Source organism: Erpetoichthys calabaricus, chromosome 14 (assembly GCF_900747795.2).
Source record: "Erpetoichthys calabaricus chromosome 14, fErpCal1.3, whole genome shotgun sequence".
NCBI classification, from domain to species: domain Eukaryota; kingdom Metazoa; phylum Chordata; class Cladistia; order Polypteriformes; family Polypteridae; genus Erpetoichthys; species Erpetoichthys calabaricus.
In genome coordinates, this window is record NC_041407.2 from 87,422,193 (window position 1) to 87,494,281 (window position 72,089).

Genomic DNA, 72,089 nt, shown 5'->3' on the forward strand with positions numbered 1-72,089 from the left:
CTTAAAAAATACAAAATGAACTGAATATGAACTAGTTCAAAATTGAAATGGTGAAATATGAACTTGAATTTATTCATTTTAATCTGTGTGAACTGAACTTTGAGCTAGTTCTTCTGAGATGCGAACTGGCACAACACTGATGGTGGATGACATCGGACTAGAAACCAATTAACATACTATGACAGAGAGCCACCTGATAGTAACCAGATTAGATGCACGGTGCACTGCTTATTATCAGGCTGTATTATTTTACCAACACTCATTTTACTCTATTTTGGGCACATCTGGTAATCTTAAATTAATCTATATTACTTGAAACAAATGTGTAACGTTTTCTGCTCCCTGTTCTGGTACACTGAGTGAATTTTGTTGTTGGGAGCATGCAACTGAGTGAATGTCAGCTGTTAAAGGGGCAAGTATTGAACTACAATAACAGTCATTCCTGAAAGTGTGGTAAGTGCATGGAAACTGGGGAATTCTGTTACGGTCTACATAATGCAGAGTCTATAGTGGACCTACCGTAATGAAATCTCCAACTGGAAAACTTGAATAACAGCATTTTACAGCTAGTCACTGAAAACAATAAAGGATATGGGTGTGGGTGATTTCTTCTGAATTATCTTGTTGTGTTTACTGTGGATTTCAAAGGTGGAGTGTGGACGTGAGTAGACTTAATATTTGTAGTTACTCTTTTACCCCACATTTCATGATATTGTGAGGCATTTTCAATTCAATTTGAGTGTTTTGGAAGAAGGAGACATCCATTGCAGATTTTTTTTAATTCAAAGGTAGAATGCACAAACAAGAAAACAAAGCATCATAATAGAGCAGAGTTCCATAATACTCAGAATTTGGCCGTGAGTTCAAAGAATAGATGCAATACATCCCTGTAGGTTAAAAAGCCATTGGGTGAAGGCTGGGCACCACAAAAAGATAACCGTTTACTGTTATGAAGGGCATCCTCAAGGCACACAAAAACAAAATGCTTATTGCAGCTGTCTCAGCATGGAAGTACTTGTGTCTATATTGAAAGTCTGTGCAATATCACTGGTTGGTAGAAGGCCAGGCCATGTGGATGCAGGATCCAACTTTGAAATGTCATAATGGCCGGGGATGGCTGGGAGCCTGTTAGTGTGTGAAGCTGGCACAAGAAGAGATGCATAGTGGGTTTCCAGACCTTCAGGACGATAAAGTTCATGAAAGGGGCGAGGATGAGGATATGATGGATTCTGAGAGTAACTCCAAGATTCAGGCTGGTGAGGCTGGGAGAAGGCAGGATGGATGGCAGAGTGGTACATATCCACTGAGTATGGAGGTCCACCATGATGGCTCCTATTTGCTGGGGAGTTGTAGGTACTGTCCCAGAATGAAGGTGGGAAACACCGTTTGCTCCTTGAAGATGAACTGTCTGCAAAAATGAAGCAAGAACAGTAAACTCTTTTAAGTTATTCATTCACTCCTATTACAGAGGCATTCATGAAAAAATATAACATTTTGATTCATGTTTATTATAACATTCTCAATCCAACTGAAGTCATTAGGGTAACATTAGGTGCAACACAAGAACCAATTCACATATGGACAATTTAAAATGGCTGATTAAACTAACAAGCACAACTTTGGAACATGGAAGAAAATCCCACAGAGACCCAGGAACAATTTGAAAACTGCATACAGGCAATGGCTTAGAGTGGGATCTGGACCCACAGCACTGGATCGTTGAGGCAGACGCACTAACCACTGTACCACAGTGCCATGCCGGAGGATGTTTCACATGCATCTCTTATATAAAGATTATTAAATCTGAAAACTTCTTAAAGTTGAACAGTTAGGGTGTAAAGCTCCCTAACAGATTATTCTGTATATTTTCAGCAACATTCTGATGTAATAACTTTTATTCTCATAGAACACAAGAAAAGGGAGATTAGAGGCATCATAATAAAAATGATCAAGAGAAAGTTTAATAATTATATGAGTGTCTGCATGGGCTTTCTTCCACCTTCCTAGATGTTCTCCCACACTTCAAAGACATTGGTTAAGTTAACTGCCCTGTGTATTCATGAGCATGAGAGTGATGGACTTGTCCTTTGTCCAGGTATGGCCTTGTGCTTGATAGATAGCATTTTATTTGACCCCATGGCAAATATGGCTTTTTAATAAAAGTAAATAAATACATTTTATTTTAATATAACAAACTAGTACTTATAGACATAGAGCAAAAAGAATGAAATCGAGGTCAAGGCTTTCAAAGAGGCAGGAAAACCCCCAGGATATGTCAGGCCATCTGGGTTCCAGAATCTGAGACTCCTGATCTCCAGACCATCAGTAACATGATCTGGAGGGCATGTTCCAAGAACAGTTGGCTGATTATGTTATTGGGTGGTAAGAAAGCATAGAATGGGGTGTGTGGAGATTGGGCATCACTAGGAAGAAGCAAACTGTCCTCAGAATGCAGTGATGAAAAGTAAAGTCTTGGTGCAATTTAAAAATCTGCTTAATCTTCTGAGATCACACCCATGTCTTAATTAGGAGGAATGGGAGATAACATGGCTATGTTTGTTCAATGTCCACCTACTGTATGTTTCAAAATCTAGTGCAAAAAGACAGGCGTTCATGGGTGATCTTGAAGAAATACCATACCACAGGTTGTAAAGAAGTTTACACTTTGATTTCCCCATGTCCACTCATTCATAATCCACTTAATCCAGTTCAGGTTTGTGGGGGGCTACCACTATTCACAAGGCATGACAGCTTATTGTCTTTTTGTAGATGTTGGGTGTTGTCCAGGTATGGCCTTGTGCTTGATAGATAGCACTTTATTTGACCCCAGAGCAAATATGGCTCTTTATTAAATGTAAAGTAATTTTATTTTAATATAACAAATAACTCCCAGCTCAAATACACATCAGAATGACTAAAAGCAACAACAACAACAAAAAAAAAATCTTAAAGTGACCTTCTGACTTGACCAAAGATTAAAAGAGCAGTTGCATTCAAAGTGAGGAATTATGAAGGCATGTTAAGCCTGGGTAAACTGTGGCTATCTATAATCCTGACATGAATTAAGCAGATTCAGAGACTGGAATATTTCTTGTGGTTAGCACCATCCTAGTACATGTAGGAAATAGAAATGTTAAATTTGAATACAAAATAGGAGTTCTGAAACTTGAAGGAGTGCCTTATGAGAAGGTTCTATGAGTCACAGTGGACATGTCACTATCTATATCAAAACAGTGTACAAAAGAACCCCCATGCCTGCAGATTTGATTTCTGTACTTTACCGTAGCCAGAAAATATTAAATGGAAAATTTAAGAAAAACACAATCGCTGCATTCGGTGTGCAGTGCATGGTGAAAACACAGCGCGTGAAAGCAGCACATGGGACTGTGTCTCCGTGTCTGATGTCATTTTTGCCACAATGACACCTCAAGTACAGTTTAAACCAGTCTTTAGCCTCTAAGCATTCTTGCTGTCTGCATTTGCTACCACATTGTCGCAGTGTTGCTCTATAAATAACCATTCATTTTGCTTAATAAAAGCCCCAATATAGTGATGTTGGCAGTTCTTCAAACCATAAGAAAAGCAGTGAAGTGCTTCCTGTCAGTGAAAATTAACAAAGAACAGAGAAGCTGGTGAGTGCCCACAATGAAATGTTTTTTAAGAAATAAATGTAACATAAAAATGTATTCAAACTGCATGTGTGTACAAGATATTTTTCATTGAGGGTTAAGCTAAAAACGTCAGAATCATGGACACATGAAAAAAATTACTAAGTGTATGGTAGACACTAGGACTTTAAGGAACTTCAAAATTCAACAGTGTTACAAAAGCCTGTCAGGCTGAAAGGCCTGTTCTCAAGAAAAATGTTCTAATTCTCTCTAAAAACGGTGTCTCAGGACATGCAATAATCATGATGTGTATCCCAAACAGTGCTATCCATTTTCAGAACAATGAAGCACAGTAGGCTAAAAGATGATGCACAATGTTATTGCTATGTAAAACACAAAAATGTCCTCTGGTGTTCCTCAAGCAAAGACCTTCCATCACTGCACTGATAGCAAAACTAAACTCTTACTGAAAAATCATCTTTTAAAGATATAAAGGCTGAAAAGTGAACAAATATGTCAGGCCTTTTTAAACCTTTACCTTATAATCAACAGTTTAGGTTAAAAGAAATTGATTATTATTAATTAAAATGAAAAAGAGTCCTTCCAATGCCTGTACACTTTTAAGTAATACTTTATGGAAGCACCCTATGTTTGGATTTTTGAAGTCTTTTTAGCTAATCTGCATTTTGCAGTTCCATCCCACTTTTTTTTTTTATGACTACTATACATCTCCAACTGTGTTCATTATAATATCATCAAAATTAAAACAAAATGTTGAAAGGAAACCTTTGTGCAATGGACATTAGGTCAGTATGTCCAGCTGTTGTTTACCCTAGAGTGCCTGTCAACAGTGCATTACATGGTGATGGTGCTTTCAACTATTAGATTTATTTTTAGACTTTTTTGTAATAAGATACTCCACAAAACAACTACCATATTCAAAACATACACAGTATTATATACAACTTAGAAATCTTGTTGGGGGGTTGGAAGGATGGGAAAGTGGGAAATGTGACAGTTCCATCTTACAGTAAGTATTCAACACTTTAATGTAATTCCTTATTTCTATGTGCTGTATGGACTCAGAAAGAGAGAGAGAGAGTGAGTGAGTGAGAGAGAGAGAGAGAAGAGAGAGAGAGAGAGAGAGAGAGAGAGAGAGAGAGAGAGAGAGAGGAAACCCCACAGTGTCAACAAGAGATTCAAATCAACAGGATGCAAGGTGAGGGAAAGGCATCATCAAGAAATGAAATGCTCCATAAATGTACTAGACATTTAGGGAGTCAGAACACCTACTAACCAAAGGAGAACAAAGCATGGTTCCAAGGTTGAGGAAATGATACCTTGTTCAAATGTTATGGATGAGGACTGGGAGTAGATTCTCTCAAGTCATGAAGGTCGCAATGCAAGGTCCTCCAATGGGAGGAGTGGGACTGTGGAACTTTTTTAAGGAAGCCACTCCAGAATTCATTTAACAGGCTTAAGGGGTTTAGCTGCAGAATTCTAATAGCAGCCATATCAAATAGCAATGTGTGAAATACGATGAAGCTTCATTTTTATAAATTTATAAATTGACTATTGAAACATGTACACACTTTGTTTCATTTTTTTAACTTGTGCAAGTATATTCTTATTGTTTATTTTTTATCATTATCATTGAACTTGAACTTTGAATTATTCTACCAGTCAACACGGTTGCTAGGAATTTCTCTTGGTGTCACATCCATACATATAACAAGGTGCACAGAATTAAACAATATAAAATACAATACCTGACACCATCACAACATTATAAACAATAAACACAGAGATACAAAAGAATTGCTCTCCTGCCCAGTAATAGATTAGACAGATACTTGTAAAATAACCATACTTTATATTGAACTAAGAGCGATATCTGTCAAAGACAGCCAATTAAATCATTTTAAAATATTTGATATCTCTTGCCCTGTGTATGCCTTCAAGGCCTTTCCTCAGTATTCATGTGTGTCTGAGCATCTTTTCCACGGTGCTCCCTCCCTCCAACTCCTTCCTGTAAAGCTGGCTTATTTTGTAGATGTTTAGCTCATCCCCTGTCCAATTTTAAACTTTCCATCTTTAAAGACTCTCTCAGTGTGCATCCTATTCCTTTACTCCTCCTCATGCATCTCATACTCACACTTCCTATTTCGATCGTATCACCAAACTGACCAATCACACCAATGCTGAATTGACCAATGAGATTGCCCTGAGGGACTAGACATGCTGATCTTAGTGTTTTATTATATAGTAGATAGATAAGAATAGAAATCAAGAAAAGACAGAGACAAATCACAGACTGTGTTTAACTACAGTGACTACAGTAGGAAAGAAACTGTTTCTGTGTCTAGTAGCTCTTCACTTTAGTAGCAAGTGATGTGTCCTCAATCATGATAATTCATGCATTTATCTCTAGTAGGACTGACTACTGCAATGCGGTGTTCACTGGATGTTCAAACTGTTCTTAATACAGCCTCCAGTTAATCCAAAATGTGGCTGCAAGAATTGTTACAAGAACAAGAAAATACGAACACATAACTCTAGTTCTTAAATCCTTACACTGGCTCCTGGTTAGGTTTAGGGCAGATTTCAAAATCCTCCTTTTAACATATAAAGCATTAAATGGCCAAGGTCCGGCTTACTTGTCGGAACTTATCATTACTTACAAACCAGAGCGCACATTAAGATCTCAAGATGCCGGTCTGCTTATGATTCCAAGGATTAATAAAATAACAGTGGGAGGTCGAGCTTTTAGTTACAGGGCCCCTAAACTGTGGAATGGTCTGCCTGCTACTATAAGAGATGCCCCTTCTGTCTCAGCTTTTAAATCCCAGCTGAAGACTCACTACTTCAGTTTAGCATACCCTGACTAGAGCTGCTGATTAACTGTACAGACTGCATCTCTGTTGTTAGTCATTAGCACTAAAACATAAGTAACATGATAGTTATAATTGGATACTAACCCTCACCTATTCTGTTTCTCTTCTCGGTAGTCAAATGTGGCACTTGGTGCCACGGCCCACCTGTCAAGTTGTTTTGCCTGCCTAAGGTAAAGTCATCCCTGATGGAGGATCGCAGGAATCATGGGAAGGAGGGGTCCTTTCATCGGATTGGCTGGGCCAGCACTGTTTCAGCCATGGAATGGCCAAATGGGGGAGGCAGCTTGATCTATGAGGTCTCCAGGACTCTAAATATATCCAAATCTTCTTATGTGATATCATCTACTGTTAAATTCTGCTCCGTACTTCTAAAAGTTTTATTTTTATACTGTATTGAGGATTTGTTCTGTTCTGTGTATTGTATTGTATTGTATTGACCCCCTTCTTTTTGACACCCACCGCACACCCAACCTACCTGGAAAGAGGTCTCTCTTTGAACTGCCTTTCCCAAGGTTTCTCCCATTTTTCCGTACAAGGTTTTTTTGGGAGTTTTTCCTTGTCTTCTTAGAGAGTCAAGGCTGGGGGGCTGTCAAGAGGCAGGGCCTGTTAAAGCCCACTGCGGAACTTCTTGTGTAATTTTGGGCTATACAAAAATAAACTATTGTATTGTATTGTAAAAAGGAAGGCTGCACGGGTGAGTGTAGTTTTTGCTTATATTTTGGGCTTGTTTCTTGAACGTATACAGGACCTCAATGGAGTTCAGTTTCCAGCCTACAATCTTTTCTGCAGTTCAAATAACACACTGCAGTTTACATCTGGAGTGACCAGATGCATTTCTATACCAGACTGTTATGGAAAAAGTAAGAATGATTTCAATGAAGGCTCTATAAAACTGTACTAGCACTTATTTGCACAGGTTAATCTTTTTAAGATGATGGGGAAAAAAACATCTCCTGCTGAGCTTCTTTGATCAGACCAGTTATGTTTTCATCCCAGTTCAGAGTGTGAGTGATAGTCGTTGCAAGAAATTTAAATGATTCTACCTTGTTGACAGTGACAAATCTGAGATGATGAAGAATCAGACAACAATGCCATTTAATTTCTTGTTGTAAAATACAGTTTTGTGTTAACCTTTGTATGTTATTTCAGATTGTAGGAAAAGAGCAGCGTCTCCTAAAATCTACAACTGTTTCTTCTGTTTTTCAAGGAAATACAAATTAAGTTTTTCAAGGGTACACCAACTGGACAGCCAACCCCTCTCCCTCTGATATGGAACCTCGTCTCTTTCTGTCATCAGGTCAATCAAGGTGGCGTCAGCAGCAACCTGCAGCGGTTTAACAGATGGGAAAATGGAGATGCAGTCACTGGTGTACACAGAGAAAAGGAGATGGGACAGAATTTAGGGGACTCTGTGCTCACCAGCAGGGACCCTGACTGATATTCACCTATCTTCACTGTCTGATACCTGTTACTTAGAAAGTCTAAGATCCAGAGATACATGGCAAAGTCCACATTCATACTGAGACATTTGTTCTGGTAGGTTTATACTGAAGCTAGAACTGAAATCCACAAATAAGATCCTGGCATGACTCGCTGAAGATGCTGCCAGATGTAATGGAGAGTTATATTCACTGTATCCTCAACTGACCTGGTGGCACGGTAAGAATACTGTAGTGGGTCAAGGAGAGGACTTGTGGCAGATCTAAGAGGCTGAAGAATCAACGCCATTCCATTTCTTGTTGTAAAATACAATTCTGTGTTGACCTTTGCATGGCAAGGGCCGTAATATTTACAGGCTGCTATGCCCATTATCTTTTTCCTCCTCTGTCTAATGGTGGAACAAATGTTTTGGTTATCCACGTTTTGGATCAATTTCTAAAACAAAAATACAAATATCAATTTCTCTACATTTATTTAGGGTTAGAAATTTCAAGTTGGAGTTAGGACTTTGCAACATTTTTTGACAATGATTTCTAGTATTTTGGGTTTGGTGTATAGATATTTTTAGTAGGGCGGCACGGTGGTGCAGTGGGTGGTGCTGCTGCCTCGCAGTTAGGAGACCCGGGTTCACTTCTCGGCTCCTCCCTGTGTGGAGTTTGTATGTTCTCCCCGTCCAAAGACATGCAGGTTAGGTGCATTGGCGATCCCAAATTGTCCTTGGTGTGTCTTGCGGTGGGCTGGTGCCCTGCCTGGGGTTTGTTTCCTGCCTTGCACCCTGTGTTGGCTGGGATTGGCTCCAGCAGAACACTGTGACCCTGTTGTTAGGATATAGCGGGTTGGATAATGGATGGATATTTTTAGTAATAAGTGTAGTGAGTATTCAGACTACTTTCTCATCGTCCAATATATTTTTTTCATTTTGCTCTTGATAATAACATTATGAATACTAGCAATGTCTTAGGTTTTCATAGCATGGAATCATTGAGGGACCCTGGATTATTCATGCTTTTAGGAAATCATGGCATGTAATTTTACAAAAGCCAGTCTGTCATATTTAATATCTCATATGTAATGTCTTTCTCAGGCCTACATAAATCATAGCTGATGCTCGTTATTTCAGGATGTAAAATGATAATTTTCTTTCTATATACTGTACCACTTTGCTGGGCTCTGTCATCCAGTCCCATTGGTTCTCTTATCAGTGCTATGCTGATGATACACTGCTGTACCTGTCACACCTTCTAGAGGACAACATGGTATCAGCCAGCTCCTCTGCATGTCACTAACATCTGCCAAGTAATGCATGTAACCTTGGGGTGGTGGTTGAGGAGCAGCTATCTTTTTCTGACCATATTTCTACTGTTTCTCATTCATGTAGGTTCACGCTGTACAACATCCGCAAGATCAGACCAAATCTGATGGAATATGCAGCACAACCTCTGGTCCAGACCTTTGCTCTTATCGTGTCTGGACAACTGCAACTCACTTCTGACAGGAGTATCCGCATGTATTATCAGTTATCTGTTGCACATGGTCCAGAATTCAGTGACCATCTTGTATTTAATCAGCCAAGATGGGCACATGTCACGCCTCTCTTCGGGTCAATAGAATGGCTCCCAGTAGCAACACACATCAAGTTCAAATCCCTGATGCTTGCCTACAGAGTAGTCATTGTGTCAGCACCTGTATACAGAGACACTGGTGAGATGCTATGCTCCTTCTTGCTCACTCAGGTCTTCCATGGAACAGCGTCTGGTGATGCCTCCTCTGTGTGCTATCATGTCTCAATCCAGACTCTTCTCCTGTGTAGATCCTAGTTGGTGGAATGAGCTGCCCACCTCCATCCATACTGCTGACTCCTTCGTTGTATTTAAGAAGCAATTGAAAACCCACCTGTTCTGTGAATATCTGCCTGATTGATCAAAAAAATTGCTCTGTGATATTTCATACTGTAGGTTGTTTTATTGTTACATTACATTTAATTGCTTTATCGATTGTTTATTTATGTTGGTAAATGTATTAATTATTACATCTTTTCACTTGTGGCAATCAATTGTTGTTACCTGTCCTATTACACTTGCTGAACAAACAGGCCCGAGCTTAACATTACTCGATTATGTTTACCTCTTTTTTAAATCACTTTTGGATAGAAGCATCTGTCAACAAATAAATAGAAATGTAAATGTAAATGATAAGAAGTCAAGTAAAAGTAAATGCCCAGTTGTCTGACGACTCTGATCATATTTTTGTTTGAATTCAAATATGTATAATGGTGACACTATACAAAAGTAGCTGGCAGGTGATAAGCATGGATGGACAGGCAGCTTCAACAATTTCAATATGGTGACCTGCTAGAAGCAACTGGTATATCTTTACACCTTATAAATCACTAACTAAATGCCAGTAACTTTAGGGTAAGAATAAAATGGTTGAAAAACATTTTTTTGTCACTGATGACTTTGTTTGTACCCTCTTAAAAATTAAAGTAGCAAAAGGGCAAGTGTTGGCACAGTCAGCCCAGTGGCTGCAGGTTTTTGTTCCGACCCAGTTGCTTAATTAGAAAAGAATCCTTGTCAATAATTTAATTTCATGGCCTGTTAATGCTTTAACTCTGTCATGTCAGGTCATTCTTCCTTTCTAAAGATATCATCCAAATGATATGAAGTCTAAAACGGATGAGTAATTCTCAGCCCTTCATTTTTTCCTCTTCACATTCCTTCCAAGTATTTAATTAAACCAAACAGTGCACAATAAATCCACACATGTGTAAATTGAAACAAGCTAAAGGGAGAAATGCTGGTTTCTTTTGTCATTTGCATCTTATTGCTAATGAGGAGCAATTAAAAACCAAGAATACAGCTGTTTAAGACTAAAATAATAAATAAGGGTTCAAAATCTTAATGAGCGAGACAACTAAAATGAAGCAGAAAAGTGTTACTTGAGCAATCAGTGCTTCTTATTGAGCAATTGGGTTGTAACAAAAACCTGCAGCCACTGTGACCCTCCAGGAACGACTTTGCCCTCCCCTGCCATAGGTGAACCATATTTTGGTCCCTAAAAGAACCTTCATGAGAAGGTTCGAGAACGAACCTTTATTTATTTAGACCTGACTCCGAACAATAAAATACCATGAAAAGATGTTACCAGATTTGTGAAATACCAATAGTGCCCAGATTGTAAGTTCAGGTTTTCTTGTATCCTGCTAGCTCATCTACTATACATTACAGATTTCTGTTTTGTCTGCACATTATGAACCCTTTCAAAACCCAAAGAACCTTCATATGAAAAACACCCTTGCCATAATGAAATGTTTTTTTGTCAAGCAATTGTTCTTCAAGGAACCACACAAACCAGTAAAGTATCATTTTAGAACCAATATTGTTAAGAGTGAATATAATAATGAAACATGAGGAGACTACCTGCTCCATGTTCTGTGTCACACTTCTTTTTGTCTTCTTCGGTGTAGTTACTCAAAGCCCTCGAGAAGTGTTCATCCACTACACTGCTGATGTCCCCATGGTAATAAGTCAAAAGGACACAGCGAGAGTTGAGATACTTGGCCTCGGTAGCCTCCTGTTTCTCTTTATCTTGGCCATCATTATTCATTCCTGGAAATGATGGAGAACAAAGGCCAGACAACAAGCCTTCTGAATTTTTCTGCATTTTCTGGTTGTTTTCTAAAAACTGTGAAAAAAAATGAGAGAGAAAAAAAAATTGAAAGGCTCTAGTTAAGTAATACATTCAATTTCCAAAGACATCAAATTTATTGATATGATTTGGATTGAAGCACATACTGTATGATGGAACTAGAAAGCAGCCTTCAGATGGTCTCACCCAGGAAGGACACCAGAACCCGAAGTGCTACAGATCATTGAATGAATGAGGGCACCGCCAGGAAGAATAATATCCACCTCTTCAGGTTCTGTGACCCCAGTTTGAGAAATAATAGGAGGCACCTGAAGACCCCAAATCAGTTCAAAATAAGTAATTCCTCCAGGAACAAGATATAACCTCTGTAACTGGAGGGCTACAGCCCAAGCTGAAAAGACTGAAAGACTTTGACTTTGACTCATGCAAGCAATAACAGGGTCAAAGAAGGCTTTATGAAAAACTAACCAGCATGTGTATAGAGACATGGAAAGAGAGAAGGAGTACTTGGAGGAAATCTCCTGCAGACAAAGAGGATGTGCATACACCATGTGGACAATGATTGGACACAGGACTTGATTCCAAATCATCAGGATGCTGAATCCATGAAGAAGCAGTGCTAACCACTTTGATATTAAGATACCCATTATACAGGGATATTCAAAATGAAAGAGCAGATTTCAAAAATTTCTTTCAAACAAACTGTGCAAGACAGAAACACATTCCACACTGAATAGAGGAAAGTTCATAGTTTAGTCCTGTGGTCCTTGAGGTTGCATGCACTCAACATGAGCACCATGTGTAGTGCGATGAACCTCAAAATGGTAGACCATTTCTTGCCACACATGAGTCAACTGGTCCCTAGTTACTGAATTCACAGCTTCCTCAATTCGATGTCACAAATCTTGAAGATTAGCAGGCAAAGGTGTAACAAACACTTTTTCTTTAATGTACTCCCAAAGATAAAAATTGCAGAGGGTAAGGTCTGGAGACCTGGGAGGCCATAGATGATGAGCAAGAACTTGTTGTCCACCTCTTCCAATCCATTATCCTGGAATGGTGTCATTCAGGTAATGCTGGACCTCCAAGTGGAAATGCTACTATACTATAAATGAGAAACAGCGCTCGGTGGCACTCATTGGTACTTTTAGGCAGGCTTTTAAACTTTGAACTTTCCTCTATCCAGTGATGTGCAGAATGTGTTTCTGTCTTATACAGTTTGTTATAAATACATTTTTGAAATCTGCTCTTTCATTTTGAATAGCCTTGTATTTTAAACAGATAGATAAGACACAACATACAAAATATAGATAGATAGATAGATAGATAGATAGATAGATAGATAGATAGATAGATAGATAGATAGATAGATAGATAGATAGATAGATAGATAGATAGATAGATAGATAGATAGATAGATAGATAGATAGATAGATAGATAGAAAGATAGATGTGAAAGGCACTATATAATAGATAGATAGATAGATAGATGTGAAAGGCACTATATAATAGATAGATAGATAGATAGATAGATAGATAGATAGATAGATAGATAGATAGATAGATAGATAGATAGATAGATAGATAGATAGATAGATAGATAGATTCTAAAAAGAGAAAAAGGGCTCTTTTTGATTTAAGGTAATTTTAGTAGTTGTAATGAACTATATTAATATGTTTGTTCACCTAACATAATTTTTTGCTTTACTTCAAATTGAAAAACCTTGCTGGCGCTTAATGTAACTTCTTCTATTTAGTCTAAAGCAAAAAATCGCTTTGGAGACCTTGCCAGCTCCAACCCCTGTGATGTCACGTCCGGGCTCGCACCAATGGCAGAAGACCTACATGAGCCCGACCCCTTTGGCTTCACTTCCTGTCTCCCCCTTTAAAAGCCTACACCTTTTCCCTATTCCCTCAGTTCTGTTTGGACTCAGTTTTGTGCACATCAGTGCTGTATTATTTTGAAAAGCAACTTTGCAGCCAGGAAACCAAATTACGCGGGTGGCTGCCCCAAACCTTTATATGACTCTGCCTCGAGTTCGTGAATATATATATATATATAGAATTTAAGTTGGCATTACAGTGAATACAATAATGGACAAAATTTTAATTTGAGTTCATCCATCCATTATCCAACCCACTATATCCTAACTACAGGGTGACAGGGTCTGCTGGAGCCAATCCCAGCCAACACAGGGCGCAAGGCAGGAAACAAACCCCGGGCAGGGTGCCAGCCCACCACAGTAATTTGAGTTTTTAAAGAAATTTGATTTGAACTAAATACATTTTTGGCTTTTATTCAAGTTTTTGAAAAGGTTAAAACAAACTCAAATGAAATAAGTTTACTCAAATACTTTTTAAAATTTGAAAGAAATCAATTAAATTGCTTGTTACCTTGTGAAGTAATTTATTTAGGTTGATCCAACAAAACATTTTTTATAGATAGATAGATAGATAGATAGATAGATAGATAGATAGATAGATAGATAGATAGATAGATAGATAGATAGATAGATAGATAGATAGATAGATAGATAGATAGATAGATAGATAGATAGATAGATAGATAGATAGATCTTAATTTGTTCTGGGGGAAATTTGTCAGTTTTAAGTATTATTTCTTGAAAAGGCAGATAGATGTTTTTATTTAATCCTTACTGTGTAGGGAAAGACAAGGCTCACATATCCATCCTTTGACCCCACTTGCCATTAATTCATTTAAATGGTCAATTAATGTATGAGAGGCATTTCGCAGAAATGAAAAGCAACAAATAATGGGCCACCAGAATCGGGACTGTTAGAGCTGCTCTCAAAGATTAGAAGTGCTTTTGTTCCAGCAGAATCAGTCAAGTGTGTAACTGTAGAGGTTTCTGCTGCACACTTTGAGTATTCTAGTGATTTTTGGGTCAGAGTCTGGAATGTGACCTTCGTTCATGGCTTACAAGCGCCGTCTTTATTTTGTCACTTTATACAGAGGCGCTGTATCTTTGTTCGCTCTTGTCAAGTGTTCTCAGCTTTCCATCCATCCATCTATTTTCTATCTCTTGTAATCCAGTTCAGATTTATGGAGAGGAGAAGTCTATCCAGAAAGCACTGTATCCAAACCTAGTTCGGGTGCCGATCCCTCCATCGCTGGAAATATTCACGCAGACGCCTACTTTCTCAAATTAAATTCCGTAATCCAAGAAGAAGAAAAAAATCATTGTCTCACAACAGCCGGTAGAATTTACAACGTCTATAAATCTCTTTGTGTTCTCAGTAAACATTCTGGACTAACTGATTTCATGGCACTGCATGTTTGTTGCAGTGAAGAGTTAGTTCCAAGAGAGGTCATACGTCTTTTTCGGAGTTACTTTACTTTCTTCCTATTACCCTGTAGGGGGCGATGTTAACTTTGTCAATGTTCAATAATGCATTTTCTTTAATACATATCCTTCGGTTACAAAAAGCATTCGAAATTTAGCTTAAATTGTAGTTGAACAAAACTAAATACAGTTTGCATTGTGAGCTTGATTAATACAGGGCTGCTATTCAGGGAACAATTCAACTATAAAATCCTTCAGCTGATAGGTTCGTATGTATGTCTTTGATGAGACGCTGCACTGTATTTTGCATGTAGGTTTCTATTTTAGCGCCGTTCAGTTGCTAAAACTCTGGCAGCGAGAGGCAATGTCTACCTTTAAATACTTGTTGGGTTATTTTGACCGGACAATTATATATTTGGGAAGTATAAGTCCTTGAAATCCTTCTAGCCATCCATTAGCTAATCTTCTTGTTCAGATGTGACTTGCAGAACGTCACTGGGCGCGAGGTGGGAATCAGCACTGGAGGAGTGACCACTCACGCACATTCACATTGACATTCACACAGAACCAACTTGGAATAGCCTGGTAACCTACCCTGCATTGTGGAAACAAAAAATCACTGCGACCTGAGCATAGCGTGCAAACTCCGCCATGACGCGGCTTCATTTCTAAACGAGCAGCAACGCTAACCACTGCGACACCGAATCATCATCGTCATTGAACATCATCAACATCACAGTCATCTTCACTTTCAGATCAGTTTCACTTGGTCTCTTAAATTGAGGTATTACGAAGAGACTCCAGCAAGTATATTGATTCTTTCCGAATATAATAAATACAGAATTGTTTTTAATAATCGTTTTTGATTTTTGTATTGTTCTGTGAAAGAGAATATACAAAGGCTAATTTTTATTTAAGAGCGGAACATAGTGTTGATGTTTTTATCCGGAACAGATCATTGTGGGTGCTATCTGCTAAAGTGTAAGTGGAAAAAGATAACTTACCGTTTGAAATTCCGTTACATAAATATGTTCGCCTTAGAGGAAGTTTCGTTTAAAAATCAAATATACGACGTTAAAGACAAAGCAGAGTACATTCTTAAAAATTAAGGTATCAGGAGTGGTTCTTCAGAGAGGTGCCATACAGGGGAACCATGTTTATGTTCCCAAAAAGAGCCATTCACGTGAAGGTTCAAGAAAGAACTGTATTTACTTAGATAGGTTACCTAAATAACTATACATAAATTATAACAGATTTGTGAAATACCAATAAATTAATGATGTTAATAGGACTCCTACAGACTAACGTTCAGGTTTTCTTGATTTGCTGTGTAAGTAACCTAAAGATTTCCGATTTGTCCACATATTAGGAACCTTTTTAAAGCCCAAATACCCAGCTTCATACGAAAAGATTGCTGTGTTTTGTCAAGCAATAGGATCTATGAGTAATCACACAACCCAGTCAAGTGCCATAAAGTGTATCACGAGAGTAACGAGAACGAGAGTAAGTTTGGTCCAAATCATCAACATGCTTTGTGTATATTTTATAATATTCCTGTACATACTTCCATTTACCAAAAGCCCTTCAGTCATTTAATTGGTCGGGTTGGTGTTGTCTTAAAAATACTCGCAAACAAAACACAATGGAAACAATAAAATCAGTCATCAACAGGCAACATTAGATGGAAAAAGAAATAGGCAAAGAGTAAATAAAACGTATAATCCATTAAAAGAGGCACGTGGTCTCAGGCTGCTCTGTCTACTAACCGTCATGAAATACGTGTAGGGGCATAGCTGAGTCAACCACGTGGCTAAGTCATCGAAGATAAATTTCGTGCTTAAAAGAATGATTAATGACGTGTTGAAATAAAATAGGGAACAACCTGGAAGGTAAGTTCGTCTATTCATAACAAAAGAACGCAAGAAATTTTGACAGACGAGAGGAGACCATTCGGTCCATCAAGCTAAGTCAACGTCTTAACAGTCAGTACTGTATAGCCATATAAGTAGGCTATTCATATAGCTATAATGTGTATTGCTATCTATTCAATATGTCGCACCATTTGTTTCTCAAACCCGCTTAATCCAACTTTGGGTCCAGGGATATGGGTGCTGAATCCTAGCGGTTAATGGGAGCAAGACACGACACTGACTTGGACAGGGCGCCGGTGTTGTATCGAACCACGCAACCCATCGAAATGTGTTCCAAAGCTTTTCTGCGCACGCGCAGTATTAATTTATTCTAAAACAACAGTCGATAAATAAGTTGCTTAAAAAAATAAATTAAATTGATTAAAACAAGCCCTACTAACATTATTACTTGTCGTTTAAGCCATTAGGAGCAGACGTATCCAATACCTCAATCAAATGCCTTTCCCATTTTAATTTCAGTTTTTTTTTTTATCCAGTATAGTAGTGATTGTTAGTCGAATATGATTGGCTTGTACAACCGTAAAAACAAACGTTAGCTGATGGTGACTAACACCATAAAAATTTTATGCTGATTTCGACATTTTGACTTTTAGACTTGTAAATATTTGCATGTGTAGCATATTTCGACAATGCAGCACAAATCGTCAGAACACCAGTCCACCACAGAGCAGTTTAAATGTACAGTATATACTGAATATAATTTTAATTTTCTGTTTATTATAAACATATGCACTATGGCCTTGTAACTATAAATACTATACAGACAATTGCATTTTACTTGAATATAATGAACGAAGTTTATATAGTATCTTTCAATACATTAGATAGAGACAGTGAGCTCATTTTAGGGAGCACAACATTTATCTCCATATAATGTCTAAAACAAATTTGATACGTGAATCGTTTGTTTATTTATTAACTGGACGAAAGCCGATGATCCCGAATATGCAAAATTCAGAGGATTGCGCAAAGCTTTATTCTATTTTTAGTAGCGCGCGATAATGTTCTTTCTTTCTTTCTTTCTTTCTTTCTTTCTTTCTTTCTTTCTTTCTTTCTTTCTTTCAGCAGCAAGTCCACATTTTCAATTCCACACTATCCGTGCATCTGTTCTCCTCTCTATTTTCATGAATACTTCGCATTGTACTCTGCTTCGACCATAAATCACATTAATGTGCCTGAACTTCTTTTCATGGGATTGGTTTTCTTAATTAATGCATGCTAAAAAATGAATGACGCCTATCCGAAATAAATCACCGCTTATAACGGTGAATTGTGCAAAGTTTTCATTATTTGAAAGGGGTTATTGATATTAATGTATGCAAATAAGCTTCCGGAAATAGGTGGAATAATTACTAATTAACTTCTAAGAGGAGACCACATTGGAAAAAAATAAATAAATAAATAGTTTCGAGGATGCGTTCTTTTAATATTTGCAGCTATAAATTAGGTTTTTCTTTTCAGACTCCGTAAAACGCAGCGTACCTGTAGGCTGGTGCCATTGTGCGCGGTGTCAGTTGTAGCGATGCCCCTGTAACGCCCACGGACTGGATGCATAACCTCCATGTAGAGTCTCACCATCTGACCAGCCTGCCAGCAGGGATCAGTGGAGCGGCAGCGTCTCCATTCTTCTTTCTTTTGCAGGGAACACGCGGGAGTCGTCTGGCATTCCAAAACAAGTGAGGCGTCCACGGGGAGACAGACAGCATTGCTCTTCCCACACACTAAAATCGGCAGTCACGGGAGCCAGGCTGTGCTTTGGATTGCAGGCTCCGCCCAGCTCAGCTCAAAAACTCTCTCGTGCCAAGACAGGCTTAATAGCCCCACATGCAGTTTCAATCTTGGTTGTGTGTAAAATGTAGTAGAAGCAGAGTCGGAAATATTTGCAGCACCTGACACCCTTTTTCTTCTTTTAAATCACTTAATTTTGTTTTTAATCTTTCAGATACATAAATAATATCATGTGGTGTAAGGGTTAGCTTCACACCTCCTGAGACTGGGACTCAAATCCCATGCAGCCTTGGCACTATCTGTGCAGAGCTTGCTTGTTCTATCCATATTTGTATGATTTTCCTCTACTTAGGCCTGTGTGTGAGCTCATTGTCTCCTTTACAGAGTTTTAGGTAGTTCAAACATGTCCTCAAATCATCTCTCCTCTGGCCTTATCTTTTTCAACCTTATATCAGCTTTCTACACTGCTTCATGCTTCCTTTAATAAGCTTGGTTCTGCTTTGGACTGGTTCAAGTCCTTCCAGTCTGACCGTTCCTTTTACAATACAATACAATACAGTTTATTTTTGTATAGCCCAAAAATCACACAGGAAGTGCCGCAATGGGCTATAACAGGCCCTGCCTCTTGACAGCCCCCCAGCCTTGACTCTCTAAGAAGACAAGGAAAAACTCCCCCCCCCAAAAAAAAACCTTGTAGGAAAAAAAATGGAAGAAACCTTGGGAAAGGCAGTTCAAAGAGAGACCCCTTTCCAGGTAGGCTGGGCATGCAGTGGGTGTCAAAAGGCGGGGGTCAATACAATAAAATACAATACACAGAACAGAACAAATCCTCAATACAGTATAAAATAAAATGTTTTTTTTTTTTAGAAGAAAAAAAATAAAATTTTAGAAGTACGGAGCAGAATTTAACAGTAGATGATATCATATAATAAGATTTGGATATTTTTAGAGTCCTGGAGACCTCATCCATCAAACTGCCTCCCCCATTTGGCCATTCCATGGGTGAAACAGAGCTGGACCAGGCAATCCGATGAAAGGACCCCACTTTCCGACGATTCCTGAGATCCTCCATCAGGGATGACTTTACCTTAGGCAGGCAAAACAACTTTACAGGTGGGCCATGGCACCAAGTGCCACATTTGAGTACCGAGAAGAGAAACAGAAAAGGTGAGGGCTAGTATTCAATTATAACTATCATGTTACTTATGTTTTAGTGCTAATGACTAATAACAGAGATGCAGTATGTACAGTTAATCAGCAGCTCTAGTCAGGATATGCTAAACTGAAGTAGTGAGTCTTCAGCCGGGATTTAAAAGCTGAGACCGAATGGGGCGTCCCTTATAGTAGCAGGCAGATCATTCCACAGTTTAGGGGCCCTATAACTAAAAGCTCGACCTTCCATTGTTATTTTATTAATCCTTGGAACCATAAGCAGACCGGCATCTTGAGATCTGAATGTGCGCTCTGGTCTCTGGTTTGTAAGTCATGATAAGTTCAGACAAGTAAGCCGGGCCTTGGTCATTTAATGCTTTATATGTTAAAAGGAGGATTTTAAAATCTGCCCTAAACTTACCCGGGAGCCAGTGTGTCTCTTGGCCTAACTGTTGGTCTTCTCCACAGAAACACTCCACATGTATTACCTCATGGATTAATGTTGGGTCCGCTAGTCTTTACTCTCTGCATTGATTCATTATAGACAATGTTATTTCTTCACTTGGCTTATCCTACCACCTCTGTGCTGATGATGCACAGATCTTCGTCTCATTTTTCTTTTACAAGCCACAGGTTTCAGCACAGATCTCCAGTCCTCTCTCTGCCATGCCATCATGGATGAGTGATCATCACCCTAAACATATCTTTTCAAAGTAATTTATCCTGTATTTGCCTTCTGTTTCTTCTTCTTCAAATTTGTCTGTGTAATGATTTGGTATGATTTGGGGTCCTTAAAGACTACCAGTGTTTATTTCCATCGTTAGGCACACGTCCAGAGTTGCTAGGGGCATGGCCTCTAAGGTCAGGAAACATTTGTAATTGGCACAACTGGATAAAAGGAATGAGTGCAAATCCTTATCTGTGGATACCTAATCACTGAAATATTCCAAGTTTATCTACAGTATGTGTGGTTTTTTCACGTGTACTTTAGTTTTTGACCGTCTTGCTCTCTCGACACAGTGATTATGGCCTCATGTATTGAGCTTCAGTTTTGTTTCGATTTGTATTTTTTTATTGTTTAGTTTAGATTTTTTATGTGCATCCAGGGCCAGTCCCACCATTAAGGTGAATTAGACATTTGCCTAGGGTGCAAATCATAAGGGGTGGAAAACCCAGACACACAGGTTAGCTACTGAACAATCAGTTGGTGTACTAATAAGCTTGGCCTAGGGCACAAAATAACCTAGCACCAGCATCTCTCGGTTTTTGCTCAAAAGCAGAACATTCTGTAAGCGCTGCTCTTGGGAATGTCAGCCTTTCATCATCAGTCTCAGTCAGGCATCTTGGCTTGACTCTGGACTTCTCATTTTCCTTCATTGAATGTATTTCTTCAATTATCCAATCCTATTGTTTCTTTCATTGATCTACGGATTTGACCCTTCTTTATTATGCCACACAACCCCTGGTTCTCTCTCAGTTGGACAACTGAACTTCTCTCCGATTGGGGCTTTCTTCAACTGCTATGACACCTCTCCAGCTCCTTCAGAATGCAGCTGCTCAACTGCTGTTCTCTGTTCCTTGTTTCGCTTCTGCTACTCCTCTACTTTGATCTCTTCACTGGCTTTCTGTTGCTGCAAGGATCCTGCTCAAAATTCTTGTCTTGATCTATGGTTCTTTGAATATCAATATTCTGACTATATCCAGTTCAATATCCCTTCAAGAAGTCTCCATTCTCTCTCTGCCTGTCTGCTGATAGTTCCTCCTCTTGCCAGACAAACCAAGACTGAACAGTGCTTTGCTTGTTCCAAAGCTGTGGAATATGATCTTTTTTTGACTATTTAAACTGCCACCTAATTTACTAATGTTTAGGTGTGTTACAAAGATGCACCTTTTCATAAAATGTTTTGGAACTGCTTAATTTCTCTTCTACAGGACAGCTACTGTTGCATTGGCAAAGAGTTTAGGATGCAGACCAGTTCAACACAGTTTATTATGATTATTATCCATCCATCCATCCATCCATCCATCCATCCATCCATCCATCCATCCATCCATCCATCCATTCATTCATCCATTCATTTATAAATCCCACTTATCCAAAGCTAGAGCCTATCCCAACAAGCATCAGGTGCAAGGCACAAAAATCACTGAATGCCAGCCTATCACAGAGTGAACAAACACACATTAGCAAGTCTTTGAACTGTGGGAGGAAGTTGGAGCACAGAAGGGTAACCCATTTGGACCAAGGGAGAACATGAGACATTGTTGTTATTGTTAATAGTAGTAGTAGTATTAGTAGTGTTTCATTTATGATTACTGCAATTTGCCATGCAGTTGCTGTGGTGTCCATTTTCCAACCAGGGACCTAAGGTTTAACCCAGGACTTTATAAAGAATGTGAGTAGTTCCCATCAAAGCAATCCTCTGTACTTCTTAGGATTTGTGGTGTCCTGGCAGCTCCTTTTTTCAAATCCTTTTTTAGTTTTAGTGTCCCACATCCTGCTAATCTCAGTCTGCAGTTCATTATATTTATATTGTTTTTCAGCTTTTGTGAATAAAATATTGCTTGGAATTCTACACCAATCAGAGGCTTTGCTTCCACTTATTGTGATGGAGATTATATTATTATTATTATTATTATTATTATTATTATTATTATTATTATTAGTAGTAGTAGTAGTAGTAGTAGTAGTAGTAGTAGTAATATTGTTGTTGTTCTTGTTGTTGTGCATCCATCCATTTATTTAACTAATTTAAACCTACTACAGTATATTATAGGGTCACATACCCTAGCATTGCGAGGTAGAAAACTGAAACATGTTATCTCTCTATTATAATAAAAAAATCTTGGGAAGAGAGATGAGACGTAACTTTCTCAGAGAGACACTTTCACATCCTGTGAGACCAGACTTTGTGCCAAGAGATTAAACCACGCCCGGGACCAGAAATAAAAGACAAAGAGTAGATGATAAAGTAGAATGTCGTAAAGAATTCAAAAATGTTGGCACAATACACATGCAGAGCAGGTTAGAGATTATGGAAGTACGAAAAATTTTAAATCTCAAAAAAATGATAGTAAAGATCGCATTAGTGCAAACAAATGGAAATTATTACTCGGTGAAATAATGGAACAGTGAAAAGAGATCAAATATATTGTTCGGATTTAAACTTTCAGTCGGAGACTTGTAGATCGTCTAATTTGTGTTGCCATCAGGGAAAAGTAGTGTTTCTTCCCAACGAAGAGGCGTGTCTGCGAGAATTAACAGATTTGTTGTTTGGTGAAAGTGAAATCCCCGCGATTTCAATTCCAAATTTCAAGCCCCACGAGACAAGACTTTATGCAAAGAGATTTGGAAAAGTCCTGCCCACATCTAAAACATTTACAACCACGCACACGGTTCAATCATTTCTCATTTGTGTGAATGCTATTGTCAGACACAGTTTGTGTAGAGAGAAAGAAATGATATTCACTCACATTGTCACGATGTAATTCCAAACATGGAATCAAAATTCAATGTGATATTGACGAAAAGGTAAAAGCGAAAAGAGATTGAATATATGGACATAGGTGATAAGACAGAAATATGTAGAGGATGTCTGGGGGAGAAGAGAGACAAGGCAGTGAGACAAAAGGACAGCTGCTGTACAGGTTTTTAAATGTACAGTACGAAGCGCTGCGCGAGATACAGATCACATGGCACGGCAACAGCAGTAAGCCAGCAGCTGATTGAGCAAATAGTAGGTAAAAAAAAAACTATATTCATTTCCCATTGTATCAGCGTTTAAGAGGGGGTTTCGTAGGAGCGACTGTGTCTCCTTGGGGTACATTCAGCCCCCATCTTCACAACGTGAGTGGCAGAGATGCAAAGTGGCAGGCGTGTAGCGCAGGCCGGGTGGAGGGAGGCGAGCGAAGCCCCCTAGTTATTTATTATTATTATTATTATTATTATTATTATTATTATTATTATTATTATTATTATTAGTAGTAGTAGTAGTAGTAGTAGTAGTAGTAGTAGTAGTAGTAGTAGTAGTAGTATAATACATTCAAAATTGCATGTCAGTTGTGCTATGCTGCACACTTGAGGCATGTCAAGATAGAAATAGGGGTTAAACACAACAAAAGGTAAACAGGACTCAGCCCATGATCTTCTGCATAAAAAAAATAAGTGCATTATTATACTCCCAACCCTGAACTGGATGAGTGGAAGGGAAAATTGGATGGATATTCTGGTTTGCATTTGTAGACCTCATGAAGATCTGAATCTTTTTTATTTGGAGTTCCTGGACAAGAATGTCTGTGAGCTACTAAGACCCCTGTCTTTTTTTCTTCTCCCTCTAAGTCTTCTGGCTCTAACAATTGTCTAAAAAGTGAAACTGGACTGGTGCTGAACTGGCCTTTTAACTTCTTACGTGTCCCTAGAAAGCCCCTAGACTGTTTAAAAGTGTAAATGGCACCTTGCAGCTTTTCAGATATTGTAGTGACTTCATACTTGCTAAGATGAGTGACAGGCACACTGCAGCAAATGGCTTCCAAAAAGAGTCTGAAGCGGCTTCTCTGCTGAGCCTCACGTGGTGGTGGAAACATCTCTCAAACAGCTTGGCTCTTCATATGTCCTCTGAGGGCTAAAGCCACATGGAATAGATGATGTAATCACACTTTATTTTAGCTCCTGTCTCTCACTCAGACAGTGTCACACTCGGCAGCTTATTTTTACCTGCCAGTCTCCTGATCAGCCTTGCAGATGGACTTTCATGTCGCGCCCACCATCTCCACCACCAGCTTTAATCCTTCTCCTAGTTTGGGCACTTTGTGCTATGGCTGTCAGGTGATAGACTCTGTTTGAAAAATTGGTATACCCAACAAAGACAAATGACTTGAAGCAGCTGTCATGTATATTCGGGAGGTAGGGGGGGAGGGTGGACGGGGGGGCTTAGCATGGTGAATATGACAAGTTGTCACTTCAACTGTTGCTGTATGCTGCCTTAAGCGCCCCTTGCTGGGACCTGAGGGAGCCTCATATGGACAGCTCCATCTTACAATAGCTCTGTGCAACTGAAATGAAGTGAATGTACCTTGTGTCTTAGTTATGTGCTTTACAACAAAACAAAAACCCGTGACTGCCCACTCTGATTCAATGATCCAGGAGCTTGTTAGAATGACAGAATAAGGATGCAGCTGTCTGCAAATCATTATTCTTTATTTATGTATCTAAAGGTAACATCTGTTATTCTGCAAACCCACTGAAACTTAACCTTGATTCCTATGTGCTACCATAATTAAATGTAAAAATGTCTGTACAGTTCAATGCAACTGTAGCATGCTGATTAGCTGATTGCACTGATGCTCTATAATATTAACGAGTTCAAAAAGAATGAATGAAGCAATGTGGCAGAGAATAACTTGCCATGGAATGTAACAAAACCTTCCCAATCCAATTCAGGGTCTGGCTAGACCACAGTGTCGAAATCAGGTATAAGACACCAGTCCACCATTCATACACACCCACCATTAGGGACCCATTTAGATTTGATTACATAAAGTTTATTAATCCTGTGGGGAAATTCAGATGCATAGAGCAGCAGAAACATAAAAGACAGGAATACAGACTCACACGACAGATAATACTGTACAGCCAATCAGTCTATCATCAATCAACTGATAAATAAACAAATAAATAAATAAATCTACTCTATATATGTAAAATCCTAAGCCTAAAAGTGAAATGATTTTGTGCAACGATTTTATGTGATGTTTTTATGACACATTTTTTGTCACTCTTTAAATCTGGTTTATTTTTAAAGCCTACATATATATGTTTGGTATCATTCTTTTCAGAATTTATCGAACTTTAATGTGATGTTGTTAGATTTTCAGATTCTTATTCTGTTTTTATATTATAAACTAACAAATATCAACAACCCACGTCCCGCGAGACTAGACTTTGTGCCAACAGATTTAACCATGCCCGGGGCCGGAAATAAAAGACGAAGAGTAGAACAGCTGCTGTACAGGCTTTTAAATGTATGAAGCACCGCATGAGATGCAGATCACATCCTCTACAGTGCATCTTCAACCTGAACCTGGAACAGGGGAGAGTCCCGAGGCTTTGGAAAACATCTTGCATCACCCCAGTCCCAAAGGTATCACGTCCTGATGAGCTGAATGACTTCAGGCTTGACACCCTGACGTCACATGTGATGAAGACCATGGAGTGGCTGCTCCTTCACCACCTGAAGCCACAGGTCCGCCACGCCCTCGACCCTCTGCATTTTGCATATTAGGAGAAGGTGGGAGCGGAGGATGCCATCATCTATATGCTACACCGATCCCTCTCCCACTTGGACAGAGGCAGTGGTGCAGTAAGAATTATGGTTCTGGACTTCTCTAGTACCTTAAACACCATCCAACCTCTGCTCCTTAGGGACAAGCTGACAGAGATGGGAGTAGATTTATACCTGGTGGCATGGATCATGAACTATCTTACAAACAGACCTCAGTATGTGCGTCTCGGGAACTGCAGGTCTGACATTGTGGTTAGCAACACAGGAGCGCCGCAGGGGACTGTACTTTCTCTGGTCCTGTTCAGCCTATATACATTGGACTTCCAATACAACTCGGAGTCCTGCCACGTGCAAAAGTTCGCTGATGACACTGCTATCATGGGCTGCATCAGGAGTGAGCAGGAGGAGGAATATAGGAACCTCATCAAGGACTTTGTTAAATGGTGTGACTCAAACCAACTACAACTGCACACCAGCAAAACCAACGAGCTGGTGGTGGATTTTAGGAGGCCCAGGCCCCTCACGGGACCTGTGATTATCAGAGGTGACTGTGTGCAGAGGGTACAGACCTATAAATACCAGGGAGTGCAGCTGGATGATAAATTGAACTGGACTGTCAATACTGATGCTCTGTGCAAGAAAGGACAGAGCCAGCTATACTTCCTTAGAAGGCTGGCATCCTTTAACATCTTCAATAAGATGCTGCAGATGTTCTGTCAGATGGTTGTGGTGAGTGCCCTCTTCTATGCGGTGGTGTGCTGGGGAGTCAGCATAAAGAAGAGGGATGCCTCACCCCTATACAAACTGGTGAGGAAGGCAGGCTCTATTGTAGGCATGGAGCTGGACAGTTTGACATCCGTGGAAGAGCAGCGGGCACTGAGCAGGCTCCTGTCAATAATGGAGAATCCGCTGCATCCACTAAACAGTGTCATCTCCAGACAGAGGAGCAGCTTCAGCGACAGACTGCTGTCAATGTCCTGCTCCACTGACAAAATGAGGAGATTGTTCCTCCCCCACACTATGTGACTCTTCAGTTCCACCGGGGGGGGGGGGGGGGGGGGGGGTAAACGGTAATATTATACAAGATAATTGACTGTTATGCCTGCCTCGCATTCTCCACCTTGCATTTTTTAACTTGCACTGCATTTTTATCACTCTTTAATTAATATTGTTTTTATCAGTATGCTGCTGCTGGAGTATGTGAATTTCCCCTTGGGGATTAATAAAGTATCTATCTATCTATCTATCTATCTATCTATCTATCTATCTATCTATCTATCTATCTATCTATCTATCTATCTATCTATCTATCTATCTATCTATCTATCTATCTATCTATCTATCTATCATGTGGCACAGCAGCAGCAGCAAGCCAGCAGCTGATCGAGCAAAGAGGAGGTAAAAAAAACCTGTATTTGTTTCCCATTGTATCACTGTTTAAGATACAAGAGGATAAGAGGATAAGAGGAGGTTTCGGAGGAGCAACCGCATCTCCTTAGGGTGCGTTCAGCCCCCCTCGTCACAACATGAGTGGCAGAGACGCGAAGTGGCTGGCGCACAGCGTAAGGCCTGTGGGGTTGGCGAGCAAATCGAGCAGGGGAGAACCCCCTAATAAATAAATAAATAAATAAACTTAATGAGTGCATTGGGTGAACACATTGAATTGCCTGATAGCAGTGAGCAGAACAGACCCCAAGAAGTACTTCATAGCACACCGTGATGGAATGAGCCTTTGACTAAAAGTGCTCTAAGACAGCACCTCTTGCAGGAGATGGAGGAGACTTTTCATGATGCCATCCAATTTTGCCACCATCCTGTTTTTCACAACCACTTGGCCCTGTGATGGAGCAGGCTTTTTTGATGAGTCTGTTCAGGCATTGTGCTTCTTTTGTGTTCAGGTTGCCTCCCCAGGAGATTACAGCGTAGAACACCACACTGGCCACTATGGACTGGTAAAACATTTCCAGCAGTTTACTGCACACATCAAAAGGCCTGAGAGTCTCCTTAGGAAGTCCAGTCTGTTCTGGCCTTTCTTGTGTTGTTAGACCAGTCCAGTTTGTTTTTTATGTGAACCCCCAATTTCTTGTAGCTCTGCACGTCCACTTCCTCCCTTTGAATGCTGACTCGTCTGAGAGGCTTCTTGGCACATTGAAAGTCCACTATTAGCTCTTTTGTCTGAGCCTGAGTTGCAGGTAGTTTTCCCTGCACCACAAGATAAAGTCCTCTACAACCTTCCTGTACTCTGAAACTTTTCCATTATTAACATATTTGTGATAACCAGTTTTGCTTGTCTGTATTTAATTGAGAACTGAGAGGAAAATTGAAGTACAACTGACACACACCACGTCCCAGCACTGGAACTGAAGCAGGACTCTGGACTTGCAAGGAAACAGCGCTAGCTACTTTGCCATCTTGTGACTGACAGCAAATGAATGAAAATGTCTATATGGTTAATGCAAATCAGGGAATTGCATTACACAGCCTTTTTCCTTTTTTCCTATTAGCTACATATGCATAACGCATAAAATATTTAGAACATTAGAACAACCTTGATGAGAACACACAATTCAGCCCAACATGGCCTGTCGATCAAATTCTTTAGGATTTAAAAGTGGCACCAAAATAATGCTGTGAAATCCCTGGCCCTGGGTTCGAATCTCAAGCATCCTTGTGGAGTTTGCAGATTTTCACCGTGTCTCTGGGGGATTTTTCTCAGTCTGGATCCTTCAGTTTTCATTCTCAATATTGGGTTCTCTTATGACACTAAACTTGTCCACAATGTCCGAGCAGACCGTGCAAAGAACTAATGTCCAATTCTGGGATTCTTCCTGCTTTGAATCCAATTATATCAATCTCTGGACCTCCATGACCTTGAAATGGATTAAGTATATTAGAAAAAGGATGAATGGAAGTTAGAATGGTAAGATTCACATTGCATTTCTAATTATTCATTAAAGTTCTGCTGTGGTGGAGTGTTCTTGTTGCAGAATTTCTTTTAAAGAAGCAGCAGTTTTACTGCATTAATTCCTTTTAGAATTTTTAAACACTTCAATCATGAACCTTCTTATTTTCAGTTTGCTTCAAATTAAAAAAATTATAAACTTATAAACTTATAAACCTTCAATCTCTCCCTATAGTCCATATCTCTCAGTCAGTCCCTGAATCACCTTGGCCGATATTGTGAAAGCCCTGTGGACCAGTTTCGTTGAGATATGGCACACTTATTCTTCTAAGAAATTTGTCAGTTTTCGTTCAAATGTCTCAAACCGATTGTGCGGTACAAAGTTTTCAAAATTTCCATTGAAAGGAACTGGAACTGGAATTTGCAAACTTGTCTGTCTTAAAACAGAGAACCATTCGCTGTGACTTCAACTAGGAATGAGTTGACTGCTTCAATTTTACCTTGAAAGTGGATGTCCAAACTCTTTTACTCATCTGACGGCTTCTTGGATGTCTAATGCAAGTCAGTCAGATGGCGGGCAGAGTGGGTGTGAATCTCATCTAGGAGGAACTAAAATATGCAGAAAGAAAGAAAGAAAGAGTTGTAACTAGGATCGAGAAGATCAGTGCTCCCTACACAGGATGCTGCCTATTATAGTTGAAGCAAGAATTTATTACACATTGAGCCTTACAGAAATCCCTTGTCCAGCTGATCGAGAGCAGTGATAATTGTCAACACCCCCTCTCTCCTCTTGTATGAGATCACTTACTGAATGCAGTGCCTGCCCTTGCTGCCAATTTCTCAGTGCCAGGTGCTGGTTACATCATGGTGTCTTTTCCCAGTACTGACCCAGTGTCTCCTGGGCTCATAAACTTTGGCTGTGTTGTAAAATGAGAATCAGGCGAAATCCTAGCAGGCAAACAACACTGGGAGAGAACCCAATGGCCCCAAGAGGGAAATCACATGGCTTTGATACATGAAATACTCCAAGGCAGACAGAAGATGTAATGTGAGCAGCTGCTCTGCCTGGAGGTGACATCATATCTTCTCTAGCTTATGTGCAGGAATGATGTGGCCCTTATAGTTAGATTTCCCTCGCTATATATCTCAGTCTCCATTTGTTTGCTCTCAGCTTTGTTTTTAAGTCACAGACTAGAAATCTGTCACAGATGGATTCCCTCAGCATAAGTCCATCCATCCATTTCCCAACCTGCTGAATCCAAACACAGGGTCACGGGGGTCTGCTGGAGCCAATCCCAACCAACACAGGGCACAAGGCAGGAACCAATCCCGGGCAGGTGCCAACCCACCGCAGGACACACACAAACACACCCACACACCAAGCACACACTAGGGCCAATTTAAAATCACCAATCCACCTAACCTGCATGTCTTTGGACTGTGGGAGGAAACCGGAGCGCCCGGAGGAAACCCACACAGACACGGGGAGAACATGCAAACTCCACGCAGGGAGGACCCAGGAAGCGAACCCAGGTCCCCAGGTCTCCCACCTGCGAGGCAGCAGCGCTACCCACTGCGCCACCGTGCCGCCCCTCAGCATAAGTCAGGTTTTTGAAATGTTTCTTTCAGCCTTGGAAGACAAAGAAATGGCATCGCACAGATTATGATGGTGAGAACATTTGCCTTTAATCCAAGAAACCCAGGCTTGATTTCAACCCTGTGACAGATAGGGGGCACCACCGAGACCCAAACCCTGGACATAGCCAACACAAATACAGTCATGGGTTTTAAAACATAGTTTTCACTTTCTCGTATACGAAGTGTAGGGAAAGTATTGTAATCATCCAAAGATTTTATGTTGAAATTTTAATGGCTTCCTTTTATGTCGGACCCGGGAGTACTTCTGAGGCCAGGGCATAGCTTGATGGAAACACTTCTGAGTCAAATGGAAGCCCTGAAAAACAGGGATCATGAATCCAGGGATCATGAATCCATGTCCAGCAGGTGTCTGCATGGTTACTGAATTCCTGGGATGCTACCATCTAGCAGATGGTATTCTGAAAGTGAAGCTTTCCCCTAGTGCTTCTTTGTTTTGTCCTCCTGTCCAGGCAAGGTTCTCAAACTGATCCCAGATGGGAGGCCAGTCCATTGCTCTCCTTCCATTCCTTTTTCCCTTCTCTGCAAGGGTCCCCCTTTCCTTCTGAGTGGAATGCTTGGTAATCCTGCCTGGTACTGGCAACCCATTACATTTATCTCAATACACAGAGAATATGAAAACTTAGCATCGAGTCAGCTAAAAATGTACATAAAATAAGCAAATAGAAAAATCACTCCTCCATAGAAAATAATTCAGTCCTTAAATTAACCTTTTATTTTTAAACTGGAGCAGTTTCATTTTCAATTTGAGAACCCCTGGAGTTGTTTTATAACATTAACCTCTAGGTGATAATGTGGAGTCGTAAGAAAGAGGCCTCAGTAAGGTTTTTGGCTTTTATTCTTTCATTGATTCATTTTCTGAACTTTCTTAGTTTAACACTGTGGTGGATTGCCGGCTTCCTATTCTGGCCCTCACCCCCAGGCCGCCAGGAGGAGCTCTCCCAACAGCATGGACGTGCCCCGAGTTCCAGCAGGGCCTCATGGACTATGTAGTTTGTATACACAGCCCTGCTGGATACCTTGGGGACCACTAGGAGTCGCTGTCGGGAAGCCCGTGGACTCATATGTACCCTATAACCTGGAAGTACGTCTTGGTCACGTGAGCAGGAGAGATGAAGTGCTTCCAGGTTGAAGATAAGGACTGTTTACCCTGACCCAGAAGGAATAAGGAACTGTGGACTGTTGGGCAGGAACACCTCCGGGTCAGGGTGTATAAAGGACTCTGGGAAAGCCCAGTACACTGAGCTGAGCTGAGAGGTAGGGTGGCGAAGTGTCTGGGCGAAGAGGAGAGTGTATTGTTGTTGATTATTGATTTATATGAGTAGTGTGGAGTGGAGGGTGCTTTGTGCACAGTATAGTTGTACAATAAAGAAGAATTGTACTTTCACCTGGTGTTTGGAGTGGTACCTGAGGGTTCAAGAGGTAGACAAAAGCCTCAACTGCAACAACACAAAGATGCATTAAGCTGCAGCATAGCTCAGTAGCATTAGGTGCCAGGTGGGACCTTCAAATGGAGCTCCAATCTATATGCACTCACTAACCGATTCAAACTATGCTGTTCATCTAGGCTGGGTCAATCTTGAGTTGCCCTTTCAACCAATATACATGTCTTTGAGGTGTGGGAGGAAAGTGCAGTATCTGGAGAAGAACGCACGCTGACACTACCTGGAGTGGAATATGAACCAAAAACTTAGGAGGTGTCAGGTAACATGAATCACTGCATCACTGTGCTACACATTTATGATTTTAGAGATTATATTATGTCCACTTATTTCCTGAAAATACTTTTCCCATTGCAGGGTTTTAGATGGTTAGAGTCTATTGTGGCAGCATAGGATGCAGGTCAGAAAGTGTCATGATTTGGTATAATTCAAAGGATGCAAGTGTTTATTTGCTTCGTTAGGTCGGCTTCAAAGCATTGCTAGGGTGCGTGGCCTCTGAGATTTGAACACATGCATAATCGGCACGACGGGATGAAAGGATGGCTATGAGTGCAAATCCTTATCCGATCTGCAGATACCAAATCTAAGTATTCAGAGTTTAACTTTGTGCTCTTTTCTCGCATTTACAGTTGTGACCAAATGTATTGAGAATGACACAAATATTAATTTTCACAAAGTTTGCTGCCTCGGTTTTTATGATGGCAATTTGCATATACTCCAGAATGTTATGAAGAGCGATCAGATGAATTGCAATTAATTGCAAAGTCCCCCTTTGCCATGGAAATGAAATTAATCCCCAAAAACCCATTTCAACTGCTGTTTTGAAGAAGGCTTGAGGGCACTCAAGAAAGTCCACCAAGCGCCAGGACCATCTCCTAAAGTTGATTCATCTGCAGGCACCATCAGTGTAGAGCTTGCTCAGGAATGGCAGCAGGCAGGTGTGAGGGCATATGCATGCACAGAAAGGCGAAGACCGTTGGAGGATGGCCTGCTGTCAAGAAGGGCAGCAAAGAAGTCATGAAAAACACCAGGGACAGACTGATATTCTGCAAAAGAGTACAAGGATTGGACTGCTGAGAACCGCTGTGGTAAAGTCATCTTCTCTGATGAATCCTCTTTACGATTGTTTGGGGCATCCGGAATAAAGAAAAGGTGAGCGGCACTAGGGCGACACGGTGGCGCAGTGGGTAGCGCTGCTGCCTCGCAGTTGGGAGATCTGGGGACCTGGGTTCACTTCCCGGGTCCTCCCTGCGTGGAGTTTGCATGTTCTCCCCGTGTCTGCGTGGGTTTCCTCCGGGCGCTCCGGTTTCCTCCCACATTCGAAAGACATGCAGGTTAGGTGGATTGGCGATTCTAAATTGGCCCTAGTGTGTGCTTGGTGTGTGGGTGTGTTTGTGTGTGTCCTGCGGTGGGTTGGCACCCTGCCCAGGATTGGTTCCTGCCTTGTGCCCTGTGTTGGCTGGGATTGGCTCCAGCAGATCCCCGTGACCCTGTGTTCGGATTCAGCGGGTTAAAAAATGGATGGATGGATGGATGAGCGGCACTACCATCAGTCCTGTGTCCTGCCAACAGTAAAGCATCCTGAGACTATTCATGTGTGGGGTTGCTTCTCAGCCGAGGCAGTGGGCTCTCTCACAATTTTGCCTAAGATCACAGCCATGATTAAAGAATAGGACCAAAACATCCTGCGAGAGCAACTTCTCCCAACCATCCAAGCACGGTTTGGTGACCAACAATGCCTTTTCCAGCAAGATGGAATGCCAGGCCATAAGGCAAAAGTGAGAACTAAGTGGCTCAGGGAACAAAACATCAAAATTTAGGCTCCATGGCCAAGAAACTCCCCAGACCTTAATCTAATTAAGAACTTATGGTCAATCCTCAAGAGGTGGGTGGACAAACAAAAACCCACCAATTCTGACAAACTCCAAACATTGATTGTACTAGAATGGGCAGCTGCCATCAGTCAGGATTTGGTCCAGAAGTTGACTGACAGCACGCCAGGGCAAATTGCAAAGGTCTTGAAAAAGAAGGGCCAATACTGTAAATATTGACTCTTTGCATAAACGTCATGTAATTGTCAATAAAAGCCTTAGAAATTTATGAAATGCTTGTAATTATACTTCAGTATGCCATAGAAACATCTGACAAAAAGAATTAAAAACACTGAAGCAGCAAACTTTGTGAGAACCAATATTTGTGTCATTCTCAGAACTTTGATCATGATTGCCGTCTCCCACATTGAGCTTTGGTTTCATTTTGCCTTATTTCTTTTTTGTTTAGTTTTGTTTTCTATGTGCTTCTCCCAGTTTTTGCTCAAGCATTTATCTGCCAGTCAGCCGACAGAAAAGAAAGTAATCCTCAACGGTCATACTTACAGATCTGTGCAGACATTCATCAGAAAGAGGCTGTTTAAAAATAATTAAATATGAGTTGTTTAAACATCCATCCATTTTCCAACCCGCTGAATCCGAACACAGGGTCACGGGGGTCTGCTGGAGCCAATCCCAGCCAACACAGGGCACAAGGCAGGAACCAATCCTGGGCAGGGTGCCAAACCACCGCAGGTTGTTTAAACATTTGAAAGTTAAAAGAAAATTCAATTCAAGATTAAGAGTTCAGTCACAACATAAAGCAACATATACAAGACTGGCACTCATTGACTTTGGTTAGACAACTTCCATCATTTTCCATTCCATTCATCCATTTTAATTTGTAATTAATCTTATTGAGCGCTGTTTTTAATTGACATTTAAAAATACAGCAAGTTTGGCCAGCCAAAAATCATCTCATTTTAACAAGGGCCCATCTCTTGTCAGAGATCAGTGTTAGCTAAATAGGCCTGTTTGGATTTCACTCTTATAGTGCATGCTAATTACCACCATCCATCAGTGTACTGTATATAAGTGAGTGTGCCAAGTTTATCAGAGAATTAAATTAGTTTACCTGCATTGAACTGGGCAAAATTCACATGCAATGAAAATGTAAAATAGGAAATTCTTTTGTAATTTGTGAGAATATGAAGCTGGCTGTGAGCTGTAAGTAGCTGTGAGTATTTAGCTAACTCTATAATTTCCTATTACTACACAATAGTGCAGTGGTTAGTGCTGCTGCTTCATGTATCCAGCAACCTATAAAGCCTACTTTTATAAACTTGCCAGTATCCATTTGTGTGGAATGTAACTGTGTGCGTACCATCAACCTATTAAGCAATACGTCCTGATCAAAAAAAATGATGTACACTCACAAGCAATGGTATTTGGTGCTCATCTAAATATTAGCTGGAGGACCTTGCAGGACCTGGTGCACAGGCTGCAGTAAGCGATGAGCACAAGAGAGTAAATGGTGGGCACAGGATAGTAAGTGGTGCACGCGAGACAGTATGCAGTGGGCACAAGATAGTAAGTGGTGAGCAGGGGATAGTAAGTGGTGCACATGGGATAGTAAGTGGTGGGCACAAAATAGCAAATGGTGGGCATGAGATAGTACAGTAAGTGGTGAGTACGAGATAGTAAGTGGTGGGCATGGAATTGTAAGTGGTGCACACAAGATAGTATATGGTGCATTCAAGATGGTAAGTGGTGGGCATCAGCCAATGAGTTGTGAGCATGAGATAGTAAGTAGTGGGCACATGATAGCATGTAGTGTGCATGGAATAGTAAGTGGTGAGCACAAGATAGCAAGTGGTACATATGGAATAGTATGGGGTAGGCATGAGATAGTAAGTGTTGAGCCCAACATAGTAAGTCGTGCATGCGAGACAGTATGTGGTGGGCACAAGATAGTAAGTGGTGAGCATGAGGTAGTAAGTAGTGCGCAAGAGACAGTTACTAGAGGGCATGGGATAGTATGTAGTGAGCACAAAATAGTAAGTGGTGCACACAGAGATAGTATGTGCTGGGCACAAGATAGTAAGTAGTGAGCATGAGATACTAAGTGGTGCACAAGAGACAGTCACTAGAGGGCACGGGATAGAATGTAGTGAGCACAAGATAGTAAGTGGTGCATATGGGATAGTATGGGGTAGGCATGAGATAGTAAGTGTTGAGCCCAACATAGTAAGTGGCGCACACGAGACAGTATGTGGTGGGCACAAGATAGTAAATGGTGAGCATGAGGTAGTAAGTAGTGCACAAGAGGCAGTTACTAGAGGGCATGGGATAGTATGTAATGAGCACAAAATAGTAAGTGGTGCACATGGGATAGTATATGGTGGGCACAAGACAGTAAGTGGTGCGCATGAGACAGTAAGTAGTGGGCATGGGATAGTAAGTGGTGTGCATAAGATAGTATGTAGTGGGCACAACATAGGAAGCCATGGACAAATGATAGTAAGTGGTACACACAGGATAGTAAGTGGTGGGCACAAGATAGTAAATGGTGGGTATGAGGTAGTAAATGGTGCACATGAGATAGTATGCGGTGGTCATGAGTGTAATATATTGTGAATTTATACTTTAAATAAAGTTATATACAGAGAGGCAATGTAATTATATAAACAGTGGGGGGAGCAAAAACAGACTGCAATTGTTAGTACTGGAGACGTGCATCATTTGTAAATGTTCTGCTACATGTTTGTTAGTTAATAAACCGAAAGTCCTTGTGGATTAAACACCCGCCTTGGATTGAATCTTTTCCCAGGTGCTTCCAGAATGAACAAAGAACAGCACAAAGAGAGAGTAAATGGTGTGCAACAGATCGTTTTCAAGACAAAAAAATTAGAATATGTTCCCTCAGGGGCTCTGTACTTTCTATATAAATGATTTTTTTTTTAAACTGAAAACAGATATAATATCATTTATATGAAACTGCAAGAGGCTCAGGTTGAAATGTGCTTCTTTAGAGACAGACATTTTCAGCTTCAATACTGGAGAGGACTGCACTTGGAGACTCTGGGAGGAAGCCTGTAGTGCTGAGTCTGAACTAGTATGACTGTCTCTGTCTACTCTATCTACAAATTGAGATAAAAGCAGAAAAAATGCTGTGGTTCAGCACTCACTGAAAATGTGGTTTTAGAGCAGGGGTATTAATACCACATTTGAGGGCAGAAGTGTTACTGTCAATCACACTTTTGCAAGGTAACCACATATTTTTCACCTTTTCTAGACTGCACAGTGTTCAATATTGGAGACAACCCGTGATACTGTGAACTTTAAAAACATGTAAATCAATATTTGAATCTTTTGAAAACTTTCCTCCCACAGTCCAACGACATGCAGGTTAGGTGCATTGACGATTCTAAATTGTCCCTAGTGTGTGCTTGGTGTGTGTGTGTGTGTGCGCGCGCACCCTGCGGTGGGCTGGCGCCCTGCCCGGGGTTTGTTTCCTGCCTTGTGCCCTGTGTTGGCTGGGATTGGCTCCAGCAGACCCCCATGACCCTGTAGTTAGGATATAGCGGGTTGGATAATGGATGGATGGATGAACATTCAAGACAGAGACTTTGCTGAAAACAGCATAGCTCACTTCCCTCCATTGTTTTTTGTAGTGACTTCATTATGTACTTCCACCTGCTAATTTTCACAGCTCAACTGTAGGAATCCTAACCTGCCCGCTGTAGTTCAATGGGACAATAAAGGTCAAGTTCAAGTTAACATTTATTGTTAACATGGAGACAGACGCACAACTTAAACTCCAAAATGCTTCAGTGTGTGTTAGCCATTCAGTAATGCTATCCTAATCTAGCTCTCAGTATAAAGTTAATACTGTTAACATTTTTAATTACCTACTTATTGTTTCTTGGATGGTGCAGTGGGCATCAATGTACTTATAGCTCAAGGAAGCTGGCTAGGAATCTTTTCATTGCTAGTATCGAGTTTGCATCATTTCTTTTCGCCTGTGTGGGTTTTATGGATATTCTCTGGATTAACATTCATTTAGCTTAACCTAATAAGTTTTTCAATTTATTACACTAAGGAGAGAACAGATTTGGGGTTTCAGTTCTAGTGAAGGAGCAACTCACTGGGTGAGGGACATGTGACTTGAGGTTGGCATTTCTCTAATATGAAAACAGAATGTACTGACATTCACATAGCGGACTTGCATCTTAATATTTGAACAAAGGCAATTCAGCATCCTGAATGATATTTATGGGTTGGAAAAAGTTACCAAAACTGTAAAAAGCTTATTTAGGGGAAACGGGTATGCTTACAAGTCAGTACCTTCCAAAAACAGGCATGTGAGAGGAAATGAGGAGGATGCTTCTTAGAAACCGCACAGCAAAAACAAAACATTAAAGACATGGTGAGACTGAAGAGGAGGCTCAGAGACTGACAACACTTGTTCCACCAAAACAGGAGGCCTTTGAAATGTCACAAATGAAGGCATAGAAGACTCCACCTGTTTAAAAAAAAATAAAAAACAAAAAAAAAATGCTGAATATAAAAAAGTAACGCCTACACCTCATTGTCATCAGGCTTCTGGTCTTGTATTTTGAAAAGTGTCTCGCATCAGCTTGGAATGAATTAGTGTTGACCTGCCAGGCTAAAGGAAGGGTGCAGGTATAAAAGGGACAGTAGGACAGAGAGAGCGTCTTTTGTGTTAGGCTTGACTCCAGAATTTTAATTTCATGTTTTTGCCAGTTACTCTCTGTGGTCTAATATCTAATTACCATTCATATTTTAGAACTGCTTGTCCCACTAGTGATCAGCATGACTGCAGCTGGTAAGGGTGCTGACTGAAGATCTAGAGGAATTCAAAATTCATACTTTTTATGCAGAAGAAACTGATCCCATTGTATTTAACTCGGCCTCGATTTTGAAAGCCATTTTAATAATAATAAGAAAAACAATAATAGCAATAAAGCTGAGGAGACTATCAGCCACATAGTGTCCAGATGCCGTGTACTGGTCCTATGGGTATATCTTGAACATCACAACAAGGTCAGTATGTACCTGCACTGGGCATTATGTCAACAGCTGGGTGTTCCTACGATGGACAAGTGGTACAAGCACATACCAGATGTGGTCATTGACACTGGAGACCATGTCATCATGTGGGACAAGACTATTCCCACAGACTGTACCTACACAGCCAATAGGCTGGACATCAGGTTCCATGACAAGAAGAGCAATTTGTACATTTTCATCAATGTGACGATCCCAGATGACCACAACATCCTCAGCAAGGAGGCAGTGGAGATCATCAAATATAAAGACCTAGAGATCGAAGACAGACATGTGTGGAACATGAGGACAAGAGTGATTTCAGTTGAGTTCCAAGAGCAGCTGGACAAAATCCTGTGTAGAGTCAATGCAAAATAGATCTAGAAGATGACACTCCTCAGCATGGCTCACATTCTTTGAAGCTCTGAACAACAAGCTGAATTCAAAGTCTGAGAGGTCTGGATGATCTCTGACAAAAGCAATAGCGTACCATAGACTGCTCAAAGGAGGGTATAATCTCTCTGTTATATTAAAAAAAGTTTTCTATTGTGTCCATGACATTCAGCCTTGACCACTCCCCTCCACACCACTCGCCCAATCATTACTCCTACTGCGCACATCCTCTCTCGGTACCACCCGTGACACTCTCAGTGCTAACTCGCCCTTCAACGCAGTCGGTTATAATGGCAAGGCAGAAAAGCAATTTATCTGTTCAAGGACATAAAATTTTAGATTGTGATAGAAAAACAGCTGTAAGAGCTGATAATGAACGTTGAAAAAAAAAAATGAACAAAAAAAGAGCTGCATATAATAAAAATCAAGAACATAGAGAATCGTCCAATAAACAAGAAACAAAAAAATATCCTGAACAATATGTGAACAGAAATGCAATGTTTATAGAATGTAAGTTAGAGAATAAAGTAATTTATAATATTGTTTTTGATGAGGTGTTAATGTAATTTAATTTTTTATTTACTTTTTATTACATTTTACTTTTTTACTTCTCCTTTTTTACTTTTACTTTTTACTACATTTTATTATTCATTGGTATTTATAATAGACAGCTGTAGTGAAATACTCAAGTAATTGATTTTCTATCTAAAATAACTAAAGACCCAACCGTCTTCCTCCGTGGCCCAACATACTCTTCTATATATCACCTCTTTAAATACAATCGCTTTCTCTAACGGTGGAGCGTCCTGACACCCTTCAACCAGCTCAACGGTGAGATAGCAGGTGCATGGGGTTGGCGAGTGAATCGAGTAGAGGAGGAGCCCCCTAGCTATAATACTATTATAATGATAATAATATTAATAAAACATTTTATTTATATAGCCTTATATACACCTTTCCCATACACAAAGAGCTTCACAGAAATTCAGAATAAACAGCTGGGAATATGCAACATTGGATACACAAAGCACTGAAACAGAATAATTGACAATAAACCAGAATAACATGCAAAAATATGAATACTACAAGGAAACCCACTGCAGATAACATAAATTGTGGTACAAACACAAATCTACCTGGGCATCTGGACAGTGAGGGTAAGCTGAGAGAAGGGTCAGAATGTCAGGGTCAGTTTGATGCCTTCCTGAGCAAATGAGTTTTAAGTTGTTTTTGAAAGAATGAATTGAGTCGGCTGACCTCATTAATTCATGTGAGGTCATTCCAATGTATGGGCGCTATACAGCTAAAGTCTCTGTTTCCCACAGAGCACAGGTTTAAGTTTTAGGCACAACCAGATTTCCAGAATCGGTGGACCTTAGTGGACAGACAGGTGCACGGTGATGAAGGAGGATGCTGATGTAGTCCGATTCAAAGTCATGTAAACTTTCATTGGTTAATAATAGAATTTTAGATTGAATCCCGTAAGATACAGGGAGCCAGTGAAGGTGGAGCAGGATGGGTGTGATGTGCTCAAATTTACAGGTCTGTGTTAGGACTCTTGCAGCAGAGGTTTGATCCAACTGGAGCTGTGATGACAGATTAGAAAGAGTTCCTGCCAGTAAGAATTACATTAGTCAGTTGATGTGATAAAAGCATGGGCAAGTTTCTTTGAAAACACTGCAGTGAACACTGGATATGCTATGAAGGTGGAAAGTAAGAAAGTTTCTTAATGTGATGAATTTTGGGTAGAAAAAAAATGAAGGAATCAAAAATGACATCAAATAACCTAGCAGAAGAAGAAGGTCTGATGATGCCAGCACCAAGGGTAATTGAGAAGGAGGAAATGAGGCTGACAGATAGAAAAAGTTGCCACATTGAATATGTAAATGTGAAAGAGGCTACAGTAGATAGATAGATAGATAGATAGATAGATAGATAGATAGATAGATAGATAGATAGATAGATAGATAGATAGATAGATAGATAGATAGATAGATAGATAGATAGATAGATAGATAGATAGATAGATAGATAGATAGATAGATAGATAGATAGATAGATAGATAGATAGATGTTCTTAAGCTTAGCTTTAGTGCTAATTAGCATGACGGTGGCAGTTGTTGTAGCTACGTCTTTTCCAGGTTCCTAAAATCAAGCAGATGCTGAGATGGCAAAGTAGGACGCAGCATGAGTCAAACACATAACAAAAGACATTTCTCAGTCCAATAAAGTTAGGTTTAAACAGCTTTAGTGAAATTTTAAAAAGAAACAAATCACAAAAATTCAGAAAGAAGTTATTACACATGAAGAGTAAAAGGCAGAAAAGGGAAAAAAAGGTTTCTTCTCTGTTTCATTAAAATCTTAGCTCTCTTGTGTTCAACTTCAGTTACTTTCTGTACTTAAAAGCTGTGTTATTTCTCAATGGCAAATTTACATAGGCTTCACTTTGTATATTCGGTATGTTCTGTATGTGTGGATTGAAACTGTTTGCCGTTCAATTGACACAGTAACTGATTACACACTAATGTATAGGCATACATTTTAAGAAAATACTTCTAGCAATCTAACAATCTAACTAACTAACAAATGGCTCTTATAGTTTAAGTTTAAAGAGTTTTACTATATCCAGCTTTTAATTTCACCAAGGTAACTTGAGAGCTAAGAAAGCTCTGATGAACTTTCACGTTTAACGCTGTAATAAATCTGAGTATCATCCACATATAAATGACAACCCAATAAAAAGCTATGAATGATATGGCCAAGGGGAGGCAAGTAGATACAGAAGAGCAGAGGGCCAAGGACAGGGCCCTGAGGATCTCCTGGTATGATTGACACTGAGCTGGACCTGTTGTTGCCAAGACTAACAAACCAGTCAGTCAGAAAGGACTTTAAACACTGGAGGGCAGTTTAGGATATCATGCTTGACAATTTCAAATTCTGCAGACTTAATATGCTGGTTTGCCCAAAGTCTGCTACCATAAGAAAATTATTGGTTGCCCGCAGCAGAGCAGTTTCGCAGCTGTGCTGTACTTGGAAACCAGGCTGAAAGGGTTCCATCGGCTTATTACAATTTAAGTATTTGGTGAGTTGGGAGGTCACAACACGCTCAAGAACTTTAGCCTGTAAAGATAAGTGAGAGACAGGCCAAAAATTGTTGAGATTGTCAGCATCAAGCATTAACGCTTTCAGGGCAGATGTCGACTTTTGTCAAAAGGAGGGGGTTGCCAGTGGTACTCAACTGTAAATGGTGACCAGACCAGCCGTTATGTTATAGTTGGACTCTCTTTGCTAGAAGGAAAGTTAGCTTCATTGGTTTGACCGAGTCTCCCTGCACTCGCATGAGTAGCAAAGGGCAAACAATAGCAAAAATGTCATCAACATCTGTCAGGAGATTTGAAGCGAATGCATAAAGCAAAATACTCCATGGACAATGTTTTGAGTATTATCACTGAATCGGACTCTGACTTGTTGGACCCTGATTTTTATGCAAGTAATCGAAAATGAACATGAGGTACCACATCAGCTGATCGAGGTACTGAACCCTGTTGTGTAGCTGACAGGGCAATGTTCACCTGGGAAGATCTCCACTTACAATGACAAGAGGTACAAACTGTACTGATTGTAACTGCCGCCCCTGACCCCATGAAGACAGCCTGGCAGCCAGCCTGACATGCATTCCTGCCAGCTGTTGTGCCACCCGTGAGCAGCTTCAGCTGCAGGATACTGCAAATTGGTGGCCACGGCACACAGCAACTAACATTTTATGTTGATTTCTGTGTGAAATTATGGCTTTGTGTGCTTTTCAGAAAACTGAGTTTTTTGGAAAAAATATTCAGGTCTCAAAGAGTTAATGTTAGGGTTACAGATGCGATTTGCAAAGTAGCTAGCATGCAGCCAGTGTCAAGGGAAGTTTATATTATTGTTGTAACAGTTGGGATAATGACATGAAGGCAGGATTTGAGAAGTGTAGTGGGGATGTTGTCCAGTAGACAAGTAGATTTGATTGTTGATGAACTGCCACAGCCTATCTCCACCATCACTGGTTGAAATCTTGGGCATGGTGTACATGTTTACCAGCTCTCTCTGTGAACACAACCAGAGTAGGAGATGATTTCATGATCCATAAGACTCCATCTTCATTCAGACTTGGGCCTGTGACTGAGAGTTTATCTGCTTAGGAATATGGCCTCTGGCTGCTCTGTTCTGTAATTTCAAGCAGTATGTAGTTTTTTGGGGATAAGAGCACAATCCATCTTGTACTGTGACTGTAGCTGCCTTTAGTCATGCGCAGGCCCTTAAAAAGTATCCATCTTTGGGCACTTTGGCAAGGTGGTATAACTGCATACTATGCTTAGACACTTAACAGTATGCCCACCTGGCATAAGAAAGTTTAGCATGGAACACTGCTCTCTCATGAACTGCACAGGAAAGTGCTTACTTATAGGAAACCAGACAGCTCAAACACAGACACTGAACATGGCTGCCAACAAGAACAATGACAAGGGTCTATCTGCTGATGTTACGGTGTGATTGAGTTTCTCTGAGGATGGCAGAGGAGGACTGGAATGGGGACAGGGATTGCAGGCATTTTCAGCCAGTAAGAACAAGAGTCAGTGATAGAATACCTTGCTGAAGATTACACTAGTAATAGATATTTAGGTGACCGTGTCATCGTCTTTGAACCATTGCTACAAGGAATCGCTAGGCCCCTTGCTTATGCAAGTATCCCTGGAAGTAAGCACTCTGAAAGTAGTTCTATAATGAATAACCAAGTGAAGGTATTTTGCAATGGAGTAGTGTGATAAGTGCCAGCATTGTGCTCTTGTCTGTTCTACATGGTCCTCTTCTGGAGTATTCAGTTAAATGGGGAACTTGGGGTTTCTGGAAGACTTAGGGTTACAACCAAAGTTCTAATAGAAACCTAATCTAACCTAACTTCAAAAGTAGTTCCTAATCTGGGTTTTAAAAACCTCTATTGGCCTTAAGGTGAACTTGAAGTCGAGATGCGATTCAATAGCAAGGGCTCAATTGGCAGAAGAAGAAGCCAGAGTGGGAAGAAGGAGTGTCCTTTAGGAATGTGAGTAGAACGTGTTTGTAGAACTTGTGAGAAAGTGAACCAGCAACCATATGTTTCAGTTGGAGTCATCTTGGTGAATACGGTGATTCAATTATTATTGGTTTTTGTATTTTTGTGATACCTTTATCTTTCTTGGAGCACCCCCTATAATGCAGATGGCCTTTCTGCGTTATTTATCTTACTAGCCCTTGTTTGCTGGGAATTTATGTCTAGGTGGATCTAGAGAGTTTGGAGAATTGTCAGATTTTTATGTTTTTGTTATTATTATAATTCCCTTAAGAGTATTGGGAAATACCATAATTCATGAAGTGGAGTGTTTACCAGACAAAACTTTTTTTACAAGCAAGGAAAGAAAATGATAACAGTAAAATATAAAAGAAGTACAAGGGAAGTCTATTTTAACTAATGCTGATAAGCTTGGGCGTCCTTTTTCCATTAATGATTATCATAAAGACTGACACTAAATCGATGACCAAAACCAGAGCTCCCTAAGAGGAACGGCTATGGGCAGAATCTCTCTGTGTGGAGTTCCTTATTTAAATGGTGTCTGCCTTGTGATTACATTTACAGTACATGACTTCCCTGTTCCTGCCACTGAACCCTGTGAAAGATGATATAACACATTTGAGGTTGGCTCTGGGCAGAAATCACTTTACAGTAGACGGGTAGAGTTAGCTTACAGGAAATGAGGATGACAGATAGAAAAACTTGTCACATTGAATACGTAAATGTGAAAGAGGCTACAGTAGATACTGTAGATAGATAGATAGATAGATAGATAGATAGATAGATAGATAGATAGATAGATAGATAGATAGATAGATAGATAGATAGATAGATAGATAGATAGATAGATAGATAGATAGATAGATAGATAGATAGATAGATAGATAGATAGATAGTCACAATTAACTGTGACATCTACTGCCACAGTTTGCACCTCTAAAAGATCCAAAGACACTGAGATTTGAGCAAACAAAGTCTGAGGTGTAATCTGGACTTATTTGTGTACAATTTTAACCACCTGTGAATGCTGGATGCTGATTCCTCCTCTTCTACAAGAAATGATTTAACAACCTGTTGTTTAAAAGGATAGTAAAACCATATTACAGTATATGTCATTTTGAGGGCCAGCTATGCCTGTTCTAAGAAAAGGACCTTGGTGCTGTAGTAATGAATTGGGATACTTCAAATTAACCAAAAAAATCACTTACAGACATTTTCTGTTAATTTTAAAGGAAGAATGGAAAGTACTGCAAAATTCATTCAGTAACCCTAATGATTATGCTTTGATAAATAAACATCCAATCTAGACTCAGTTCCTACCCTATAGCTAACACTGCATGGATTGGCTCAGGTTCCCTGTGACCTCTTTAGGAGCAAAGATATAAAGAATAAAATAAATTAATATTACATTATCCATTCATCTATCATCCTTACCCCCTTATCAAGGGCAAGGCTGGATGTCAGCTGGAATCTATTCTAGCAGTCCTGCAGTACAAGGCAGGAACAGCATCTGGAGATGGTGCCAGTCCATCATAGGGTGAACACACACACACTATCTCTCTCTCTCTCTCACTGGGGCCATTTTAGCAATGCCAATGCACCTAACCTGCATGACTTTGAACTGCGAGAGGAAACCAGAGCACTTGGAGAAAAGTAATGCGGATACAGGAAGAACATGCAAATTCCATACACAGAACAACTGGGATACGAACACCAGTCTTGATATTACAAGGCAATATATATTATGTCATTTTCTAATTTGCTTAACCCAGACAAGGGGGTGCTGGAGCATATTCCAGCTAGCATAGGACACAGGGAAGGAACAGACCCTGAAAAGGGTATCAGTCCAACACACACACACACACACACACACACACACACACACACACACACACACATACGCACACACACACGAACACACACACAAACACACTTAAAAATAATGGATCTTTAATGGTACTTAAGGTTCTTTATTGGGTTGTGTGGTTCTTCGTAAAACCTTTGCTTGACTTGTATATGAAGTTGTTTTTTATGCTTTGAAAAGCTTTCTTATATGTAGAAAAAAATTGAAATCTTCATTGTAATGGTAGGCTACCTAGTAGGACACAAACAGATTAAGAAAGTCTGAATTTAGCCTGTGTTATTGTGCAGCAAAAGTCCTTTCAAAATCAGGACCAATTATAATTTCACAAATATGTTACCATCTCTTCATGGTAATTTGTTGTATGGTGCCTTTTATGGATCTAAATAAACTAAGGTTCTTTTTGGAACAATCATGTGGATGGGTCTTTTAGGAACCATAAACGGATCCCGTATGGCATTATGGTAAAGAACCACTGCGCACCTTGGTTTTTAAAAGTGTACACCCACATCCACACAGAAACATATTTAGATCCAGGAAACTGCATCTATGAGGCAGTAGAGAACTATACTACCATTCACCCTATAATATAATATAATATAATATAATATAATATAATATAATATAATATAATATAATATAATATAATATAATATAATATAATATAATATAATATACTGCAGTGGGTTGGCACCCTGCCTGGGATTAGTTCCTGCCTTGTGCCCTGTGTTGGCTGGGATTGGCTCCAGCAGACCCCCGTGGACCCTTCTGTCCACCCTGGCCATCGGACCTTACTCCTTTTCTATGTTAACTAATGTTGTCTTATTTTAATTTTGTATTTTGTCTGTTATTTTTCTTTTCTTCATTATGTAAAGCACTTTGAGCTACTTTTTGTATGAAAATGTGCTATATAAATAAATGTTGTTGTTGTTGTTGTTGTTGTGTTCGGATTCAGCGGGTTGGATAATATAATATAATATAATATAATATAATATAATATAATATAGACAGAGATATTCACAGTCTCACTTAATCCAGCTCTGTGTTGTCTCTACGCTCAAGTCAATTCCAAAATCATTGACTGCCAGCTAATCTCAGATTGCAGTCACAAACACAGACACCCACAATGGCACATTATATACTGTAATAAATGAACATATCACACACTTCTATGGGAGGAAAAAGGTACTAATGAGAAGAAAGCCTGGAGAGAAACAAAGAGAATAAGCAGATTCCATACAGACAGAGCCCATGGTGGGATTTAAACCCAGGACTTTGGTATGGTGCAGCATAATATAATATAATATAATATAATATAATATAATATAATATAATATAATATAATATAATATAATATAATATAATTTAATATACTGCAGTGGGTTGGCACCCTGCCTGGGATTGGTTCCTGCCTTGTGCCCTGTGTTGGCTGGGATTGGCTCCAGCAGACCCCCGTGACCCTGTAGTTAGGAATATAGCGGGTTGGAAAATGGATGGATGGATAATATAATATAATATAATATAATATATTATAATATAATATAATATAATATAATATTTCCAATGTTTATTATTATGCAATATATATTTTATGCACTGTTACATATACTGTAGTAGTAATAAACAGAATTGTTTGTTGTTTTTACTTTTGTTTAGTTTTGATTGTGTTTTTATGACATACACACCAAATGGGTGGTTGGGAATTTTGTTCATGATAGATTTTATTAATCATGCATGTATAATTTATACATGAAAAAAATAATAGATACAGTTTAAATAAGAGACATAGAACATGCATTATAATTAAATTGCAATTAATATATAATGTATTTGACTACTCTATCTGGTTGGTTAGAGAGAGAAATGACAAAGTATTGTGTGAAAGAAGTGGTCAGATGGAAATTGGTTATTTTGTTTCTTGTCGCCAGCTTTGTAAAATAATTCAATGTTTTGAAAACTACAACAGTTTTTGTTCCTTTTCTACCTCAAGTGAAGAGTTTTATACCCCTTTAAATATGATATAACGTATTACCATTACTGCAGAAGTCTGGGTTCACCTCACCATCTCTATATCCTTCTCATGGACAAAGCCTTCTTTTTTCCTCAATGACATCTACAGTGGATTCAGAAAGTCTTCAGTCTCCTTCTCCTTTTCACATTCTGTTATGGTGTTGCTTTATAGTAGAATCATTTAATTTTTTCTCCATATCAAGCTACACTTAATGCCACAGAAAATGTGAAAACAGGAGGTTAGAAGTTTGTGCAAATTTATTAAACATAAGATGCTGAAACATATCAACACAAGTATTCAGATCATCTCCTATGACACGTGAAATCTGGCTCAGATGCATCCCATTCTATTGATCATCATTGAACTGTTTAAAACACTTTGTTTGGAGTGCACCTGTGGTCAATTCAAGTGAAGTTGAAGGGATTGCCTGCACAGTTTAGAGACAGGGTTGTGTCTCACAAAGATCTGGGAAGTGCTACAATAAATTCCAGCAGCAGAGAAGGCTCCCAGTAACACAGTAGCCCTCTGGAAGAAATTTGGAACAACCCCAACTAGAGTTAGAGCTGTCTAACCGGCCAAACTGAGCAATTGCAGGAGAAGGTAATAATACAAGTAAATACAATCTGCATATACAATGGCCCAGAGCTAAATGTTAATCACTTCACCCATTCTGCCAGTGTTTTCCCCAGGCTTGTTTACAGTAAGAACCATTATGTGAACTGAAATGACTTTCAGTTTTCGAATTTCATATTAAGAAAACATTTCCAGTATTTTGCCGTGTACCATTAAAGGAGCTTATGAGATGACTGTAGTTTTGAGTCAGCTGAGACACATGGCATGTCACTTATCTTGTGACACAGATGACCTCTTTGGTCACACACCACTCAAAAACATCCCATTTCACTTTAATAAACATTTTGCATTTTATATGCAAAGCTTTAGTTTTCATTTGACTTGACCTGATCCATCATACCTCATGTGAGCTTCCTCAGTCAAGTTAGGCATGTCCGAGTGTTGCTTGAAGCTGGATGGCCAAATGGACTTGTAGTTGATGCCAGGGCTGTTGGCTGCTTGAAGCTTCTTTCACTCCATAACTGGTGTCAATTCGCAGGTCTTTACAGAATTCAGGTCAGATTGCTAGTCCTCTTTCTCTCATTTTTGTTGCCACCATTACCATGGCATATATATTTTTGGAAAGGCAACTGGAACAATAAACAAAAACAAAGCATATAAGTTCATTTTTGTAGACTGTCAAAAGCATGTTTGATTCGGTTCCACACCAAAAATTAATTTAAACTTAGAAGACATTGGATTACAAATTTGTAAAACTGGATCACAAAGAGTACAGGTAAGAGAAGACTGGAGTTCGAATGTACCCGTTCTCTGTAAAATACTTGAAAAAGTAGATGCCAATCAGCTTCAGCCTCACCTTACACATTATGACCTATATGTATGGAGCAGTCCACTCTGCTCACGTTCATGCACAGCCACTAGATGGCCCATCCATGCACTTTTACATTTTTTCAAAAATGGTGTCTTGCTAATGACACAGATGAACAGACACAACATCGAAATGAAGCGGCTCAACAATGTGCAAATGAAACACCTCAGCAATGGAGGGCAAAGCTTGAAGTTTTCACTAAAAACATTGTCTATCTGGAGGTATTTTCTCAAGACAAAGATTATTAGGACTCATATGCCAGAAATACGTCTAAGATATGGTATTGCCAGTGTCTTCTTACGAAAGCAAGTGGAGCAGCAAGCACAGGTGGGTCCATGTCATCTGCTCTGGGTAATTCTTGTTCTATTTTGCTGATGCCTGTCCAAGTTCACAAATACAGTAAAACTGCTAGGGAGTCTTTTGCTTGTTTCTTGTCCCAAAGACCACATGCAGCCTGCCACATTTTATTTGAAAAATTCCATTCTGGCTTCTGCACCAGTCATAGTACGGTAACGGCGCTAACGCATGGTGTAAGTGACATTCTGATATTCTTTGATAAAGGAAATTCCACTTTAATTATGTTGTTAGACTTAAGTGCAGCATTTTATACCATCGCCCTATCTTTTTTACTCCACAGGCTATAAAATGACATTGGGCTTACAGGTGCTGTCCTTGCCTGGTTTAGTTCTTATTTATCAAATAGATTCCATTATATACAGAAATGTGCTGACAGTACTCCATCATTATACACAGAAGTGAGATATGGTGTCCTGCAGGGCTTGATACCGGGACCTTTACTGTTTTTGATGCACATGCTTCCACTGGGATGTATCATTTGAAAACATAGCTTTAATTTTCACTCGTATGCAGATGACACCCAGTTATACCTCTCTTTAAGAGAAATTACATTTCTCCAATGTTGTCCTTAATTAGATGTATTAGTGAGATAAAGGTGTGGATAGATAAAACAGAAATGTTAGTTATTGGAGTGAATGATGCTAATCGCAACAATATTTTTTCATTAATTAACTCAGTAACATGTTTTTCCATCTTAAAAATGTTAGAAAATTGAGGTTTTTCTAAGTATGCAGGATACTGAGGAAATAATTCTTGAATTTATTTCTAGTAGGATTGACTGCTGCAATGCGGTGTTCACTGGCTGCTCTAATCGTTTTTTATACAGCTTTCAGTTAATTCAAAATGCTGCTGCAAGAATTATTACAAGAAGAAGAAAATACGAACACATATCTCCAGTACATAAGTCCTTACACCGGCTCCTGGTTAAGGTTAGGGCAGATTTCAAAATCCCCCTTTAGCATGTAAAACCTTAAATGGTCAAGCTTACTTATCTGAACTTGTCATTACTTACAGACTAGAGTGCACATTAAGATCTTGAGATTCCAGTCTGCTTATGATTCCAAGGATTAATAACAAAAACAGTTGGAGGTTGTACTCTCAGTCACAAGGTTGATTGAATGATATAAAACTCCTTTCAATATTTGTTAATGGCTGAATTTTTACAGTTATGCAACCTGCCTATAAGTCTTTCACTTCTATTCACAGTAGATATTCCCTAAATGATTCAGCTGTACATGTTCCAAATTATGAAGAAATTGTATGGTTAATACTGTTGTATTGGACCTGCTTGTTTGTGAAATCTGACACCAAGGTGAATGAAATACAACTTAAAACCTTTCATTTTTCTAAATTGTTTGAAAGCGTTTTGCAATGGGGTTCGATGTTTTATTAACTGAAACATATGTGAAGGTGCAGTGGCCATCCACACAGGTAAAGGAAACTGAGTTCAGTTATTACCCCAATCACTCCCTGGCTGGAGTTTACTCATCTTTGTCATAATCATAGAGGTTTTCTCTGAGTATTTTGAATTTTCGTTAATAATTCCATCGTGCATGCAAGTTAGGTTAATTGTTAACACTAATACTTGAACAGTGGGAGTTAACATGCCCTGTGGTAGACTGGTGTTCCATCCATGGTTGCTTCTTGCCTTGTGCCCATTGCTCCCAATGATACTTAAACTTGATTGAACACATCCAGTGGGCCCCCATTCTCCTGCCTTGTGTAGACTGTGACTGCCATGCTGGATGGACCAGCATCCTGACCAGGATGGGAATTGGCTACTCACCAGGAAGGGAGGCCATAACAGAAGGATGTTGATGGACTGATCCCGATGGAAGTCAGCTCCCATCCTGGTTGGGATGCTGGTCCATCCAGCATGGAACTCTTAATAGAGATAACCTACAGGCCTTCATCAGCAGAAGATCAGGACCGATGGGCACATTTCAGGTTTTGTTGACCACACTTTTTTAGGTTAGAAATCTTCAACCTACAGTGTTTTTTTTCACTTTTGTGAATGGTTTCAGCCTTTGACTTTACTGCATTTTATTTTCTTCTTTATCAAAATTCAGGTCAAAATGTCATATTTCCTGTCTTGTGAAATAGAAAAAACATTCTGTAGAACTTGTGATGTTGACAAAGACATGGCATAAGAAAGAACCTCCAAAACAAAGCACAGAATGTTAAATAATAAATGCTGAACTTCCTACACTATATGATCTGTTGCATAGCTTCAAGCCAATATTACTCTGTCTGGTTGGGTATGCTAATATGTACTGTACAAATTGCTGAATAAATGTGTTTTCTTGTAGTATGTCAAAGATCAAAAATGTATTTTATTAGGAGTGACTCACACCTCTGCATTAGAAGAGCTATACTGGGCGATTGTGGCTTAGCCTGTGCAGAGGAGTCCCAAGCTTTTGAGAAGAGCACCACTGACCACCAAGTCACCTTATACAGTTCTTCTTAGGGTTCATAAAGGTTTATCCAGTTGGAAACACCAGGGTTCACCACATCATGCCAGATCCTCCAGACCATGGGTCTGTATCTACAAATTAAAAATGACCTAACACTGCAGTTAAAACACTAACAAACCATGTAATTACATAGGGTCTGTTATTGACAATGATTCACTTCTCATTAAGCAGTAGATTGAAACAAAAATCTGCAGCCACTGCAGCCTTCCAGGCCCAATGTTTCTTGCCTCTGCTCCAGACAATCTCATGACACCAGAGCCTACTTTTCTCTAAGAAGTTACACTGCATCTTTTGTCCTTCAGAAAAGTTATTTCTTGTTACCTGCTCCTGTAACTCCATACAATTTAAATACTTCATCTTTTCATTAATTCTTTCAGTTAATAAACAATATTTTCTGAATGTAAAGCCTCACCAGTGCCTTCAAGTGTCTCCCTAATTCAAATTTAATATGATTTAACATGCAGCTGTCTATCAATTCCATATCCAGTTCAGAGTCCCACAAAGCTGGCGCCTACCCAAATGGTTTTGGGTGCAGTGAACCATGACAGGGTACACACACAAAGGGTCAAAGTCACAAAGACACTGAGAAAACATGCAAACTCCATGTACAAGTAAGAAAAAGGAAAACCGTGTTGTACAAAATCTGTTAACGTTAGTTCAGTAAGTCTCCCATTGTTAAAGGAGAGCAGTCAGAGAATTAGTGCGCAAATGTGAAAAACTTCCATTCTAAAGTTGAATGTAATGTACTTAGTACAAGTTATGGCATTACAGTTAGAATAGATTATGACCCCCAAAATCCCCCTACCCCATCGGAATGGGAAGTCTGCATTACATTAACAATAGAGAGAGATAGACTACAGAAATGACTGAATGCTGTCACCTCCCTTTATATTTGTACTTTTCTCCACTTTCAGCCATTGGTACATTAACATCAATAGTGTAGGTTTAAGATTGCAGTGGGATTCCCAATACTTGCCCCCAGCTGTTTTTCTCCTATTAGAATATTATACAGATGTGAGTATTAGTGAATGCCCAGTGGGACAAAGAGCACAAAGAAATGCGTGAGAACAGAAAACAAGAATGTGTGTCCCGAAAAAGATGTGCACCCTGGGGTGACTGATTCTGACCATCTTCCACCTTTTAATGATGGGTCCTCCTGTGCAGAACACTACCAAAACTTTGATGAGATAAAACCTTGATTGTATTGTTTTGATGCATTAAATCTATCTATCTATCTATCTATCTATCTATCTATCTATCTATCTATCTATCTATCTATCTATCTATCTATCTATCTATCTATCTATCTATCTATCTATCTATCTATCTATCTATCTATCTATCTATCTATCTATCTATCTATCTATCTAGTAGTGCCTCCATATACCTGTGTGTCTACCGTGATTTTTTGTAATTGCTGTGATCACATCAATATGCAAATTACCTTTCTGGAATGGCCCAGTAAAAAGTTTGACTTCCTCTTACGTAGGGGAAATCTGAAGCTTCAAAGGACGCGTTCCTTATAAATATCAAGTTTCACCTCATGTACAGTAAAAAGCGCTGGCAGTTTCCTGCTTGACTTGTTTGTCTTCTTGCAATTTCCTTAAAACATGAAGTGTCTTATCATCATTGTAACTTTGGTGGGAGCCGTCACTGCAGCCAGCTTGCTACTGGAAGACTTGGAGTTTTATGCTTGGATGCTGAAGCATGGTAAAGTGGTCTTTTACCTCTTATTATATGGGTTCATATATTATGTACTATTTACACTGTGTACCCGCTAGTTTTTATTTCCTAATGTTATCTCTTTTGGCCTATAAATCTGAAATAACAGACTGCCTTTAAATAGAGACAAGCAGTAAAAAAACACACTGTAAGGTGTCCTATTATCAGCAGCAGAAATTGTAATACTTTTAGAAAATTGTAATAAATTAATTAGTGTCACCACTCCAGTTTAGTGATATACGTATATGTTTTATAATATGTATATATACTCCAAAAAGATATCTGTTATCACATCAAAAATGACAAAAAATGAAAATAGTTTTTTCAGTGATACAAAGCTGGCATAGGTGGAGTACCAACTAAAACATGGCAAAAAAAATTTTATATTCCTTGTGACAATGCAGTTGCAACCTTGCTGCAGAAAGCCATTACAGTCAAAAAATTAAGAACTGTAAAATGTGAAGTTTGTAAAGTCATTTGAGTACAAGTGTAACATCTACTGTCGATAATTAGTGTAGAATCTGAGCACAAGACCTGAGAAAGACAGAGTGAAAGAGAGAGATGCTGCTAATATGTCCATGGACTGTGTGGAAGAATAATTTTAAGGTAACATAGCTTTCATCTTAAAGAAATAGCAAAAAGGGTTAATACATGTCAGAAACCTTTGCAGGCATATCAGGAAACCAGATAAAGGTCAAGTGAACAACAAAATATACTGAAAGGTGACTAAGAAACCAACAGATGTCATGTAAAGAACCAGAATGTTATTTGCACAGAAATTTCAAGTGTGGTGGCTCAACCAAAAGGTATAAGAAGAACCAAAATATAATACAATAGACTTTTATTTTATATAAGTCATTTGGGTGTAAACCAGCAAATCAATCCATAGTAAATGTTTGCATTGATTGATACTATGTGTAAATTCAATAGTTTATAAAACAAACCTCTGATCATTCGGAACATGCTGTAACGGACTGTTTCTGAAGAATGCTCCCTCCAAGGCATTTTGCTGTGGAGTAATTAAAAGATACAATGAACAGCTTTTGTCCTGCCTGATTACTGATTTGTCATGTTAGAGGATGTTTCTTTCTATAATAAGATGTTACATTTCTACCACAACTGTCAGAAGAGGTGAAGTGAGGTGCTGTTAGCCATAAAATGAGCCTATGAGTATTGTGTATGGGGCCAGAATGAGAATGCTTGTTTTTTCAGATACAAACATGTAGGAAGATCTCATCCACCAAACTCCCATCAGCCTTGGTGGGAGGTTCTTTGGGAATCTTGATCCTGACCCAGACTGGTTCATAGACCTGGGGAGCGAGAGGGAGATGTTACCTCAGTCTCCATGTTAGCAGAGGGACACTGCAACACTAAAGAGGAGAGTAAGACTGGGTCAGCTGCCGTATAGCTAACAAGTTCTTTTATAAGGACCATGTACCACTGATGTTTCTGAGTACTACTCCATTCCTCTGTCTTGTTTCCACAAGGCCACTACAACATGTAAAACATGTCACTTGGAATACCGTCATTCTACAGAACGCACTCTAGCTAGATCATTTTTCTCAGCTTGCTCTGAATCTGTATTAATTATTTAAAATAAATTCCTGTCCAACGAGCATTAAAACTTGTTAAAACGTTATGTAAAAGGAATTCCCTGAATGTTATATGATAGAAATGGATTCATTTCTTTTGGATTTCAGTGATAAGGATGCACTACTAGCCAGCTCTTTTTCTTGAATACACACACAGACTGATATGAGCTCTGGTTATCTGATTTGTGAAGCAACACAATGCTACACCATGTTGTTGTGTAAATGCATATTATAAAATAATAATGTAATGTTCGGATCTGATTAGGTTCTACTGAGGTAATATCTGCAATAGATCTGGAGTGGCGGAGTAAGAAAAGGAAAAAAATACAAAAAAAGGAATGGTGGAGGGAAGAACTGGGCAGAGAGTGACGTTAGGAGCTTTGTGAATATGGGAAAAGTGCTTTGAGGGGCACATACTCTAGATTAGGTGGTGTCTCCTGTGACCAGAACAATGGGAGCTGTTTAGGGAGAACAACAAGCAGCTGAGTTAGGATTCTGATCTACAACCACCAAAAACACGATCTTGTGAAAGATCTTGTGTTGGGTCAGTCAATGCTCTTGCGTTGAGTCAGTCATTCCTCTACCTCATTTTTGAAGAATTATTTCAATTATTTTTTATTATTTTGAGAATGTCTGTCTTATTTATCAATCTGTTTTGCCATAATTGACTTTTAAATGTAAAATAAATATTTTCCCCTGTGATAGACCTGTACCTTGTCCAGGGATGACTCCTGGTTTGAGGCTGATATAGCTGGGACAGGCCCAGTCCTCCTAAAAATCTAAAAATTATAATGAGTGAGTGCAAGGGTGGATGGATGGACAGATAGGAAAAAGAGCCACTGGTGATCAGGACAAAGTCTATCACCTCACTAACAAGTTAGGGACATTTTATTGTCCCAGCATGTTGCTGCAGTTTCTATGTCCAATACAAGGATGGGACTGCTCACATTTTACTTTGCTTGTTACTCAATGCTGAATTATAGCATTTTCTTTTTTTTTTAATTATAGGAAAGTCATACAGATCAAATGAAGAGGAAGTCCACCGGAAGGAGATATGGCTGGCGAATCGCAAATATGTCTTACTCCACAACATGGAGGCTGACCAGGGAATAAAGAGCTACAGGCTGGGCATGAATTTCTTTGCTGACCTGGTACACTTTTACTTTTATTGTGAAAGTCTTATTATAGCTTTAAATAGTAAAAGGCCCATTGGGACTGTGGTCTGAGATCTCTTTTTTGCTTTGAAACTTACTCTATAGCTGTGTCTGCTAGGAAAGTCGTCTTATGGCTACAGACTTTCGATCAATCAGAAAGGATTCAAAATCAGGAAAAATGTATCTCACAAAGGAGTTGTCAAATTTGATTTCTTCCTCTTATGTTCCAGACAAACCAAGAGTACAGACAGATCACTTTTAGAGGTTGTCTCGGTCGCTTCAACTCCACCAAAGTCAGACAGATTTCCACTCTCCTGTGGCAACGTGAAGGCAACTTCCTGCCCACCTCTGTCGACTGGAGAAACCAAGGATATGTTACAGATGTCAAGAACCAGAAAGACTGCGGCTCCTGCTGGGCATTCAGTGCAGTAAGTTTGGGGTCATTCTAGACACAATTAACTATGACATCTATAGCTATAGTTTGCACCTCTAAGAGATTTTGAGATTGAGATTTGAGATTTGAGCAAACAAAGTCTGAGGTGATATCTGGATTTATTTATGTACAGTTTTAACCACCTGTGAATGTTGGATGCTGATTTCTCCACTTCTACAAGAAATTATTTAACAGCCTGTTGTTTAAAAGGATAGTAACACTGTATTATGTTATTTTGAGGGCGAACCATGCCTGTTCTAAGAAAAAGACCGTGGTGTTGTAGTAAGAAGTGGGATACTTCAAATTAACCAAAAAAATCACTTACAGACATTTTCTGTTAATTTTGACTGAAGAATGGAAAGTACTGCAAAATTCATTCAGTAACCTTAATAAATATGCTTTGATAAATAAGCAACCAATCTAGACTCAGTTCCTGCCCTATAACTAACACTGCATGGGTTGGCTCTGGCTCCCTGTGACCTCTTTTGGAATAAAGATATAATGAAGAAAATATATTACATTATCCATCTTTCCATCTTCCTAACCATCTTATCCAGGGCAAGGCTGGATGGCAGCTCGAATCTATTCCAGGCAGGAACAGCATTTGGAGAATGTGCCAGTCTATCACAGGGTGAACACACACACACACACACGCACGCACACACACAGACACACACACACACACACACACACAATCTCTCTCTCTCATTCGGGTCATTTTAGCAATGCCAAACCACTTAACCTGCATCTCTTTGACCTGTGAGAGGAAACCAGAGCACTTGGAGAAAAGTGATGCGGATACAAGAAGAACATGCAAATTCCATGCACAGAGCAACCGGGATACGAACACCAATCTTGATATTGCAAAGCAATATATCATTATGTAATTTTCTAAATTGCTTAATCCAGACCAGATTCACAAGGGGGTGCTGGAGCCTATTTCAGATAGCATAGGACACAGGGAAGGAATAAACTCTTAATAGGGTGTCAGTCCAGCACACAAATCATTCTGTTCCACAAATAAATTGTTCAAATTTCACATTTTGGTGAATTCTACTAGTTTAATTAGATAGATAGATAGATAGATAGATAGATAGATAGATAGATAGATAGATAGATAGATAGATAGATAGATAGATAGATAGATAGATAGATAGATAGATAGATAGATAGATAGATAGATAGATAGATAGATAGATAGATAGATATGTAAGGACACACTATAGCCTGAACACACACCAGAATGACTAATAAGAAAGAAAATTAAAAAGAAACCAAAACTTCTGACTTGACTGTCACAGTCCCAGTGAGGCATTATGCAGATTTGTTGCTGTTGGTATAAAGAAGTCCTAGTAGCATTTTATGACACACATCTGCTGAATGATTCGTTTCCTGAAAGTCCTCAGTGTTGGTGTGTCACAGAGAGAATATGCTGTGTTGTTCATAATGGCACTCAGTTCTGTTTTAATACTCTCCTTTGCTACTACCTTCAGGGGGTCCAGAGTGCATCCCATAACTGAACTTGCCCTTTTAATTAGCTTGTTGATTCCGTGGGCATCTCTTTAAGTGATGTTACAAGCACAGTACATCACAGAGTTGTAGAGGATGTGAAGGGTGTCATTACCCACATTAGAGGAATGCAGTTTCCTAAAACAAAAACAGCCAGCTCTGCCCTTTCTTATGTAATCTCAGTGTTATGAGACCAGTCCAACCTGTCCTTGATGTGGACCACCCAAGTGCTTGTATGAGTGGACCACTTCCACACCCACTCCCTGAATAGTGACCGAACATTGAGGCTCTTTGGTGCAGTTAAAGTCAATCATCAGTTCTTTGGTTTTGCTGATGTTTAATTGCAGACAATTCTTTCTGCACCAAGAAACACAGTTCTCCACCTAATTGCTATACTCTGTCTCACATCCCTTATCAATACACCTCATAAGTGCAGAACCATCTGAAACTTTCTGTAAATGACAAGACCTGCCCTTATATTTATAGTCAGAGATATACAGAGTGAACAGAAAAGAAGACCGGACTGCTCATTGTGGTGCCCCAGTGTTGCTCACATCTGCATCAAAAACACAGTCCTTGAGTTTTCACAAACTGTGGTCTGCCTAAAGATGGTCTGTTATCCAGGACACCATAGGCTCACACTCTATACTATACAGATGTAAATATAATGGTCATGTAAAGTTGTAAAAATGAGTAACAGTCCAGGTTTTGAGATAAAGGGTGTTCTTCAGAAGCCCTTTTAGCAGTCCTAAATATCAAGAGGCCCTTCATTCATATCCATTCTATCCTCCTTCATGGTGGTAAATCCCATCCTTGTCAAGTAACTGTGACTTTATTTAAGTAAGAGCAGTACAAACTCATTCAAGCTGTTTGTTGTCAGGGATATTTATTTAACCTCACAGTGAATAACACCTCTTAACAGCTCAAGCTTTACTACTCATCTCCCATCCAATATTAAGTAACTGCCTAATAACTTCACTCCTTTGCTATGCCTCACATGAACTGAGGTGTTTACAGTTTTCTTCTTCTACAGTTTTTCCACGTTCATGTGGAGTCACCATATTTAACCAGCCTTCCTTAGATTCCCTCTTCACATAGCCCATCTACTTTCTCTTTGGTTATTCTCTTCTCCTCCGTGCCGACACCTCTATATCCACAATTCTTCTCACCACATTATTTACTTGTTTTCTCATGGCTATTACTTTAACCTTCTTTACTGTATTTTCTTAGAGAGTTACACAACTTTACCTGTATCTTTGATTCTCTTTTTACTAATCTTATCAAGCTCTGTTACTCCACACCTCCATCTCCACATCCTCATTTCTGAATCATTCATTTTTCTTTCATGCACCTTTTTAACTGCTCAGTTTTCTGATCCGCTCAACAATACTGGTGTGACACCAAATTTTTGTTAACATTTTACCCTTAACTCTTGCACTGATTCTTTGGTCACATAACACTACCAGTACCTCTTTCCAGTTTTTCCAACTTGATTGCATTCAATGGTTTATTTCTAGATCTAGCTCTTCATTCGTTGTTATTGATGACCTAAAATATTTGGGCCTTTCCATCATTTTAAGTGTTCCTCCATTAAGGTTACCTTTCCAATCTTGTTCTTCTTCCATAAATTTGAGATATTCTGTCTTTTTCCTACTAATCGTGAGGTTTCTATCTTCCATAGTTCTTCTCCACTACTTGAGTTTCCTTTCCACAGTATTCTTAGTAGTGCCACATTGAACAATATTATCCGCAAATCGCATTGGGCCTGGTCCATTTTTCCCTTAACAATAACTTCATACAGTAACAAGAGTAACAAGATATGGGTTTAATGATGATCCTCGATGTAATCCAGCCTTAACGGCAAACCTACAGTACCTGTTATTCCTAAAACAATTGTGTGCAAGTGCCCTCATACATAACCTTAACTCTCCTTACATACAGTACTTCTCCAGTGATTCCTTCTCTCTCATAAATCTCCTTCTTGCCAGAGGGCTCTATCCTATGACCTGCCGAAATCTAGGAATGTCATGTGTAGTCCTTACTGTTTCTTTCCATATATTTCCATAATCTGTCTCAAGGCAAAATCACATATGTTGTACCTTTTACTGGTATAAATTCAAGCTGTTTTTCTGTTACCATTAACTCTCTTTTCAGGCTCATTCTTTCCCATATTCTCATTGAATGTGACATCAGCTTTTATTCCTATAATTTCCACAATCCTGACTGTCTCTCTTCTCCTTAGGTACAATCACACTATTTCGCCACTGATCTGGCATTTCCTCTTCATGGTAGATCTTTGACATCAGTTTCCACAACAAATCTGTTTCTTCACACTTCAGCCTTCCCATTCTTCATAAATCCAGATTGACTTCTTTTCTACTTACCTCTCATTTAATATTCATTTTGAATACACACATATATATATCATGCAACAATTATCCTTTTCTAATTACTTCATGCAGATCTTGTTTTTTTTTTTTTTTTGCAGACTGGGGCTTTAGAAGGTCAGCAGTTTAGGAAGACGGGAACTCTGGTATCTCTGAGCGAACAGCAGTTGGTAGATTGCTCTGGAAGATATGGCAACTATGGATGTGGAGGTGGTCTCATGAACCAGTCCTTTCAGTATATCGAGGAAAACGGAGGTGTCGACACTGAAGAATCATACCCATATGAGGCTAGGGTGAGTGTTTCATTCTATTCATAGGGGTGTTGTTCTTCATGTTATAAATTTATTCTTAATATCATAAGGGGGGCAACTATATAACAGCCTCATAGCTCTTGTGTTTGGTTACAAACCGAGTCATTGTATTTGTTATCCATATTGCAGGATGACTGATTTGATTTATGATAAATATTAAAAAATGTGGAATTCTAATAATTCATGCTTGATCTTAGGAACAATAAACATCATTGAATAAAATTGAATGAGGTAAAGAACAGTCTGAAAATTAATACACTCTACTTCTTAAGCAAAAAAAAACATTAAACAATACAATACAAGTAACTGAAGGCAGCAATGAATAAAGTGTGCATTAACTAACAGTTCTTCAGTATGAACTTCTTGGGCACTTCATCAGGTGGGCTACAGGATCAGTGTGCAGGGACACACTTGAAGAATTTGTATAATTGGTTGTGACAGCTAATTGAATAATTGGCAAAGTAAACACCCAGTTTCTCCACCTGCTCAACTTTATTCTGATGCTGTTTGACTACATTGACCCCGTAGCCTAAAGGCCGTTTACCAACTTGATGACGTAAATATAGGAGCTAGTGAGTCAACACTGCCATCTGCTGGTCATCTCATTTTCTAACAGCTCCTATAGAAGGGAAAATCAACTCTGGTTCTGGAGGTCTGCAGTGGCTGCACAGTTTTTGCTTCAATCAGATTGTTAATTAGAACAATTTATTTACTATTAAAGCAATATTTTTGAGCTTAGTTTTAGTTACAAAACAGAACCCTTAACTGCCTATCTTACTTTTAAATAAATGCTTTTAGGTTTTAATTGTGGCCTGTTTTCTTAACCAGCCCTCAGTTAATAATGAGGTGCAAATGACAAAGAACCCACCTGCTATCCAGCTAACGTGTTTCCATTTAATCCTGTGTATTTGCATCATAAGGTATCTGTTTTAAGAAAATGTTTAGAAATAAATGACAGAGAAGGGAAAACACAAAATATACATCACACTAACAAGCCATATATTTAAATAGCAAGTTTCATCATTTGCTTGGCATTTAATTATGAAACAGGTTGGAATGAAAAAATGCAGCCACTGTGGGCCTCCAAGACCTTAATTGAGAACCCCTGTCCTATTGGAATAAGCAACCCGGCCACAGGGGAGGCACAAACCAGTGTGCTTCTACATGCTGGTCCCAATCTCAGATAAACAGGGAGGGTTACGTCAGGAAGGGCATTCAGAGTAAAAATGTTGCCAGATCAATATGCGACCAAATATAATGATTTCTATACCGGATCAGTCGAGGCCCAGGTTAACAACGGCGTTTCTACAGTATATGTTTATGACATTAAATGTTAATAAATATAATGTTTTTAATACAACTAGTAAAAATTTTAGTGATAATTACACTAGATAGAGTCTGAAATTCAAAAAAAAAAACTCTTTGTGAGAAGTTAGAAGTCATAATGGAGTCATCACCGTCCACTAATAGAGAAGTGAATAAAAGACTAAGAGAGTATTAAATGAAAAGATTATTAGGCTTGGAAAACTCTACCTGGAATTTTGTGTGCAAGCCTGGTATCCATATTACAAAAAACATGCCAGAGAAAGCACTTGATCAGTCTTATTCCAGGCCTGTGGGATATGAACTATAAGAAAAGACTGAAGGAGTTCCTGAAGAAGGACATGGAGGAACCGACAGAAGCTCATTGAAGGTGAATTTCACACAAGTTTTAGAAAGAAAACAAACGCAATATGGAAAAAGTTACTGAGTAGAGCTGTAGGTAGTAGTACTTAAGGGATCTTCATGTTTTGAATAGTCTTTTTTTTTAAAGAGTTAGGTGAATGGAGACTGGCATCCAGGTTCGGCTGAACAGCCAATTTGTGGTCATGAATGTTCATTTCTTAAACTCCTCTCTACTTGTTTTGTTGTAGTTTTCATGTCTATCTGTCTCTTGCATCAGAAGCTCTCAAGTTCAGTCCTGAACTACCGCTGTGGCTGCAGGAGGTCATTCCAATTATTTTCACAAACCGCTTTTAATTGATCTGTTTAATTAGCTCGATTTGTTGTTTTTATTTTGCATTCAGAAACATGTACTGGTACAGGGGCATCAGCCAGTGGCTGCTTAGTTTTATTCTGACTATTTTAATTAGTAACCAGTTACTGCTTCTAATTTAACCTATATATTTTGCTTTCATTTAATAAATGATTCCTTTATTATTATGATTTTTAAAGATGCAAAGTGAGCCAACTGATGACCAGCTAATTCAGGGGTCTCAAACAGTCCAGCCAGTCTCCTATTTGGCTGTTAATGAGGCCAGTTATTTCATTCTATGGTCTGTTAGCGGTCTCATTCTGCCTCACCAGTCATTTCCAAAACTGATTTTCTTTTTTTCTCTGATCACCATCTAAATCAATATTTCTTAGATCTTCACTTACTGTATTTGTTTTCATATATTTTATTGAGACAAATATTATATGAAATTCACATGTGCAGATGAGATCTAAGTTAGCCTGGTTATCTGTTGACATGCTTTACATCTCATTATTGTTTGGCTGTTTGTCAAAGAAAAAAAAAAGCAATTAAAATGTAAGTTAAATAAAAATAAGGCGCTATAGTAGGTGCTGTTAGAAGTAGTGATTGGTTAATGAAGGAGAAAGTGGCTGAAACGAAAGCCTGCAGCCATTGCAGCCCTCTAGGACTGGGCTTGACTTTCTTGTATTAGTATGATAGTTACATGTAAAAGAAATTCAAATGTTTGTATTTTTTGATATTATTTAAAGAGTTGACTTCTTATTTTTACCATAATCGTTTCAGTTTACCTTTTTCTGGGGAGGTTGCTGTCTTAATCATATCCAGATAATGACAGGGATGACCTATGCAGACACAGGTGTCAATGAAACTGAATGCTAAAAGAAGCAGACACTTCAGGGGAAACTGCACTAATTAGTAAGAAAAGATGTAAAAATATATAAAAAAGAATACAAACTTAAAAAGCTAGATAAAAACAAACCTCAGTCTAGCACATAAAAGCACCTGCTACATTCCAATAAAAATGTAACAAAGCCAGTTTGTAATTTTTGGTTGAACACAAAAAAGGTAGAAAATGGGAAATAACAGGGTGAACTGTCCAGTCAAAAGCAGAAGCTAGTTGAGATGAACACCCACCGTCAAGGTGGTCCACAGGACCTGAACTACCGGTTTAAGCCTTTTATTACTAACACTGGTCTGCAAACAAATCAAAAATTTTACATGTTTTTTATAGATTTGAGGATGCACAATCACAATTTGACCACAGAATTGTTCTATCACTTCCAAGTTTTAAGAGAGGAAGGTTCAAAATTGAAAAAAAACCACAATTTTAGAGAAACTAATATTTTTAAAATGACTTAGACTCAAAAGAATTACAATTATTTAGAATTTAAAAAATACTAATTACATATTATTGTTTTAAATTTAATTATTACTTGCGAAAAGTAGTCACTTGGTAGATTTTTTCTTTCTGATAACTCTCTGAAGGTGTTTCACAGTGGAATGGCCAACAGATGTCTGCTAAAGCAGACTCCCTCGATGTCTCTCCACTTGCGTAATGTCCTGAGAACTCCTCATGTTCATCAAAGACCACTTCCATGTTCCAAACTGAGAGTGCAGGAAATGGATTTTTAAAGACACGTTGCACTCACGTGCTAGGTAGGAAGACAGAAGCTCCTCAGCTAGCTCCTCATTGTTTTCTGTCTTTGGATTCCCAAGACTGTTGGGCCAGACTTTAATTCTTTTTCCTTTTAGCATTTGCTTACCTGTTAACTTGTAAAGACAATAGACATTCAACCCAATCTTTTGTTTTTCTATAAAAACCACTAAAATAATAACTTTCTATCTTTTGGATGGCAGAAGTCATCTTTCTAACCTTCTAAATATAATCAACTTGGCATTTTTGAAGGAATAATTAGAGAAACAGAAATACTGATTGAGAACAAACACTTGATTTTGGGTTGTTTGCACCTTAACTAATATTAAGAATGATGAAGACTGACATTTTGCAGCTCAAAATATAATTCTAATAATATTCTGAGCATTAACATATTTATACCATAAAACATTTTTTAAAAATGAACCTTTTTTTTCCAAAATAGCATTTTCCATTGAATCTGAATTCAGCAGAAGCTGCTTGCATTAGAGAAATTCCAGTTTCTGAGATGGACTCAGCCACACCTAAATATATAAAGTACACCAATATTTTGTTGTTTTTTTTGCAAAGTAGAATTTGGGTTCAGGCCCCTCTATTCAGCTCTCAGGACACTGAAGTGGCAGCTCCCCTTAGCAGTCAGTGTCAATTGTGTCTGCACTGCTCGTCACTAATTGTCAACATCGGGATACGGTTAAGAGAACAAAGACCTGAGAAAGAGGTGAAAGAAAGTGAGGTGTTTGAAAGGTTTGTGAAAAAAATATTAAAACATCTCTAAATGTAAATATCTCACAATAGAGCACTTTTTCAAATGCAGAATAGGACAAGACAAAGGGCGGCTAAGTAAAGAATTAGTTCAATGCAGTGTCTGTGCAGAGAAGTCTGGTGTCTGCTCTGCTCATTGTCAATTGTCATTATTAGGATGCGTTTTTTCTTTGTCATCTTGTAAAGCATTTTGAGCTACTTTGTTGTATGAAAATGTGCTAAAGAAAATAAATGTTTTTTGTTCAGGGAGAAAATTCCCCAGACCAAAGGTGAGTTCACAGGAACAAGACAAAAGAAAGTTAAGAATTTAAAGCTATGGAAAAAATATGAATATTTCTAAATTTCTGAAATGTAAAAATACATTTTATACTAATGCTCTATTCTAAATGCAGAATAAGAACTGATCAAAAAATTAATTAATTAGATCAATTAGAAGTAAAATAATTCACTGATTGTGAAAGTGGTTGGATCAAAAACCTGCAGATCGAGAGGACCACCAAAACTGGATTAGGCCAAAGACTAACGTTTTTGATGATGCACCATGTGAAATACAAAGAAAGGTACAAGAAAAAGATTTGGGTTTCCAGGAGATACTCCATTTAATATCCTGGTTGCAAAGTGAAAGAAAAGAAAAAAAAACAGTTTTGATTTGATTGTAGATTAGTAGGTCACGGCTCCTCAAGCTGTCTGGAGCCTTTATAGAGGTGGATGCAGAAGTGGGCGGGGTTAATGAGATCGGACGTGATGTCATTAATCCTTTAGGGTGTCCACCTCCGTTCTAAAGGAAACAAAAGTGGTTAGTGGTGCCGTCACATTCAAAACTCCCCATTTTTTATGTTCAGACAGGCCTGTGAGACACTCCTTATGCTCACACGCTTGGCAGCAAGTTTAATGGTTACTTAAATCTGTGCTCGACGTCAGTTTGGTTTGCCTTGTAAATAGCAGTTCCCTTAAACTGAGACGTATTTTGTGTGTACACACACTCAGACTGCTGTCCACAATATCTCCAATATCCTGGTAAACCTGAGAGGAGCCATGTCTTTGGTAAAGGAGCCATTAAATCCTCCAGTTTCATAGTGGTATTTTTGTAAATGAACTTTTCAGTTTACCAAAATATCTGCTGAAAGATATGGACTTTCCTTCTTAGTAAACTTTCCCTGTCTGTTGATTTCTTTCTTTCTTTTTATGACATGATCTCATTTCTGCCTGACTGAGGTTCATCTCTTTTTCACTCTTTATTTCTTAATGTCTCTCTCTCTTTCTTCTACATCCTCCTCTCTTCTGTTGAAGTTTGTGCCCACTTCCTCCCTGGTCTTCAAGCAGCCATGTTTCTTCCTCTGTATCACATCTGTTTGTATGAAGGTGAAGCTTCCCTTTTAAAGCTTTTCTCATAGGTAAGGAGCATAGGTCACTTATATATTGTATTTACAAGTTAAAACTGAGAAAATCTATGTGTCTGTAATTTCCATTTGTTTTTTTTTTATGTATGTGGAAGTTTGATGATGGGGTCAAAAATTCACTATTGAGCTAAGTTCACTTTGTTACTTAACGGTGTTCAAAACATCAAGAAAAGTTGATTTTAGCCTGTTGCCTGTATGTTTGTGTGCATCTGTGGAAAATCCAAATTTATTTTCATGTCTTAAAATTACAGTCTAGAGCTCCTACAGTCTAGAGGACTACATCGCAGCAAAGACAGACCATTTTAGAACAAACAGTCTCCAAAGTATCCACTGTGAATGCGCAGACCAATATACAATGAGCTCCCAGAAAATGGACCTGTCTTCTTAAAAAAGTTGTATTGTTTTTGCCTTGTCACAGGAAAAGGACAGCATGTTGGCACAGAGATAAGCCCCCAGTTCTTACACTGCGTACGTCCCATGTGGAAATTGAAGTCTTCATGCCTTCCATGTGTTCTCATGTGTTTGGTTCCCTTTAAAGCACAACGCCTTACTCTCACATTAACTAACATACCGCAGCTTGAGGGAATGTGGGTGGAATAGAAAACTAAAATTACATTTTATATTTTTCAGGATGGTGCATGCAGATTTAACCCTAATACCATTGGAGCCACTTGCTCTGGATATGTGGCCATCCCAAGTGGAAATGAGAAAGCTCTTCAAACTGCTGTAGCCACCGTTGGGCCCGTCTCAGTGGCCATTGATGCTGGTCACATCTCTTTCCAGTTCTATATGTCAGGTGAGACCAGGACTGATAACATTTTCAGTGGTGGGGGAGTTTGGGGTTAAAGAAAAAAGGCATGAGGATATTTGTGTCTAGGGGGGTAATGAAGATGTGGTGAGATGATTGTGTGAAAGTTCCATTAAAAATAATAATGCATAAAAGACCAAAAGGTAAAACATTAGATGGATCACAAACCAAGACTGAGTTCTACTGGATAAGGGGACACATTTGAAACCACACCATAATACTCTTTAATGATTGATACATTTATATCATGTTCATACACCAATCAGCCACAACATTAAAACCGTCAGCCTAATATTGTGTAAGTCCCCCTTGTGCCACCAATACAGCTTTGACCCATCAAGGCATGGATTCCACAAGACCTCTGAAGGCACTCTGTGGTATTTGGCACCCAAACGTTAGCAGCATATCCTTTACTGTAAGTCCTATAAGCTGTGAGGTGGGGTCTCCATAGATCAGACTTGTTTTACCAGCACATCCCACATATGCTCAATTGGATTGGGATCTTGGTAATATGGAGGCCAAGTCAACACCTTAAACTTTTTGTCATGTTCCTCAAACAATTTGTGAACAATTTTGCACTGTTGTGGGGTACATTGTTACGCCAAAAAGAGGTCAATGCCATATGGGAATACCGTTGCCATGGTAAGGGTTGTATGGGGTCTGCAACAATCTTTAAGTAGGTGGTACATGTCAAACTAACATCCACATGAGTGCCAGGACCCCAAGGTTTCTCAGAAGAACATTGCCCAGAGCATCTCTTTGCCTCTGCCAGCTTACCTACTTGTCATAGTACATCCTGCTGCCATCTCTTTATGTCAGTTAAATGACATGCACATAGCCAGCCATCCACATGATCTAAATTAAAAACTTGATTCATTAGATCAGGCCATCTTCTTCCTTTGCTCTGTGGTCCAGTTCTGATCTTCACAAGTCAATTGTAAGCACTTTCGGTGGTGGACGGGGTCAGCATGTGCCCTCTGACCAGTCTATGACTATGCAGTCCCACGGACAGCAAGCTGCGATTCACTGTGTATTCTGACACATTTCACTCATGGTCAGAATTACATTTTCCAGCAATTTGTGCTACAGTATCTCTTATGTGGAATGAGACCAGACAGGCTAGCCTTCACTCCCCACATGCGTGAGTGAGACTTGGGTGCCCATGATCCTGTTATTGGTTCACTGATTGACCTACCTTGGACCACTTTTGGTAGGTACTAACCACTGCATACCTAACAAGACTTGCCATTTTGGAGATTCTCTGACCCAGTCGTCTAGCCATCACAATGTGGCCCCTGTCAAAGTCACTCAGATCCTTATGCTGATCCATTTTTCCTGCTTCCAACAAATCACCTTTAAGAACTGACTGTTTACTTGCTGCCTAATATACCTCACCCTTTGACAGGTGTCATTGTAATGAGATAATCAATGTTATTCACCTCAACGGTCAGTGGTTTTAATGTTATGGCTGATCAACGTAGTAACAGACTTATTGGCTGGCAAAGGGTTGTCAGGTCACAAGAGGTGTAGGACCGACATACAACATAACAGGGAAAATCTCCATTTGTGATGACAAAGCCTCTCCAACAACCAGCATGTGTAAACAGCAACTACAGTCATCGTGCAACAATTCTTTAAAGGGTGCCCATGTGCTTCTGAACTGGACATGAAGATTTTGATGGTGAAAGGATATTAACAATTTTTAGATAGATAGATAGATAGATAGATAGATAGATAGATAGATAGATAGATAGATAGATAGATAGATAGATAGATAGATAGATAGATAGATAGATAGATAGATAGATAGATAGATAGATAGATAGATAGATAGATAGATAGATAGATAGATAGATAGATAGATAGATAGATAGATAGATAGTGTTATGATGGCATCCCCTTGGCCTGGTCCAGCCACTTGGGTTCTCAACAATGAGGATCCTGAGAACTGGATCACCCTCAGGGAAATGCGTCACATGGCCATAGTGCTGTAAATGACACTCCCTCAAAATGCAGGTAATGTGTCTCATTTGGACTCCACGAGCAACTGCTCATTCGACACAAAGTCTAACCAGCGGTACCCAAGGATTCTTTGAAGAGACACAGTACTGAAGGAGTCCAGTCTTCATCTCAGGTCACTGGATAGCATTCATGTGTTGCAACGATAAAGCAAAACAGGAAGCACCAGGACTCTAAAGACTTGGACCTTCATCCTTCTGCAATGATATCAGGAGTGCCACACACCCCTTTCCAGTGACCTTGTTACCCCCCATACTCTCACAATCCATCTTCCTATGAAATCGGTAGACAGATAGATAAACACAATATCCTATTAAAAATATAATACAGTAAAGAAATGTTGTCCCTGTGCCCTTGTGTCTATTACAAGTGGCTAAAATAAAGCCAGACGTAACAGGAGAAGGCATTATATAGTCCAAAGCAAAAAAGAGTAGAGTGTAAAAAGAAGAGCCAGAGCCAGTCCCATCCTTTCAGCACATCATGCTTGTATTGTCCCTCTAGTTCACTCTAGTGTTCAGATAGACCCTGATATTTTCATGACTTCTGCTTCTTCTCCCAGTTTGGTGATTAACCCTCTAGGGGTTCCCTGTTATACTGTAAGTTCACTACTACATCCTTTGTCTTGCTAGTGTGCAGTTTCAGATGGTTCTCCCTGACAAAGTCCTTTACTGCCTCCTCCACATCTTCCTTCTTAATGTATTTGAGACCTTCTGTAGCTGGCATAAATTGGAGCTGTGCTTAAAATGAGTAGTGTGGCAGATGAGGATGGTCTCTCAGGGAGACTGCCATCTCAGACACATTGGACTGGACCCTCACACACTATATTAGTTATATAGTCCGTGATTCAGGGTAAAAAATCTACAAAATAATGATTAAATAGTGTTTCAGATGGCATTCACAGTATAAGGGTGACTTTTGTGTGAAGGTGACGGGTTTGTGGATATAACTGAGCTACTAAGATCCTACAATTATGTTATTTGCGTTAAGTAACATGGATGTGAAAAAGGAAGAAGGCCAATGTTTGAAGTAAATATTTAATGTAAAGTACAAAAAGCTTAATCATAGTGGATTACATTTTCATTTATTGTTGATTGAACCAATCACTTATGGAATTTTGATATCTGCCTTTAAAGCTGAGAAATTATCTATCACTATTGGCATTGAATGACTCTGGGGAGCAAAATACTGTAAAAAGAAATGAAAACAAAAAACAGAAACAACATTATGTGAGGTAATGTCTCTTTGTTATTCTTGCTCTAGGCATATACAATGAACCACAGTGCAGCAGTGAAAACCTGGACCATGCAGTGCTTGCTGTTGGCTATGGAACGAAGAACAACCAGGATTACTGGTTGGTCAAGAACAGGTATGAAACCATTTCCTTTTCAATTTGCAATGTTCAAATTAAGAATATACAACAATGAACAGTTTAACTTGTGTGTTTATCACACTATGACAAAAGGGGTAAAGCCTTAATGGTGTAGTCAATGGAAGGAACTGCAGGGGCACAAGGTGTAACATTGAATTAACAAAAGGTGCTTGATGGTGCCAAACAATGAAAAATCAATGTCATTGGTTCAGGAACCTTTCTTGGCTGATAAAGCCTGTTAAAGTCATGGTGGGAAAGTGTTCTGTCCACCAGCAATTACCACAGTGCAAAATGTGTGACCTGGGAAGGAGTGCAGTGTGATTCCACAATGAAACACTTGGTGTAGTCTGCAGGATTTCACTTTGGACTTGTTGAGCATAGTAGCTCTGCTGTGCAGTATGGTTGGGGGCTTTGTGAGACCAAGAGCTCAACTAACTACACCAGAATGCCCTCCACTTGCAGTGCTTACA

At 39.2% G+C, this 72,089-nt stretch overlaps 2 protein-coding genes across 3 annotated transcripts in view; one reads left to right on the top strand and one right to left on the bottom strand.

Annotated features, from left to right (window-relative positions):
- Window positions 1–764: 764 nt before the first annotated feature.
- vgll2b (vestigial-like family member 2b) lies at window positions 765–18,559 on the bottom strand. Its single transcript, XM_028819639.2, has 3 exons — window positions 18,309–18,559; window positions 11,362–11,626; window positions 765–1,408 (listed from the first exon to the last, which is right to left on the bottom strand). Exons 1-3 carry the CDS (start codon window positions 18,402–18,404, stop codon window positions 987–989), a joined length of 783 nt encoding a protein of 260 aa, XP_028675472.1. The 5' UTR covers window positions 18,405–18,559; the 3' UTR covers window positions 765–986.
- Window positions 18,560–54,031: 35,472 nt separating this feature from the next.
- Window positions 54,032–72,089, top strand: part of LOC114665076 (procathepsin L-like) — a 26,274-nt gene continuing 8,216 nt past the window's right edge. For both annotated transcript variants that reach the window (XR_007933438.1, XM_028819458.2), the window contains exons 1-6: window positions 54,032–54,195; window positions 56,808–56,950; window positions 57,184–57,381; window positions 61,384–61,575; window positions 68,054–68,219; window positions 71,511–71,616. Coding sequence is in view for 1 of the 2 variants with exons in the window: in XM_028819458.2 (XP_028675291.1) it covers window positions 54,096–54,195; window positions 56,808–56,950; window positions 57,184–57,381; window positions 61,384–61,575; window positions 68,054–68,219; window positions 71,511–71,616 (905 nt within the window). In the remaining variant the exon portion in view is untranslated. The remainder of the gene's footprint in view (window positions 54,196–56,807; window positions 56,951–57,183; window positions 57,382–61,383; window positions 61,576–68,053; window positions 68,220–71,510; window positions 71,617–72,089) is intronic.

What these genes read in the sequence shown, in the direction of transcription:
- vgll2b (XM_028819639.2), bottom strand. Translation starts at nt 18,404, where the DNA reads ATGGTGAGACTCTACATGGAGGTTATGCATCCAGTCCGTGGGCGTTAC. An exon ending in ACAATGGCACCAGCCTACAG is followed by an intron (nt 11,627 to 18,308) that starts GTACGCTGCGTT and finishes TTTTTTTCACAG; the next exon opens with TTTTTAGAAAACAACCAGAA. An exon ending in TGACACAGAACATGGAGCAG is followed by an intron (nt 1,409 to 11,361) that starts GTAGTCTCCTCA and finishes TCATTTTTGCAG; the next exon opens with ACAGTTCATCTTCAAGGAGC.